Raw genomic sequence first — 72,089 nt, 5'->3', positions numbered from 1 at the left:
GATAATTCCATCTAGTATCCCAAAGGCCCAGGAACTCCCAGAAATCTGGAGACAGACTCTGACTCATGAGGACAGGATAGTGAAGTGAGTGGCTGATTGCCACATAACAATCATAGGCCATGAGTCCCAGAAAAATTCCCTCAGATCCCACAAGAGAGACAAAAAAACCAATTTGTATGCCACAACCCACAAAGGAGATGGACTTCCTGCCAGAGAGAAAAGTTGACCGCCATCTTTGGCATGATATTACAGATCAAAATAAGATCCATAAGGGAGAGCTGACTGAGGAAGAAGTACCTGGGTGTGTGAAGCCGAGGATCTATGTAGATGAGGAAGATGAGGAGGACATTCCCACAGAGGGCCACAGTGAAGACTACCATAACCACAGAGAAGAGGACAACACCAGTCTGGTTATGGGAAAAGATGCCCAAGAGGATGAAGCCTTCTATAGATGATCGATTCAACCATATCCCCATGGCTCAGTTGTTCACAATCACCTGAGAACATGAACAGAGAAATTCTGGGTTTGAGTGACATGTCTTTATGTATCTCTGATTTCTTCTTCAGTCAGTTGTATCTTTTTGAATTTATCAAAGCTCAAAAACATGTCCTTTGAGACATAAAAGAGGGTGCTCTTTCATATTCCCATAACACAGATTATATGACCTTTGCCAGCTCATAGAATTGGATCACATATCTACATTTGTATGTATCCATACCAAAAATAATAGGAAAGTTAAATTACTTTATGTGTCATAAGACAATTGGACAATCCTTCTCTTTCAGGAAAAGATTGGTTTCCTCCATAAGACAGGGTTCTTTTTAGCTGGGATTACACAGCCTCAGTAAACTCTCTGTAACAGGACTTGGGCCATTTCATGTCCAAGAGATAATTTATATGTGTTAACAATAAGAGCAGTTAATGGAGACTTGAGATGTTCTTTGTTTTGCTCAGGAGTAATATCTTGGAATCATTTTTCATTTAGTTGGAAATCCATTTCTTTAGTTCCTAGATCTAAATCATCACAAAAGCCTCTTGGCTCTACATTCAGAATACTCAGATCCAGTTATTTCCTATCACCTCAATTGCAAGTGCCCTGGTCCAAGCCACTATCCTCTCTCAGATGGATAATTATAGGCTCCTCCCCAGTTTCCTGGCTTCTGCCCTTGAATCCTTTGAGTCTATTCTCTTAACACTTTACAAGAGTTTGTTAAAATATATCACACAAGAGGCTTCTGGGTGGCTCAGTTGATTAAGCGACCGACTTTGGCTCAGATCATAATCTCACAGTTCATGCGTTCAAGTCCCACATTGGGATCTGTGCTGACAGGTCAAGCCTGGAACCTGATTCAGACTGTGTCTCCCTGTCCCTGTGCCCCTTCCTTGCTCATACTCTGTCTCTCTCCATCTCTCAAAAATAAATAAATGCTGAAAAAATTAAAAAATAAATGAAAATTTTCACACATTGTAAATCTCTTGCTGATAGTATGTCATGACTACCCAAATTACTCCAAATAAAATCAAAATCCTTGTAGTAGTAAGGCCCTATGTATATCTCTCTCTCACACACACACACACACACACACACACACACACACACACCACTACTTCGGACCTTATCTCCTACCACGACCCCTTTGCTCACTGTTTTCCTTGAATTTCCTCAAACTGGACACACTCCCAACTTTGGGATTTTGCATTTTCTTCTCTTTGTAATGTTTTTCCCCAAATTTCTATCTCTCACCTACTGCAGATCTTTTTTTAAATTTTTTTTTCAACGTTTATTTTTGGGACAGAGAGAGACAGAGCATGAACGGGGGAGGGGCAGAGAGAGAGGGAGACACAGAATCGGAAACAGGCTCCAGGCTCTGAGCCATCAGCCCAGAGCCTGATGCGGGGCTCGAACTCCCGGACCGCGAGATCGTGACCTGGCTGAAGTCTGACGCTTAACTGACTGCGCCACCCAGGCGCCCCGCACCTACTGCAGATCTTTACTCAAATGCTTACCTCTACAGAGATGTCTTCTGTGAAAGTCATAGTAAGACTAAAAACATCTTGGGGCCCCTGGGTGGCTCAGTCGGTGAGTGCCTGATTTTGGATCATATCATGATCTCATGGTTTGTACATTTGAACCCTGCATTGGGCTTGCAGCTGTCAGCGCAGATCCTCTATTTCCCTCTTTCTCTCTGCCCCTCCCTTGCTCTCTCATTCTCTAAAAAGTAAACATGAAAAAAAAAGACCAAAAACGCCTTGCATTCTCAAGACCTTCCCACTCTTGTTCTTTTCCCACAGCACTTACACCATTTAACACACATTGCCTACATTTGTTTACTTTTATGGTCTTTCTCATCCTGCTGGAAGATAAGCACCACTTATTATTCAGCATGACATTGGTAGATCCCATATTGGCTTCCCAGGTCATAGTATAACATCAATATATATGTGTTGACTGAATAAATTAATATACGATGAAGCGATATATGACTGCAACCTTCATTTTATGAAAGCAGAAAGACTCCTCCTTTAATTGCAGGAGTCCTTGTTCTTGACCTGAATGTGCTACCTCACTGCCAGATTCCTTCCTCTGAGGAACAGTGAGTGACTTAGTAAGAAATATCCCGGGCATTTTTAAAAGATAAGAATTTTATAAAATGATAGCATCATCTATCAGATGTTTGTGTGGGGTGTATTCATGTCTACCTAAACTCCCTACAAAGAGGAAATGAGGCAACCCCACAGAATGCTCTGTGTGTAAAGACTCAGGGTATTTTTCTAAACTAGAATGTGCCTGCATAGAATCACCATTAGGGAGATAGGCTGCGTGAGCTGTGTACCTACAGAAGGGATTATGCCCTGACTCATACCCACGAAGATGCACTCAGGAATCCTTACCTCCACCAACACCCAGGTGTGATGTTTGGGGAGGGGTGTTCTACAGGGGCAAATCACTGTTCTTCTAGCCTTCAAATACCATCTAAGACAATCACCCCCTGACTGAACCTCCCAACTGAACAAACCAGGTTCCCCGGGCCACATCAGTAGTTCTTTCTGTGCTGAGGACAACCAGCCTTACCAACTGTGTGCAGAGGCACTCAGCCACACACATTTTAAAAAAGACGGATTTCACACCTTTCCTTCCAACTCTTATAATACAATACTACATAGCTGATTAATGACATTTCTCTCCTTTTCTGGACAGCTCCCATGAACTCTGATTCTTACATTTACTTACACTCAACACCTCCACTACGATGTCCAATGGGCTGTTCCTACCTAAACTGACCAGACAGAACCCATGATCTGCATGGCAGAAATATCTGTTTTCCTCCCTTCCCAGCTTAATGAATTGCATGTCTGCCAATTGTCCATGATATAATATGCTGTGTTCTTAATTCCTCTTTTTGTATATGCATCCCAACACAGGAAACTCTGCTGGCTTATCCTGAAAAATGTATTCACTCCTGGCCACATCTCATTCCTGCAGGCCCCAGCTGGCTACACTGTGAATTGCCCTTAACTGGATTTGCCTCCCCCTTCTATCCTTGTTCCCAACTTTAGTCTACTTGTCCATGGCATTAGAGTGAAGCCATCTCCATAAAATAAGACCAAATGCTTCAAGATTAAAGGAAGACTCATCTGGCTAGCTCTCCATCACCACCCAGACCTCCTTTTTCTTTTGCTTTCCCTGAAATTCCCTCCATTCTGGTGTCACTGGTCTCCCTGCATTTTCTCTCATCTAGCAGGCAGAGCAGACACCAGTCTTAGGAGGAATTTGTACTTGCTCTAACTTCCTCACAGACGACTCTTCCCAGATATGCTCAACATTGTTCCCTCACCTTCTCCTCACCTACCCAACTAGGACTTACTCAACACTTATTTGGAGTTGAAATCCTTCTTCCCTCCCCATTTCTTCCCTGCCCTTGTGTTTCTCAGAGTACTCAATACCATCAAGCATGCTACATTTAATTCAATGGATTTGTTTTCTGCTTTCCCAATGAGAACCTGTATCCTGATGCCATTTTTGCTCATGGGGGCATCTCCAGCTCCTAGAACAGTGATGCCATATATTATTTTCTCAGTAAATGTTGTTGAATGATTAACGGTAATATGCAAACAACTCAAGAAACTGTTCTAGCATCTCACATGTTCATTTTCCGCTCTCTAACTTCATATAGTTCATGGATGTTTACTTAATGGCTCCATTTCCTCTCTCAGAATTACACCATAAAAGGAGCCACTTTGTGTCTACAGTATAATTTTGGAGACAAGTTAACTCTCTGTCTTATATAAGTCCTTCTTCCTCCCCTTTACCTGCACCTCTTTCCACTCATCCTTTGCCTTTCTGCTTTAGATCACTCTTTAACCCAGAAACCCATCACTGAGCACCCTAATCCAAACAGAAGGATAGAGAAACAGATCAAAGGAAAAGGACTAGAGGAAATATCAGAGAGATACATAACACTAGAAAGAATATTCTCAAGCCCCCCCCAAAAAAAAACTGAAGGAGGCAGACAATAGGAAGAAGAGGAAATGCTGATAAACAAATCGAAATGGATAAATGACATAATCAGTAACAGAAACTGCAAGTAAGAGATAATGGGGTGATAGGGAAAAGACGCTCACTCACCTTTGAGTGGGATGCCGAGAAGAAAAAAAAAATTCAGATGTCCTGTAGAGGAGTTTCTAACAACAAAATAATTTCATTCGTCCTTCCTTGAGTTTGTACTTACTAGGTCAGAGGGGAGAAGGAGGAGCCTTACTGTTCTGTCCTTCTTCCTCAGCACCTCACCTACCTCTCAATCAGGCTACCAATGCTCTTGTCACCCTCAGCCTTCCTTTGGCTCTCTAGCTCAGACAGTAAGGCTCTTCTCAGCAAAAGGGGAAAGAAAGAAAGGAGACTTGGTCAAGGAGATGGTAGTGGGCAGGTGGAAACAGGATCAGCACCTGTGCATCCCAGCCCACCCACAGATGCTCATCCACCTTCCACAAACTCTCTCTAGACCGGGTTGCAGCTGTTACCAACTGCCCATGCAAGAACTTAACACTGAACCTGAGCAAGGAGGGTGAAGCTGATGAATCCCAGGGTAGCCCAGAACTAGAGCTCTGGAACAGTAGTTCCCAAGCCTACAATTAAAGAAACCCAAACAGGAAGCTTGAGGACAGGACCTGAGGAGGGCCAGTGTGAGGAAACCTGGTCAGGGGAGGGAAGCTGGCTCTTGGTGCTCTATCTTCAACCAAAGACATATCCCATACTTCCCCAGTGACTCTGAGAGACCTCAAAAGGTTTCCATCTGTGTCTGTCCCAGGAGTCTATCCCTGTATGATGGAAGTCACACCTGTTCTTTACAGACCCCATGAAGTCAGCCTTTCTCTATCGAAGGTCCATGATACACAGAACACTAGGTGAGATATTGTACTTGAATCAAAGGTGGGGACTAAACACAATCTGGCCTTATGGATATTATAACCAAGTGGGAGGGAAAGAAGAGTACCCACATTCAGGAGAGTCAGATGGTGGCAGGGAGCTAGTTGTCATCCCAAAACTGTCTGATGTTTCCCTAAACTCAGTGCCTTTCACAGTTTGCTGTGGATAGCCCTGTGGTCTACAGATATTATGCCTGTCTTCCCAGTGTAATCATGGATAGCACTCTCTTGAACTCTGAAGAGTCTTCCAGTTTGGATGATAATTTTATAGCTCCTCTGTTTTTGGCCTTATTACCATGGAAGCAGGTCAATTTTCAAAATGGCCAATTCATTGTAAACCAATTGGCCACATGACCGATTTATCTTTTATGTTTTAGCTCTTTTTGAAATTTATTTATTTATTTATTTATTTATTGAGAGAGAAAGCTGGGGACAGGCAGAGAGAGGGAGAGAGAAATCCCAAGCAGGCTCCACACTGTCAGTGCAGAGACTGATGCGGGGTGCAAACCCATAAACCATGAGATCATGACCTGGGCCAACACCAAGAGTCAGACGCTCAACCATCTAAGCCACCCAGGCACCCTGAGCCTTTTTTTTTTTTAACTAAAGTAGGCTCTATGCCCAGTATGGAGCCCAATGTGGAGCTTGAGTTCAAGACCGAGAGATCAAGATCTGAGATCAAGAGTCAGATACTCAACCAACTGAGTCAGGCAGGAGTCCTCAGTTTTATTTGACTGTTTTTTTTTTTTTAATTTTCACAATAACAACAAAAAAAAATGTTTTACCTGCCATACAAAACTCTTAGGGACTTCAGTTGAAGACTGATGTACAGATAGGAGACATTGGGTCAGAGGGCTAGGAGAAAGGGGATTGATGGGAGATGTTGTAAAATATAACGAGGTGGAGTTAGAGGCAACTAGAAAAAATAGGCCTTCCGCCAAACGTTCCAGGAACACCAACCTGGCTTTGAAAGAAACTCCCTACAGCCATATCACACTCTTCTGTTTCAGCTTCCTTTTCTACTTATTGTCTACTACCCACTGATCTCTCTGGTTCCCATAGATAACTGAAGAATTCCCATCTCCACATTCTCATTCAAGTTATTGTCCTATTGGAACTTACTTTGCCAGCTTTCTATTTCTTATTGAAACTTTATTCTATGAGGACTCATATAATGTTCATCGTTACTTTTCTCACCTTCCAAAATTTGATCCACATTCACTTCAGCCTCTGTCCCCTTTGGACTATTGCCTGTACAATTTGCAATTATGTCTGTTATGTCATGTGAAATATTTTATATTACCATGTATCTAACCTACATAGTGATTATGTGAAATGTGATGGCATACAAACAAAACAGCTTTATTTTAAACTAGGACCACTTCACATCTGGAATCTTCTTGCCCATTTCTTAGTGGATATCAGAACGATTGCAGAGCTTCAGGTATAAGATCAGCTTCAGGTGTAAGTCTCATCTCACTTAGCTAATCAAGACTGGCTTTCAGTAGGCTATGATCCAGTCTTATCCAAGTCACAACTTAAATATCCCATCTAATTCAAAACCTACCTGATCAACTATGCCTTGCTCAGTTCTGACAAGGCTTGAGACCCACCAGGGGGAAGAGGGCAAGAGTCATCCTTTTCACTATTTCTCCTGATTCTCTCATTTTGATAATTAGTTTTCCCTCTTCTTTCCATTGTTTTCTGGGGTTGAAAAAAAGGGTCATTAATGTGGGTCAATGTGGGCAATCTGTTGAGTATTATAAGTATTTTCTGTATTGAGATGTCCAAAGTCCAATGTGTGAAATATTTATCTATATATCTATATCTATATATCTATATCTATATCTATCTATGTCTATGTCTATGTCTATATCATCTATATCTTCTATTAATCTATATATTATCATCTATTAACTATGTACCTATAAATCATCTATCGTCCCTGCATGTTGATAAATGTTGAATGACATACCCACTCTATAAGAACTCTGCGGTAATAGTTCCTGGACATTGATGGACACTGTCCAATTGACCTCTGTGACCCCCTCATTTCCTACCCTGGAATTTTACTTTCATCCTTTCACACCAACCACTCTCAAGAGAGTTTTCAAGAAGGCTTAAGATACTGATTTGACAAAGCATCTACTTCAAAAATATACAATCTAGTCATCTTGACCCTGCACTTTTGCTGCATTTTGTTCTTCCTTGCCAACATGAGCAGCTCCAGATTATCTCACAGCTTCAGAATTCTCCAAACGCCAGTTTTACATTCACTTACGTCCACAGTTATTCCTGGTTCTCCCTGGAGATCTCTGGCTTGACTCCATGGAATTAGTGACATGAGTGCCTATAGTTAGGGAACCTCCAACCAGGACTTTAAGTACCAATTGCAATTCCTCAAGGAGGGAAACTTTTAAATACCCTCTCATTTAGGAAACTGGGAGTTGGTTCTTTGAAAGAATTAATAAAATTGATGAAATCATAATCAGACTTATCAAAAAAACAGAGTGGCCCAAATAAATAAAATCCTCATGAATGAAAAAGAAGAGATCACCACCAACACCACAGAAATACAATCTTAAGACTCTTTTATGAAAAACTATATACCAACAAACTGGGCAATCTGGAGGAAATTGACAAATTAGAACCATACAAACATACAAAACTGAAACAGGAAACAATATAAAATTTGAATACACACATAAACAGCAAAGAAATTGAATCAGCTATTAAAAATCTCCCAAAAACAAAAGTCCAGGAACAGATGGCTTCCCAGGGGAATTCTACTAGACAGTTAAAGAAGAGTCAATACCCATTCTTCTCAAACTCTTCCCAAAAATAGAAAAGGGAATAAAACTTCCAAACTCATTCTATGAGAGCAGCATTACTTTGATTCCAAAACTAGACAAAGACCCCACTAAAAAAGAGAACCACAGGCTAATATCTATGATGAACATGGATGCAAAAATTCTCAACAAGATACTATCAAATCAAATCATTAAAAGAATTATTCACCACAATCAAATTTGACTTATTCCTAGGCTACAGGGTGGGTTCAATATTCACAAACCAATCAACATGATACAACACATTAATAAAAGAAAGAACCATATGATCCTCTCAACATGCAGGAAAAGCATTTGACAAAATACAGCATCCTTTCTTGATAAAAACCCTTAACAAAATAGGTATGGATGGAGCACACCTCAATATCATAAAGGCCATATACAAGAGATGCATGGCTAATACCATCTTCAATGGGGAAAAACTGAGAGTTTTTCCTCTATGGCCAGGAAAATACAGAGATGTCCACTCTCCCTATTTCTATTTAACATAGTACTGGAAGTCTTAGCCTCAGCAATCAGACCAGAAAAAGAAATAAAAGACATACAAATTGGCAAGGAGAAAGTAAAACTTTCACTTTGCACATGACATGATACTCTATATAGAAAACCCAAGAGACTCACCAAAAAAAGTTGCTAAAACTAATACATGAATTCAGCAGTTGCAGTATATAAAATCAACATAGAGAAATCTGTTGCATTTTTAGACGCCAATGATGAAGCAGCAGAAAAAGAAATAAAGGAATCAATCCCATCGACAATAAGGTACCTAAGAATAAACCTAACCAAAGAGATAACATGTCTGTACTCTGAAAACTATAGAACACTTATGAAAGAAATTAAAGAGGACAAAAATGGAAAAATATTCCATGCTCATGGATTGGAAGAACAAACATTGTTAAAATCTGTATTCTGAGAAAACGACTTAAGATGGCAGCGTAGGAGGATGCTGGGCTCACCGCACGTCCTGCTGATCACTTAGATTCCACCTACACCTGCCTAAATAACCCAGAAAACCACCAGAGGATTAGCAGAACGGAGTCGCCGGAGCCAAGCACAGACGAGAGGCCCACGGAAGAGGGTAGGAAGGGCGGCGAGGCGGTGCGCGCTCCACGGACTGGCGGGAGGGAGCCGGGTGGAAGGGCGGCTCGCCGGCCAAGCAGAGCCCCCGAGTCTGGCTTGCAAAAAGCGGAGGGGCCTGACGGACTGTGTTCCGACAGCAAGCGCGACTTAGCGTCTGGGAGGTCATAAGTTAACAGCTCTGCTCAGAAAGCGGGAAGGCTGGAGGACAAAGGGAAGGAGAGCTGCTGAGCCCCCGGACGACAGAGCTCAGTTTGGTGGGGAACAAAGGCGCTCGCCAGCGCCATCTCCCCCGCCCATCCCCCAGCCAAAATCCCAAAGAGAACCAGTTCCTGCCAGGGAACTTGCTCGCTCCGTGCGCAAACACCCAACTCTGCGCTTCTGCGGAGCCAAACCTCCGGCAGCGGATCTGACTCCCTCCTGCTGCCACAGGGCCCCTCCTGAAGTGGATCACCTAAGGAGAAGCAAGCTAAGCCTGCCCCTCCTGCCCCTGTGCACCTTGCCTACCCACCCCAGCTAAGACGCCAGATCCCCAGCATCACAAGCCTGGCAGTGTGCAAGTAGCCCAGACAGGCCACCCCACCCCACAGTGAATCCCGCCCATAGGAGAGGGGAAGAGAAGGCACGCACCAGTCTGACTGAGGACACAGCTGTGGGCTGGGGGCAGACATCAGGTCCGACTGCGGCTCTGCCCACCAACTCCAGTTATACACCACAGCACAGGGGAAGTGCCCTGCAGGTCCATCACCACGCCAGGGACTATCCAAAATGACCAAGCGGAAGAATTCCCCTCAGAAGAATCTGCAGGAAATAACAACAGCTAATGAGCTGATCAAAAAGGATTTAAATAATATAACAGAAAGTGAATTTAGAATAATAGTCATAAAATTAATCGCTGGGCTTGAAAACAGTATAGCGGACAGCAGAGAATCTCTTGCTACAGAGATCAAGGGACTAAGGAACAGTCACGAGGAGCTGAAAAACGCTTTAAATGAAATGCATAACAAAATGGAAACCACCACGGCTCGGACTGAAGAGGCAGAGGAGAGAATAGGTGAACTAGAAGATAAAGTTATGGAAAAAGAGGAAGCTGAGAAAAAGAGAGATAAAAAAATCCAGGAGTATGAGGGGAAAATTAGAGAACTAAGTGATACACTAAAAAGAAATAATATACGCATAATTGGTATCCCAGAGGAGGAAGAGAGAGGGAAAGGTGCTGAAGGGGTACTTGAAGAAATAATAGCTGAGAACTTCCCTGAACTGGGGAAGGAAAAAGGCATTGAAATCCAAGAGGCACAGAGAACTCCCTTCAGACGTAACTTGAATCGATCTTCTGCACGACATATCATAGTGAAACTGGCAAAATACAAGGATAAAGAGAAAATTCTGAAAGCAGCAAGGGGTAAACGTGCCCTCACATATAAAGGGAGACCTATAAGACTCGTGACTGATCTCTCTTTTGAAACTTGGCAGGCCAGAAAGAATTGGCACGAGATTTTCAGTGTGCTAGACAGAAAAAATATGCAGCCGAGAATCCTTTATCCAGCAAGTCTGTCATTTAGAATAGAAGGAGAGATAAAGGTCTTCCCAAACAAACAAAAACTGAAGGAATTTGTCACCACTAAACCAGCCCTACAAGAGATCCTAAGGGGGACCCTGTGAGACAAAGTACCAGAGACATCACTACAAGCATAAAACATACAGACATCACAATGACTCTAAACCCATACCTTTCTATAATAACACTGAATGTAAATGGATTAAATGCGCCAACCAAAAGACATAGGGTATCAGAATGGATAAAAAAACAAGACCCATCTATTTGCTGTCTACAAGAGACTCATTTTAGACCTGAGGACACCTTTAGATTGAGACTGAGGGGATGGAGATCTATTTATCATGCTACTGGAAGCCAAAAGAAAGCTGGAGTAGCCATCCTTATATCAGACAAACTAGACTTTAAATTAAAGGCTGTAACAAGAGATGAAGAAGGACATTACATAATAGTGACAGGGTCTATCCATCAGGAAGAGCTAACAATTATAAATGTCTATGCGCCGAATACCGGAGCGCCCAAATATATAAAACAATTACTCATAAATACAAGCAACCTTATTGATAAGAATGTGGTCATTGCAGGGGACTTTAACACTCCACTTACAGAAATGGATAGATCATCTAGACACACGGTCAATAAAGAAACAAGGGCCCTGAATGAGACATTGGATCAGATGGACTTGACAGATATATTTAGAACTCTGCATCCCAAAGCAACAGAATATACTTTCTTCTCAAGTGCACATGGAACATTCTCCAAGATAGATCATATACTGGGTCACAAAACAGCCCTTCATAAGTTTACAAGAATTGAAATCATACCATGCATACTTTCAGACCACAATGCTAGGAAGCTTGAAATCAACCACAGAAAAAAGTCTGGAAAACCTCCAAAAGCATGGAGGTTAAAGAACACCCTACTAACGAATGAGTGGGTCAACCAGGCAATTAGAGAAGAAATTAAAAAATATATGGAAACAAACGAAAATGAAAATACAACAATCCAAACGCTTTGGGACGCAGCGAAGGCAGTCCTGAGAGCAAAATACATTGCAATCCAGGCCTATCTCAAGAAACAAGAAAAATCCCAAATACAAAATCTAACAGCACACCTAAAGGAAATAGAAGCAGAACAGCAAAGGCAGCCTAAACCCAGCAGAAGAAGAGAAATAATAAAGATCAGAGCAGAAATAAACAATATAGAATCTAAAAAAACTGTAGAGCAGATCAATGAAACCAAGAGTTGGTTTTTTGAAAAAATAAACAAAATTGACAAACCTCTAGCCAGGCTTCTCAAAAAGAAAAGGGAGATGACCCAAATAGATAAAATCATGAATGAAAATGGAATGATTACAACCAATCCCTCAGAGATACAAACAATTATCAGGGAATACTATGAAAAATTATATGCCAACAAATTGGACAACCTGGAAGAAATGGACAAATTCCTGAACACCCACACACTTCCAAAACTCAATCAGGAGGAAATAGAAAGCTTGAACAGACCCATCACCAGCGAAGAAATTGAATCGGTTATCAAAAATCTCCCAACAAATAAGAGTCCAGGACCAGATGGCTTCCCAGGGGAGTTCTACCAGACGTTTAAAGCAGAGATAATACCTATCCTTCTCAAGCTATTCCAAGAAATAGAAAGGGAAGGAAAACTTCCAGACTCATTCTATGAAGCCAGTATTACTTTGATTCCTAAACCAGACAGAGACCCAGTAAAAAAAGAGAACTACAGGCCAATATCCCTAATGAATATGGATGCAAAAATTCTCAATAAGATACTAGCAAATCGAATTCAACGGCATATAAAAAGAATTATTCACCATGATCAAGTGGGATTCATTCCTGGGATGCAGGGCTGGTTCAACATTCGCAAATCAATCAACGTGATACATCACATTAACAATAAAAAAGAGAAGAACCATATGATCCTGTCAATCGATGCAGAAAAGGCCTTTGACAAAATCCAGCACCCTTTCTTAAAATAAAAACTCTTGAGAAAGTCGGGATAGAAGGAACATACTTAAAGATCATAAAAGCCATTTATGAAAAGCCCACAGCTAACATCATCCTCAACGGGGAAAAACTGAGAGCTTTTTCCCTGAGATCAGGAACACGACAGGGATGCCCACTCTCACCGCTGTTGTTTAACATAGTGCTGGAAGTTCTAGCAACAGCAATCAGACAACAAAAGGAAATCAAAGGTGTCAAAATTGGCAAAGATGAAGTCAAGCTTTCGCTCTTTGCAGATGACATGATATTATACATGGAAAATCCGATAGACTCCACCAAAAGTCTGCTAGAACTGATACATGAATTCAGCAAAGTTGCAGGATACAAAATCAATGTACAGAAATCAGTTGCATTCTTATACACTAACAATGAAGCAACAGAAAGACAAGTAAAGAAACTGATCCCATTCACAATTGCACCAAGAAGCATAAAATACCTAGGAATAAATCTAACCAAAGATGTAAAGGATCTGTATGCTGAAAACTATAGAAAGCTTATGAAGGTAATTGAAGAAGATTTAAAGAAATGGAAAGACATTCCCTGCTCATGGATTGGAAGAATAAATATTGTCAAAATGTCAATACTACCCAAAGCTATCTACACATTCAATGCAATCCCAATCAAAATTGCACCAGCATTCTTCTCGAAACTAGAACAAGCAATCCTAAAATTCATATGGAACCACAAAAGGCCCCGAATAGCCAAAGTAATTTTGAAGAAGAAGACCAAAGCAGGAGGCATCACAATCCCAGACTTTAGCCTCTACTACAAAGCTGTCATCATCAAGACAGCATGGTATTGCAACAGAAACAGACACATAGACCAATGGAATAGAATAGAAACCCCAGAACTAGACCCACAAACGTATGGCCAACTCATCTTTGACAAAGCAGGAAAGAACATCCAATGGAAAAAAGACAGTCTCTTTAACAAATGGTGCTGGGAGAACTGGACAGCAACATGCAGAAGGTTGAAACTAGACCACTTTCTCACACCATTCACAAAAATAAACTCAAAATGGATAAAGGACCTGAATGTGAGACAGGAAACCATCAAAACCTTAGAGGAGAAAACAGGAAAAGACCTCTCTGACCTCAGCCGTAGCAATCTCTTACTCGACACATCCCCAAAGGCAAGGAAAGTAAAAGCAAAAGTGAATTACTGGGACCTTATGAAGATAAAAAGCTTCTGCACAGCAAAGGAAACAACCAACAAAACTAAAAGGCAACCAACGGAATGGGAAAAGATATTTGCAAATGACATATCGGACAAAGGGCTAGTATCCAAAATCTATAAAGAGCTCACCAAACTCCACACCCGAAAAGCAAATAACCCAGTGAAGAAATGGGCAGAAAACATGAATAGACACTTCTCTAAAGAAGACATCCAGATGGCCAACAGGCACATGAAAAGATGTTCAGCGTCGCTCCTCATCAGGGAAATACAAATCAAAACCACACTCAGATATCACCTCACGCCAGTCAGAGTGGCCAAAATGAACAAATCAGGAGACTATAGATGCTGGAGAGGATGTGGAGAAACGGGAACCCTCTTGCACTGTTGGTGGGAATGCAAATTGGTGCAGCCGCTCTGGAAAGCAGTGTGGAGGTTCCTCAGAAAATTAAAAATAGACCTACCCTATGACCCAGCAATAGCACTGCTAGGAATTTATCCAAGGGACACAGGAGTACTGATGCATAGGGGCACTTGTACCCCAATGTTCATAGCAGCACTCTCAACAATAGCCAAATTATGGAAAGAGCCTAAATGTCCATCAACTGATGAATGGATAAAGAAATTGTGGTTTATATACACAATGGAGTACTACGTGGCAATGAGAAAAAATGAAATATGGCCTTTTGTAGCAACGTGGATGGAACTGGAGAGTGGGATGCTAAGTGAAATAAGCCATACAGAGAAAGACAGATACCATATGGTTTCACTCTTATGTGGATCCTGAGAAACTTAAGAGAAGCCCATGGGGGAGGGGAACAAAAAAAAAAAAAAGAGGTTAGAGTGGGAGAGAGCCAAAACATAAGAGACTGTTGAGAACTGAGAACAAACTAAGGGTTGATGGGGGGTGGGAGGGAGGAGAGGGTGGGTTATGGGTACTGAGGAGGGCACCTTTTGGGATGAGCACTGGGTGTTGTATGGAAACCAATTTGACAATAAATTTCATATATATATAAAAAAAAAAAATCTGTATTCTTCCCAAAGCAACCTACCCATTTAATGTAATCCCTATCAAAATACCACTAGCATTTTTCACCAAGCCAAAAGAAACAATCCTAAAATTTGTATGGAACCAGAAAAGACCCTGAATAGCCAAAGAAATCCTAAAAAAGAAAAAGCTGGAGTCATCATGATTCTGGACTTCAAGCTATATCACAAAGCAGTAGTCATCAAGACAGTGTGGTACTGGCATAAAACAGACACATAGGTCAATGGAACAGAATAGAAAACACAAAAATGGACCCATAACTATACAGACAACTAATCTTCAACAAAGCAAGAAAGAATATCCAATGGAAACAGTCTCTTCAACAAATGGTGTTGTGAAAACTGGATGGCAACATGCACAAGAATGAAACTAGACTACTTTCTTACACCATACACACAACTAAATTAAAAATGGGTGAAAGAGACAGGACGGCCAACATGGCAGAGAAGGAGGGGGATCAGTAATTCCTGAGTCTCCCAAACAAAGAAGGGCTGGAACCAAAGGACTTTTACCCCAAGAATCTTGGAGGAAAAGAGACTGAGTCTACCAGGGAGAAACTGGGACAACTTGAGAGACCATAGGCGGGTGATTGTGAACTAGGGGAGATAAAACAGGTCGTGTAGGCATGGAGGGGAGGGACCCCCTTCTGCTGAGAGACCAAGAGAAGACAAAGAGCGGCTGGGGAAGTCTAGGACTGTATCTGAAGAAGAGAAAAAACCTCAGGCCAGTATCAGAGGGGGATACCATCTCTAACTGCAAGTTAGAGGATCTCTAACTGCAGATCCCATCTTCTGACTGGGGCCAGCTTTCCTGTTCACACACCTGGGGAGGAAGGGAGCCACCCCTGGGCTCAGTGGTAGATCAGGAGCACAGACTTCAGCAGAAGAAACCAGTCTCTCCCCTGAAGGGCTGTGGCACAGGACAATACCAGCTGGGACCTCATATTAGGAAGTGATTCCCCAGTACTGGGACCCACAGAGTGGGAGTTTAAATCCCAGCCAAGCCCCGGGGGCAAAGGAGTCGACAGAGTGAGACAGCCTCGTCTGCACCAGCAGCACAGTGAGGACAGCTCAAAAGAAGTGATTTGGGAGGCTCCTGGGTGGCTCAGTCGGTTGGGCATCCGACTTCGGCTCAGGTCATGATCTCACGGTCTGTGGGTTTGAGCCCCACATCGGGCTCCGTGCTGACAGCTCAGAGCCTGGAGCCTGCTTCCGATTCTGTGTCTCCCTCTCTCTCTCTGCCCCTCCCCTGCTCATGCTCTGTCTTTCTCTGTCGCAAAAATAAATAAAAACATTTTAAAATTTTTTTAAAAAAAGAAGTGATTTGGGACACAGGGTCACTGTTTTCTCCCCACCACAACCAAGGCGGGGCCTCAGGAATCAGTCTGCGGGGCCCACAGTGGAGATGGGACCAGCCTAAACCAAACCACGCCCATTCCCACTGGGTAACTGTATCTACTGGAGCAGGATAGACACTGGAACCATTCAGACCCCTCCTCCAAACCAATGCTACTGCATTGCCTGGATTAATTCTAGGATAATTCTTTACATATACATATATTCTCCCCCCCCCCATTTCTCCCTCTTATCTCTTCTCTCCTCTAGGCTGGTTACTCTGGTTATTGGTTTGTTTAAACACACATATTTAATCCATTCTCTTGATACATGTTCTACACCTCCTTCTTTACATTCCTTTCTGTCTTTCAGAAATAATCAAGCTGTATAGTTTCTCTGTCTGGGCAACTTTATCTTCTTTTCCCCCCTGTTTTATTCCTTATTTTCCTTTCTCTCTCTCTGGATTAAACCATTTAATCTTTCTGCCTAGTCAATGTTTATTTCTTCTTTGTCCCCACCCCTGTCATTTCTCTCTTTGTATGTACTCTTCCATCAGCACCACCTCCACCCTGTTCTTTACTTGTAGCTGGTGTTTCTGTTTTTTGCTCTTGGATTGTTTTTGCTATTTTGTTGTTTGTTTTTGTTTGTTTGCTATATTTGTTTTTGTGTTTGTGGGTTTTTCTTTCCTATTTGTCTGTTTGTCTTGCTTTCCAAGGCTACCTCCAGGAGCAAATGAAAGCACACCTGGTGGAGGGTCAAAAACATCAATACAAGTAGGGAAATAAAATAATCAAAATCACGAAAACAGAGAGCAAGTACCTCTATCCAAAAAACACCTCCTGAAGGGCCAGGCCTTGGACAGTGTATGATCCCACTTTAATACAGCAGTGCTCACAGGTGCAGAGCACATAACAAGCCTTTAAAACACATAAGAGATAGAAAACTAGCCAAAATGATGAAACAGAAGAATGCTCCTCAGAAGAAATTCCAGGAAGCACTGACCATTGAAGAATTGATAAAGACAGATTTAAGCAACATAACTGAACAAGAATTTAGAATAATAGTCATAAAATTAATTGGTGGACTTGAAAAAAAGGCATAGAAGACAGCAGAGAATCTATTGCTACAGAGATTGAGACACTAAAAAATAGTCATGATGAATTTAAAAATGCTATAAAGGAGGTGCAAAATAGAATGGATGTGGGCACAGCACAGAATGAAGAAGCAGAGGGGAGAATAGGAGAATTAGAAGATAAAATTATGGAAAAAGAGGAAGCTGAGAAAAATAGGATAAAAAAATCCAGGATCACAGGGGAGACATAGAGAACTAAGTGATTCAGTCATATAGGACAATATCCATATCACAGAAATTCCACAAAAAGAAGAGAGAAAAGGGCTGAAGGTGTACTTGAACAAATCATAGCTGAGAACTTCCCCAATCTGGGGAAGGAAATAGGCACTGAAATCCAACAGGCACAGAGAACTCCCCTCAGACATAACTTGAATCAATCTTCTGCACAACATATCATAGTGAAACTGGCAAAATACAAAAATAAAGAGGGAATTCTGAAAGTGGCTAGGGATAAATGGACCTTCACATACAAAGATAGACACATAAAGGTAGTAGCAGACCTATCTACTGAAACTTGGCAGGCCAGAAAGGAATGGCAGGAAATCTTCAATGTGATGAACAGGAAAAATATGCAGCCAAGAATCCTTTATCCAGCTAGACTATTATTCAGGAAAGGAGAGAAAAATGTGTTCCCAAACAAAAACTGAAGGAATTCTTCACCACTAAACCAGCCCCACAAGAGATCCTCAAGGGGACTCTGTGAGTGACATGTTGCAAGGACCACCAAGTACCAGAGACATCACTACAAGCATGAAACCTACAGATAACACAATGACTCTAATCCCCTATCTTTCAACAATAACACTGAATAAAATGACTAAATGCTCCAATAAAAAGACAAAGGGTATCAGAATGGATAAAAAAAACAAGACTCATCTATTTGCTGTCTACAAGAGACTCATTTTAGACCTGAGGACACTTTCAGCTTGGAAGTGAGGGGATGGAGAACTATCTATCATGCTACTGGAAGTCAAAAGAAAGCCGGAGTAGCCATACTTATATCAGACAAACTAGACTTTAAATTAAAGGTTGTAACAAGAGATGAAGAAGGGCATTATACAATAATTACAGGGTCTATCCATCAGGAAGAGCTAACAATTATAAATGTCTATGCATCAAATTTGGGAGCACCCAAATATATATAACAATTAATCACAAACATAAAAAAGCTTATTGATGCAATGGAAAGATCATCTAGACAGAAATTCAATAAGGAAACAATGGCCTGAATGATACATTGGACCAGATGGACTTGTAAGATATATTTGGAACTCTGCATCCCAAAGAAGTAGAATATACTTTCTTCTTGAGTGCACATGGAACATTCTCCAAGATAGATCACATACTGGGCTAGAAAACATCCCTCAATAAATATAAAAGAATTAAGATCATACCATGCACACTTTCAGATCATGATGCTATGAAACTTGAAATCAACCACAGGAAAAAGTCTGGAAAACCTTGAAAAGCATGAAGATTAGAAAACATCCTGCTAAAGAATGAATGGGTCAACCAGGCAATTAGAGAAGAAATTTAAAATATGTGGAAACAGGGAGGAGCCAAGATGGCAGAACAGTGTGGAAGCTTTTGGTGTGTCTCGTGTCCATGAAATACAGCCAGACCAACACTAAACCATCCTACACACCTAGAAAACTGATTGGAGGATTAACACAACACTCTGCACAACCAGAACCACAGAATTCAGCAGGTACGCAGCACAGAGAGGTGAATTTGGGGAGCAAGAAGCCATGAAAGGTAGGGAACCACTTTTGTGGGTGGAGAGAGGACAGAGACTGGGGGTGCAGGGAGAATATGGGAATAGCACTCCTCCCCAAAAGCAGCTGGGGAGAAAGTGGAAAATTGGAAACAGCTGCAGGGACTAAACTACAAAGGGAGAAAGGAGAAAGGAGAGGGTTTAAATTCCATTAAGACTGTAAACAAGGGGAGCACAAAGGCTGCAACTCCGCAGCTCAATACCTGGCAGTGCTCTGGTGGGAAGGGCAAATCCCCAGGAACAGAGTGGGGTCCGGGAGGTTCTCGGGCCACATGGGGAAGAGTGGTTCCACTTCTGGAAGGACATTTGGTAGAAACTGTTGAAGCCACCTGGTCCCAGCAGACCCCAGAAGGCGGCTACATTCGCTTGTGCTGGGGCAAGGTCATTAAGGGAGAAGCCTGGTGCCAGATGTGTGTCACTATTTTCCATAATCCCTGAAACGCTGCTGCTACACTGTCTTGTGAACTTTTTCTGGGGCAGGCTGGCACCTGGCTGCAGTCTCAGGGCACCGGCAACAAGGTTCAGCAGGCATTCCTGGGTGCAGCTGATGTATGGCCATTGCTCATTCAGCCATTGCTCGGTGAGACCCTCCTGCAGAAGGGTGGAACAGGTCAAAGCCACAGTCCTTCAGAAGTAAGGGGCCGAGGAAAACAGCCGCATCTGAGACAAAACCTGGGAGAGAGGTACTGCCTGAGGCCTGGCCGTGGCGAGTGAAAAAGCGGAGGGTGGACAAGAGCTGAAGACAGAGGATGAGTGTGCGATTGCTGATCCGGGAGAACAGACTGGGTAGCTGTTTGGCGCCATTTTCACCGCTTCCTCGCATGCGCATATGCACCTACAAGCGCCACAACAATCCACCCCAGTAGGCTAGCAGCGCCATCTAGTGGAGAGCAGAGCTGTTACACTGAGTCCCACTGAACTGAGACAACTTCGCTCTTCAAGAACAGAAGTCTCACTGCCGGCTTAATTTATGGACTATAAAGAGCTATATAGACTGACTTCTAGGGGAAAACAAAGCAATTTCAGTCCTTCTTCAATCTGTTAGGTTCATCTATTCAATTTTCTTTCTTTTTTTCTTTTCCTCTTTTCGTTTCTTTTCTTTTTTCTTGAATTCAGAAAGAGAAAAACTTCATTTTTACTTTCAATTTCTATTAAAATGTTTATTTAATTTTTATTACTATAATTTTTGCTTTTATGTAATTTTTTTCAAATTCTATTATACTTCCATAATTTTATTTTAGTCTCCTACACTGTATTCACTTTTCCAAATTTTCAAATGATTTTTTCTTCTTTTTTTCTTTTTTTATCTTTTCTCTTTTTCATTTTTCTTTTTTCTTAAATACAGAAAATGAAAAAATTCATATTTATTTTTAATTTTTATTAAAGATATTTTTCTTTAATTTTTTTTCTTTCTACTATATTCTTTACTTTGGTGTGTATTTTTTCAAATTCTATTTTACCCCCATCATCTCATTTTAGTCTACTTCAGTGTATTCATTTTTTCAAATTCTCAAATGATTTCCTTTTTTTTCTTCTTCCCCCCTTTTTTAATCTAATCTGTCAAACCACTTTCAACACCCAGACCAACAAACACCTAGGATCTAGCATCATCTATTCGATTTGTGTGTGTGTGTGTGTTTAACTTTTAATTTTAATATTTTTTTAATTTGATTTTTTTAATTTCAATTTTTCTACCTCATTAATTCATTTTCTCCCTTCAAAATAAAAAAAGAAGGAATTCACCCCAAAAGAAAGAACACGAAGAAATGACAGCCAAGGATTTAACCAACACAGATACAAGCAAGATGTCTGAACCAGAATTTAGAATCACGATAATAAGAATACTAGGTGGAGTGGGAAATAGATTAGAATCCCTTTCTGCAAGGATAAAAGAAGTAAAAAATAGCCAGAATGAAATTAAAAATACTATGAGCTGCAATCACGGATGGATGCAGCAGTAGCAAGGATGGACAAGGCAGAACAGAGAATCAGTGATATAGAAGACAAACTTATAGAGAATAATGAAGCAGAAAAAAGAGGGAGATTAAGACAAAAGAGCACGATTTAAGAATTAGAGAAATCAGTGATTCATTAAAAAGTAACAACATCAGAATCATAGGGGTCCCAGAAGAGGAAGAGAGAAAAATAGGGGTAGAAGTGTTATGTGAGCAAATCATAGCAGAAAACTTTCCTAGCCTGGGGAAAGACACAGACATCAAAATCCAGGAAACACAGAGGACTCCCGTAAGATTCAACAAAAACCTGCCATCAACAAGGCATATCATAGTCAAATTCACAAAGTACTCAGGGAAGGAGAGAATCATGAAAGCAGCAAAGAAAAAAAAGTCCCTAACATTCAAGAGAAGACAGATCGGATTTGCAGCAGATCTATCTACAGAAACTTGGCAGGCCAGAAAGGAGAGGTGGGATATATTCAATGTGCTGAATTGAAAAAATATGCAGCCAAGAATTCTTCATCCAGAAAGACTCTCATTCAAAATAGAAGGAGAGATAAAAAGTTTCCCAGACAAACAAAAATTAAAGGAGTTTGTGACCACTTAACCAGCTCTGCAAGAAGTTTTAAGGGGGACTCTCTGAGGGGATAAAAGATGAAAATATAAATAAATAAATAAATAAATAAATAAATAAATAAATACCAAAAGCAACAAAGATTAGAAAGGACCAGAGAACACCACCAGAAACTCCAACTCTACAAGCATCATAATGACAATAAATTCATATCTTTCAGTACTCACTCTAAACGTCAATGGACTGAATGCTCCAATCAAAAGACATAGGGTAACAGAATGGATAAGAAAACAAGATCCATCTATATGCTGTTTACAAGAGACCCACTTTAGACCTAAAGACACCTTCATATTGAAAATGAGGGGATGGAAAACCATCTATCATGCTAATGGTCAACAAAAGAAAGCTGGAGTAGCCATACTTATATCAGACAATCTAGACTTTATTTTTTTGGGGGGGGTTGTCTCATATTTTCATTATTTATTTGTTTATTTATTTATTTTTAAATATGAAATTTATTGTCAAATTGGTTTCCATACAACATCCAGTGCTCATCCCAAAAGGTGCCCTCCTCAACACCCATCACACACCCTCCCCTCCCTCCCACCCCCATCAACCCTCAGTTTGTTCTCAGCAGAAAATCTAGACTTCAAAATAAAGACTGTATCAAGAGATGCAGAAAGGCATTATATCATAATCAAGGGGTCTAGCCACCAAGAAGACCTAACAATTGGAAACATTTATGCACTAAATGTGGAGCACCCAAATATATAGATCAATTAATCACAAACATAAAGAAACTCATCAATAGTAATACCATAATAGTGGGAGACTTCAACACCCCACTCACAGCAATGGACAGATCATCTAATCAAAAAAATCAACAAGGAAACAATGCTTTGAAGGACACACTGGACCAGATGGACTTAACAGATATATTCAGAACATTTCATCCTAAAGGAGCAAGGTATACATTCTTCTCCAGTGCACATGGAACGTTCTCCGGGATAGACTAATACTGGGACAAAAATCAGCCCTAAGTAAGTACAAAAAGATCGAGATCATACCGTGCATATTTTCAGACCACAACGCTATGAAACTCGAAATCGACCACACACACACACACACACAAATTTGGAAAGGTAACAAATACTTGGAGACTGAAGAACATCCTACTAAATAATGAATGGGCTAACCACCAGTTAAAGAGGAAATTAAAAAGTATATGGAAGTCAATGAAAATGATAACACCACAACCCAAAACCTCTGGGACGCAGCAAAGGCGGTCATAAGAGGAAAGTATATAGCAATCCAGGCCTTCCTAAAGAAGGAAGAAAGATCTCAGATGCACAACCTAACCTTATGCCTTAAGGAGCTGGAAAAAACAGCAATAAAACCCAAAACCAGCAGAAGACAGGAAATAATAAATATTAGAGCAGAAACTAATGCTATTGAAACCAAAAACAAACAAACAAACAGTAGAACAGATGAATGAAACCAGAAGCTGGTTCTTTGAAAGAATTAACAAAATTGATAATTTTGTTATCAAAATTGATAATTTAAACTAGCCAGTTTGATCAAAAAGAGAAAAAAAGACCCAAATAAATAAAATCAAGAATGAAAGAGGAGAGATCACAACCAACACAACAAAAATAAAAACAATAATAAGAGAATATTATGAGCAATTATATGGCAATAAAATGGGTAATCTGGAAGAAATAGACAAATTCCTAGAAACATATACACTACCAAAACTGAAACAGGAAGAAATAGAAAATTTGAACAGACCCATAACCAGTAAGAAAATCGAATTAGTAATCAAAAATCTGCCAAAAAAAACAAGAGTCCAGGGCCAGATAGCTTTCCAGGGGAATTCTACCAAACATTTAAGGAAGAGTTAACACCTATTCTCTTGAAACTCTTCCAAAAAAATAGAAATGGAAGGAAAACTTCCAAACTCTTTCTATGAAGCCAGCATTACCTTTATTCCAAAACCAAACAGAGACCACACAAAAAAGGAGAACTATAGATCTATTTCCCTGATGAACATGGATGCAAAAATCCTCAACAACATATTAGCCAACCAGATCCAACAATACATTAAAAAAATTATTCACCACAACCAAGTGGGATTTATAACTGGAATGCAGGACTGGTTATATATCAGCAAAACAATTAATGTGATTCATCACATCAATAAAAGAAAGGACAAGAACCATATGATCCTCTCAATAGATGCAGAGAAAGCATTTGACAAAATATAGCATCCTTTCTTGATAAAAACCCTCAAGAAAGTAGGAATCGAAGGAGCATACCTCGAGATCATAAAAGCCATATATGAACTAGCCAATGATAATATCATCCTCAATGGGGAAAAAACTGAGAGCTTTCCCCCTAAGGTCAGAAACAAGACAGGGATGTCCACTCTCGCCACTGTTATTCAAGATAGTATTGGAAGTCTTAGCCTCTGCAATCAGACAACACAAAGAAATAAAAAGCATTCCAAATCGGCCAGGAGGAGGTCAAACTTTTACTCTTTGCAGACGACATGATACTCTGTATGGAAAACCCAAAAGATCCCACCAAAAAACTGCTAGGATTGATTCATGAACTCAGCAAAGTTGCAGGATATAAAATCAATGCACAGAAATCAGTTGCATTCCTATACACCAACAATGAAGTGACATAAAGAGAAATCAAGGAATTGATCCTATTTACAGTTGCACAAAAAAACCATAAAATACCTAGGAGTAAATCTAACCAAAGAGGTGAAAAATCTATACGCTGAAAACTATAGAAATCTTATGAAAGAAATTGAAGAAGACACAAAAAAAAATGGAAAAAGATTCATTGTTGTGGATAGGAAGAACAAATATTGTTAAAATGTCGATACTACCCAAAGCAATCTACATATTCAATGCAATTCCTATCAAAGTAACACCAGCATTCATCACAGAGCTAGAACAAATAATCCTAAATTTTGTATGGAACCAGAAAAGACCCGAATAGCCAGTGTAACATTGAATAAGACCTAAGCAGGAAGCATCACAATCCCAGACTTCAAGCTATACAACAGAGCTGTAATCATCAAGACCGTATGGTACTGGCACAAGAGCAGACACTCAGATCAATGAAACAGAATAGAGAGTCCAGAAATGGACCTACAAACGTATGGCCACAATCTTTGACAAAGCAGGAAAGAATATCTAGCGGAATAAAGACAGTCTCTTCAGCAACTGGTGCTGGGAAAACTGGACAGTGACATGCAGAAAAATGAACCTGAACCACTTTCTTACACCATACACAAAAATAAATTCAAAATGGATGAAACACCTCAATGTAAGACAGAAGCCATCAAAATCCTTGAGGAGAAAGCAGGCAAAAACTGCTTTGATTTTGGCCGCAGCAACTTCTTACTCAACATGTCTCCAGAGGCAAGGGAAACAAAAGCAAAAATAAACTACTGGGACCTCATCAAAATAAAAATCTTCTGCACAGCGAAGGAAACAATCAGCAAAACTAAAAGACAACCGACAGAATGGGAGAAGATATTCGCAAATGACATATCAGATAAAGGGTTAGTATCCAATCTATAAAGAACTTATCAAACTCAACACCCAAAAACCAAATAACCCAGTGAAGAAATGGGCAAAAACATGAATAGACACTTCTCCAAAGAAGACATCCAGATGGTCAACCGACACATGAAAAAATGCTCAACATCACTCATTATCAGGGAAATACAAATCAAAACCACAATGAGATACCACCTTACTCCTATCAGAATGGCTAACATGAACAACTCAGGCAACAACAGATGTTGGTGAGGATGCGGAGAAAAAGGATCTCTTTTGTACTGCTGGTGGAAATGCAAGCTGGTACAGCCACTCTGGAAAACAGTATGGAGGTTCCTCAAAAAGCTAAAAATAGAAATACCCTATGACCCAGCAATTGCACTACTAGGCATTTACCCATGGGATACAAGTATGCAGTTTTGAAGGGACACATGCATCCCCATGTTGTAGCAGCACTATCAACAATAGCCAAAGTATGGAAAGAGCCTAAATGTCCACCAATGGATGAATGGATAAAGAAGACGTGGTATATATATACACAATGGAGTACTACTCGGCAATCAAAAAGAATGAAATCTTGCCATTTGCAACTACGTGGATGGAACTAGAGGGTATTATGCTAAGTGAAATTAGTCAGAGAAAGACAAAAATCATATGACTTCATTCATATGAGGACTTTAAGAGACAAAACAGATGAACATAAGGGAAGGGAAACAAAAATAATATAAAAACAAGGAGGGGGACAAAACAGAAGAGACTCATAAATATAGAGCACAAACTGAGGGTTACTAAGGGGTTGTGGGAGGGGGAGGGGCTAAATGGGTAAGGGGTATTAAGGAATCTACTCCTGAAATCATTGTTTCACTATATGCTAACTAATTTGGATGTAATTTTTAAAAATAAAAAAATTAAATTAAAAAAATGTGGAAACAAATGAAAACGAAAATACAACACCCAAACCCTTTGGGATGTGGCAAAGGCAGTCCTAAAAGGAAAATACATTACAATCCTGGCCTATCTCAAGAAACAAGAAAATTCCCAAACACAAAATCTAACAGCACACCTAAAGGAAATAGAAGCACAACAGCAAAGACACCCAAAACCCAGCAGAAGAAGAAAAATAATAAAGATCAGAGCAGAAATAAACAATATAGAATCCAAAAAACAGTAGAACAGATCAAACAAACCAAGAGTTGGTTTTTTGAAAAAATAAACAAAATTAATAGACCTCTAGCGAGGCTTCTCCAAAAGAAAAGAGAGAAGACCCAAATACGTAAAATCACGAACGAAAATGGATTTATTACAACCAATCCTTAGAAATACGAGCAATATCAGGGAATACTATGAAAAATTATATGCCAACAAAATGGAAAACCTGGAAGAAATGGACAAATTCCTAAACACCCACACACTACCAAAACTCAAATGGGAAGAAATAGGAAATTTGAACAGACCCATAACTAGTGAAGACATTGAATCAGTCATCAAAAATCTACCAAAAAATAAAAGTCCTGGATCAGATGGCTTCCCTGGGGAATTCTACCAAACATTTAAAGCAGAGATACTACCTATCCTTCTCAAGCTGTTCCAAAAAAATAGAAATGGAAGGAAAACTTCTGGGCTCATTTATGAAGTCAGCATTACTTTGATTCCCAAACCAGACAGAGACCCAGCCAAAAAAGAGAACTACAGGCCAATATCCCCGATGAATATGGATGCAAAAATTCTCAATAAGATACTAACAAATCAAATTCAACAGCATTTACAAAGAATTATTCACCATGATCAAGTGGGATCTACTCCTTGGCTGCAGGGCTAGTTCAATATTTGCAAATCAGTCAATGTGATACATCACATTAGTAAAAGATAGGATAAGAACCATATAATACTGTCACTAGATGCAGAAAAAGCATTTGACAAAATACAGCATCCTTTCTTAATAAAATCCCTTGAGAAAGTTGGGATAGAAGGAACATACATAAACCTCATAGAAGCCATTTATGAAAATCCCACAGCTACTATCATCCTCAATAGGGAAAAACTGAGAGCTTTCCCCCTGAGATCAGGAACACAGCAGGGATGTCCACCCTCACCACTGTTGTTTAACATAGGGTTGGAAGTTCTAGCATCAGCAATCAGATAACAAAAGGAAATCAAAAGCATAAAAATTGGAAAGATGAAGTCAAGCATTCACTTTTTGCAGATGACATATTATACATGGAAATTCCAATACACTCCACCAAAAGTCTGCTAGAACTGATATGTGAATTCAGCAAAGTCGCAGGATACAAAATCAATGTACAGATATCAGTTGCATTCTTATACACTAATAAAGAAGCAACTGAAAGACAAATAAAGAAACTGATCCCATTCATAATTGCACCAAGAATCATAAAATACCTGGGAATAAACCTAACCAAAGACGTAAAAGATCTGTATGCTGAAAATTATAGAAAGCTTATGAAGGAAATTGAAGAAGATATTAAAAAATGGAAAAACATTCCGTGCTCGTGGATTGGAAGAATAGATACTATTAAAATGTCAATACTACCCAAAGCTATCTACACATTCAATGCAATCCCAATCAAAATTGCACCAGCATTCTTCTTGAAGCTAGAACAAGCAATCCGAAAATTGGTTGGAACCACAAAAGACCCTGAATAGTCAAAGTAATTTTGAAGAAGAAGACCAAAGCGGGAGGCATCACAATCCCAGACTTTAGCCTCCACTACAAAGCTGTCATCATCAAGACAGCATGGTATTGGCACAAAAATAGACACGTAGACCAATGGAATAGAATAGAAACCCCAGAACTAGACCCACACAAGTATGGCCAACCAATCTTTGACAAAGCAGGAAAGAATATCCGATGGAAAAAAGTCTCTTTAACAAATGGTGCTGGGAGAACTGGACAGCAACATGCAGAAGGATGAAACTAGACCACTTTCTCACACCATACACAAAAATAAACTCAAAATGGATAAAGAACTGGAATATGAGTCAGGAAACCATCAAACCCTAGAGGAGAAAGCAGGAAAAAACCTCTCTGACCTCACTGCAGCAATTTCTTACTTGAGACATCCCCAAAGGCAAGGGAATTAAAAGCAAAAATGAACTATTGGGACCTCACGAAGATAAAAGTTTCTGCACTGCAAAGGAAACAATCAACAAAACTAAAAGGCAACCGACAGAATGGGAAAAGATATTTGCAAATGACGTACGAGACAAATGGCTAGTATCCAAAATCTATACAGAACTCACCAAACTCCACACTTGAAAAACAAATAATCCAGTGAAGAAATGGGCAAAAGACATGAATAGACACTCCTCTAAAGAAGACATCCGGATGGCCAACAGGCACATGAAAAGATGCTCAATGTCGCTCCTCATCAGGGAAATACAAATCAAAACCACACTGAGATACCACCTCACGCCAGTCAGAGTGGCCAAAATGAACAAATCAGGAGACTATAGATGCTGGTGAGGATGTGGAGAAACGGGAACCCTCTTGCACTGTTGGTGGGAATGCAAACTGGTGCAGTCACTCTGGCAAACAGTGTGGAGGTTCCTCAAAAAATTAAAAATAAAACTACTCTATGACCCAGCAATAGCACTGCTAGGAATTTACCCAAGGGATACAGGAGTGCTGATGCATAGGGGCACTTGTACCCCAATGTTTATAGCAGCACTTTCAACAATAGACAAATTATGGAAAGAGCCTAATGAAGGATAGAGAAGATGTGGTTTATATATACAATGGAATACTACTTGGCAATGAGAAAGAATGAAATCTTGCCATTTGCAGCAACGTGGATGGAACTGGAGGGTATTATGCCAAGTGAAATAAGTCAGTCAGACAAAGACAGATACCATATGGTTTCATTCATACGTGGATCTTGTAAAACTTAACAGAAGTCCATGGGGGAGGGGGAGGGGAAACAAATTTACAAACAGAGAGGGAGGGAGGCAAACCACAAGAACCTCTTAAATACAGAGAACAAACTAAGAGTTGACGGGGGATGGGGGAGAGGGGAAAGTGGGTGATGGTCAGTGAGGAGGGCGCTTGTTGGGATGAGCACTGTGTGTTGTATCGAAGCCAATTTGACAATAAATTATATTTAAAAAATAAAAATTAAAACTTGGATGAAAGACCTAAATATGAGACAGGAAACCATCAAAATCCTAGAGGAGAACACAGGCAACAACCACTTTGTCCTCAGCCAGAGAAACTTCTTACTAAACATGTCACCAGAGGCAAGGGAAACAAAAGCAAAAAGGAAATATTGGAACTTCATCAAGATAAAAAGGTTCTGCACAGTGAAGAAAACAATAAACAAAACTAAAAAGAAACCTATGGAATGGGAGAAGATATTTGCAAATGACATATCTGATAAACCATTAGTATCCAAAATCTATAAGGAACTTATAAAACTCAACACCCGAAAAACAAATAATCCAGTTAAAAAATGGGCAGAAGACACACAGCAACATTTTCCCAAAGGCATCCAGATGTCTAGTAGATGCATGAAAAGATGCTCAATGTCACTTATCATCAGGGAAATACAAATCAAAACCACAATGAGATACGATGTCACACTTGTCAGAATGGCTAAAATTAACAACACAGGAAAAAAGATATTGGCGAGGATGTAGAGAAAGAAGAACCCTTACACTGTTGATGGGAATGCAAACTGGTGCAGCTACTCTGAAAAATAGCATAGAAGCTCCTCAAAATTTTAAAAATAGTACTACCCTATAATCCAGAAATTCCACTACTAGGTGTTTACTTAAAGGATACAAAAATACAGATTTGAAGGGTTTCATGCACTCCAATGTTTATGCCAGCATTATTAACAATAGCCAAAGTATGGAAAGAGCACAAATGTCCATTATCTGATGAATGGATAAAGAAGATGGTGTGTGTGTGTGTGTGTGTGTGTGTGTGTGTGTGTGTACACATACATACACATAGCTACAGTGGAATATTACTCAGCCATCAAAAAGAATGAAATTTTGCCATTTACAATGACCTGGGTGGAGCTAGAGTGTATTATGCTATGTAAAATAAGTCAGTCAGAGAAAGACAATTACCATATGATTTCAATCATATGTGGAATGTAAGAAACAAAACAGTTGAACATATGGGAAGTGGAAAAATGGAGACAGAGAAATAAACTATAAAAACTCTTAACAATAGAGAACAAACTGAGGGTCTATGGAGGGAGGTGGGCAGGAGATGGGCTAAATGGGTGATGGGTATTAAGGAAGGCACTTGTCATGATGAATGTTGCGTGCTATATGTAAGTGATGAATCACTAAGTTGTACTCCTGAAACTAATATACATTATAATTAACTAGAATTTAAATAAAAAATTGAAAAATAAATACATAAATAAAAAGGCACGATTAATACAGTAAATACAAATCTAAACAGTATTAAGGAGGAAAATATGACCATCTCAAGACATACAGCAATGTCATTTAATGAAATTCAACACCTATTTGTGATCACTGATGCCAAGCTAGGAATAGTAGGAATTTTCTATTTACTTTTGGGTACATTTGAAATTAATGTACATTGAAATTAATGAATGTTTAAAATTCATAATATATAAGTAATAAGCATAATATAAGATGTGTGAATAGTTTGTGCTACAAAACATGCTAAGAAAAATTAAAGAATCTGAATGGAGAGATTTACCATATTTATGGATTTGAATCCTCCATGTTGTAAGGATGTAAGTACACAAATAAGTTTGTGATTTAATTGTTTGGTAAGTAAATTGCAAACATACTGGACAATGAAAAAATTGAATAGTTCTATAACACATAAAGGCAAAGCTAGAATGACTATAAAATTGATTGTTCAACCTGGGACACTGGAGAGGGAAAGGGGGTTCTACAGATTACACAACGAAGACAGGCATAATAACTAGATCATAAGACTGTCCATAGCAAACTGAGAGAGCACTGAGCTTACAGAAATGTCTGAGAGTGTTTGGATGACACCTGGCTCCCATGACACTCCTGACTCATAAAGAAGAGTATTCTTCTTTCCTTCCCACTGGGTTATAAAATCCTTGGGGCCAAGGTAGTGTTCATCCCCTACTTTTGATTCAAGCATATTACCCAGTGCTCTGCATATCATGGGTTTTCTGTAGATATAGGCTGACTTCATGGGGCAACTAAAGAACACATGTGGATTGTGTGGTGCTGGGAGAGCCTACAAGGACAGTCACTAGATGTAGACCCCCATGAGTGACTGGGGGGGGGGGTCCACTGGGGAAGTGTGGAATGTGTCCGTGGTGGGAGATAGAAAACCAAGAAACTTGTTCCCCATTCCTGTGCCCTTGCTGCCCCATGGCCCTCCCCTGACCAGGTTTCCTTTCCTCACAGTGTACCCACTGGCCCTCTTCCCAGTTCTGTCCCCAAGGTCCCTGTTTGAGTTTCCTTAATTGTCAGCTGGGGAGCTCTTGTTCCAGGGCTGGAGTTTGTGGTCTCCCCCAGGACTCCACAACTTCACCCTCCTCAATCAGGGTTGGTATTAAGTATTGCATGGGCAGTGGGAATAGCCTGCAATCCAGGTTGAGAGCAGCCCATGTAAGGTGAATGGACATCACTAGGTAGGCATGAACATATAGTCCTGGCATAGACCCCATCTGCCTACTGCCATCTGCTGAATCCCCTTTCTTCTTCTACCCTTGGCTAAGAAGAAGCTGTTGTCTGTCTAAGATCCACCATTAGAGTTAAGGAGTTCATAGTTTGGCTGAGAGGTTGGGGGTGGGGGTGGAACTTAAGAAGAAGATCAGAGCTCCAGTGAGAGGTTCCTTCCTCTCCACTCTAACACAGTAAATGCAAATTCAGGGGAAGGGTGATATTCCTCCACAGGATAGCTGTTGAATGTGTTTTCCTCCAGGAAACCCACTCGACTGTGAGTGAGGGTCTTTTTCCTATCACCTGCTTCTTTCTTCCTTGTAGTTCTTATTACTGTTTGCAGGTCATTTCTTCATTTCTATTTGTATATCAGCATTTCTTCTTCCTCTTATTGTCTCCCTCCTTCAGGATCTTGTTTCCCTCCTTTTGCAGCAGAGGGGCAGGGGTTGAGCATATTCTTTGTAGTGTTATGTTTCTTCTCACTCTTTCTTCTAGTCCTCTTCCTTTTATATATTTCTCTCCTTTTTTTTTTCTAAATGTCTCATTATTTTTTTTCCCTTTCCTCTTTTCTTCTCTGTAGATTCAAGGCTCAGTGATGGGTTCCTGGGTTGAATAATGGTCTAAAGCTGAAAGACAAAGCATGAGTGGGGAGAGGTGCACGTGAAGGGGAGGAAGGAAAGGGCTGAAAGGAGACATGGAATCACCTTGTCCCCAAAAGAATATTATAGAGACAAGGTGACTTCTTTCTAGAGAGACAATGAAGCCACTAATTAAACAGAGAGAAATAAATTTAGAAAGCAGGAAATGAGCATGTGAGATGCTAGGATAGTTTCTTGAGTTATTTGCACGTTACAATTATTAATTCAACAATATTTACTGAGGACATAATATATGCCAGGCACCTTTTTTGGAGCCAGTTATCCTGCCATGAGCAAAAGTGGCATCAGGAATATAAGTTCTTAAAAAAAAGGGAAATATAGGTTCTCACTGGTAAAGCAGAGAACAAATCCAAGTGAATTAAATGTGGCATGCCTGGTGGTGTTAAGTACTCTGAGAAATATAAGGCAAAGAAGGAACAGGGAAGAAAGGATTTGAACTCCAAATGGGTTTTAAGGAAGTCCTGGTTGAGAATGTGAGGAGGATGTGAGGGAACAATGTGGACCATATCTGGAAAGAGCCTTCCATGAAGAAGGAGGAGAAAGTGCCAGGGGTCCTGAGGCTGGTGTCTGCCTGCTGTGTGAGAGGAACCCAAGCAGGGGCTGGTGGGCCATGAACCGGAGGAGTCAAGGGAATTTCAGGGATAGCCAAAAAAAAAAGGAAGTATTGGTGGTGACGGAAGGCTGGCCAAAAATGTCTAGCTTTAGTCTGAGATGGGTTCATTCCAGTGCTAAGTGACAAATAGACTAGCGTGGGAGCAAGGGTGAAATGGGAGGCAAGTTCACTTAGGGGTCATTGTTATGATCTAGAAAAGCAGTAACAGTGATGTGGTCAGTTGGAAGCTGGCAGGAGTAAAAAGTGGTCAGGAGTGAAAAGCCAGCAGCAGTTTCTGGTGGTTGGGATGTGAGAGGGAAGGAAAGGATTCAAGATGACCCGTGTATTATCTCCTGAGAAACTAGAGAGATCTGATATTAATTAAGTTGAGAAGTTTAAAGCAGACGTTTTTCCACTGGAGACCAAGAGCTCAGTTTGGTCACTTCAGGTGGGATAAGACCATTGGGCATTCAAGTGGAAAAGCTAAGTGTGCAGTGGGTACAAGAATCAGAATTCATTTGAGCCATTCAGGATAGGGAGAGAAACATCATTTGTGGCCAACATAGTATCTTAGTACTAGTTACATTTGCAGAAACCTTTCCTGGTAAGCTCCATATAAACTCTCATTGAGGCTCATAGAAAAGCAGTGGTGGACTGCTAGGAATTTACCCAAGGGATACAGGAGCGCTGATGCATAGGGGCACTTGTACCCCAATGTTTATAGCAGCACTCTCAACAATAGCCAAATTATGGAAAGAGCCTAAATGTCCATCAACTGATGAATGGATAAAAAAAAATTGTGGTTTATATACACAATGGAGTACTACGTGGCAATGAGAAAGAATGAAATATGGCCCTTTGTAGCAACATGGATGGAACTGGAGAGTGTGATGCTAAGTGAAATAAGCCATACAGAGAAATACAGATACCATATGGTTTCACTCTTATGTGGATTCTGAGAAACTTAACAGAAACCCATGGGGGAGGGGAAGGAAAAAAAAAGAGGTTAGAGTGGAAGAGAGCCAAAGCATAAGAGACTGTTAAAAACTGAGAACAAACTGAGGGTTGATGGGGGGTGGGAGGGAGGGGAGGGTGGGTGATGGGTATTGAGGAGGGCAATTTTGGGATGAGCACTGGGTGTTGTATGGAAACCAATTTGACAATAAACTTCATATATTGAAAAAAAAAGAAAATTGCCTTCCATTTCTGGAAAAAAAGAAAAAGAAAAGCAGTGGTGGAGGATGTGTGATTATCCTTCTGCAATAAAGGGCCTAAATGCTGGAAAAGGTCCACAGTTAGTGGTGACACAACTGTGTCTTGGACCCAGGACTCCAGATGTCCTTTATGGTTTTCCGTTTTAATTTCTGTTCATGCAAAAAAAAAAATTTTTTTTCTAGGAAAAGACACTGTGACATAAGTGTGCTATAAGCATTTCTGATGACACATAGAAGTGTGGAAATTGTCAGAGGTGACAGGGAGAGAGAGAGAGAGAGAGAGAGAGAGAGAGAGAGAGAGAGAGAAAATAATGCATGCAGCTGGGGCACTGGGTGGCTCAGTTGGTTAAGTGTCTGGATCTCGATTTTAGTTCAGGTATGACCTCACAGTTTGTGAGCTCAACCCCCACATGGAGCTTTGCATGCTTGGGATTCTCTCTCCCTCTCTCTGTCTTCCCCTCCCCTGCTTGTGTGCACGCTCTCTCTCTCTCAAAATAAATAAACTTTAAAAAAAAGAAAAGAAAATGCATGCAGCTGAATGCCTCTACACACAGAGGGTAGGGTTGGACATCCTCAGAACAGGAGGAACTTCAGCTGTAAAGTCTGAGGGACCTTATTTGTTCTGCTGGTTGGGTGATCCTACATCTAATATGACCAAGATAGTATTTACAAGCTGTAGAAACAGCAATTTACTCCTATAGAACCACCATGGACACACATACACTACAACAGGGAATTTTTGGTGTTAAGGACACAAATCCTTAGGCATGAGTCAGGGTGTGCTCCCCTATGTAGGGACAAGCTCACACAGTCAATATCCCTGGCTATAGATCTGGGCAAGCCTATCATAGCGTAGGAAATCACCCTACCTTCACATAGAGAGACTGTCTTGTGAGGTCTCTGCATTTTCTCTTTGCAGGCAGATAAAGTAGAAATGAATACACCCTTCACAAATGTATCCTAGATACTACTATCATGCATTTGTGAGGAACACCTTTGTAATTTGTAAATACCTGAAAATATTTCTTTCTTTCTTTTTTCCTGACAGTATTTATTAGGTTATCACTCACTGTTCCTTACAAGAAAGAATTCAGCCATGAATTCTGTTCTGTTGTCAAGAACAACAGCTTCTTCAATGAGAGGCCCAGGATTTCTGTTCTCAGAACTTGGAGGTTGCAGCAGCATGTCACTTAATTGGGTTATTTTATTAAGTCAGCACACATGTTTCTATATATAGAAACATGGGAGGCTTTGCAGAGAAGTTCTCAGTGACACTTGGTGAAGATCTGAAGTGAGGGTGAGCCATGAAGATAGCTGGAGGAAGAACACTCCATGAAGAGGGAAGGATAAAGGTCCTAAGGTAGAAGTGTGTCTAGCTTGATCCAGGAAAGCATAAAGAGTTTCTTATAGCAGAAACATTTAGAGTAAGAGTAGAGGGTTGGGACCCAGCTTGAAGCATTGGGTGTGAGAAGGGTATCCATGAGGGTGGGTCATATAGGGCTTGGGGGCCTTGCAAGGGTTTGGCCTAGTTCTGGGTGTGTTGGGAGCCAATGGCATATCTTGAGCCCAAGAGTGACATCATATGACTTGAGATTCCAGATGCTGGGACCAGATGCTTAACTCTCCAGATGCTGAGTAGAGAAGCAGAAGTAGGTTTGAGCTGAGTCCTGAAAGACAACATTTGATGACAAGAGGAGTATGAAGAAAGGTAAGCCAGGTCAATGCAACAGTGTGAGCAAAACCAAAAGGGCAAACAGAAGTCGTAGTTGGCAATCTGTAGTTGTCTGTTGAGGTGGAATGTAGGAATTATTTAGAAGGGGTTGGGGATGAAAAGCTGGAAACAGAGAGCAGGATCATGCCTGGACTTCAATAGGTTAGAGGGGGAGCTCTGCTCACAGTCTTGAGCAGTGGCTTGGTCCACAGAGAGGTACTCTGGAAGGTGCCTACACTTGTGAGGCACCAGAAGGTGCTTAGATCAGGGTCATTGCATGAATGCTGGCAAAATGAAGATGCTTTGAATACAGTGGTGACACAAGGGAAGAAAATAGAGTCAGTTGTAAAAAGCAAGACTCTCCATTAAGGACAAATCAACAGGACCAGGAGAAAGTTGGATTTGAGGCACATGTATTCAGCATGGATTGTTTTGAGCTTGAATGATTGGGACAGTAAAATATCATATTAAAGAAATATAATGAAAATAATAGATATTAATTTTCTAACACATGAAAGTGAAAATTAATGTTTAGTTTTTTTTATTTGAAGTATGAGAAAGAAATGTGATGGTATAAGTTCTACAGAGAATTGGAAGTTTGAGGCAGTAGTTGGGGCTTGGGAGGGGTGTCTGCAATCTAATGATTTTGGTGTCATTTGGAGAGACAGCTAAGTCAATGGATTTTCATTCTCCTCTCCTTAAGCCTTATGGTAATCACTCCCAAGTCTTTCCTTGAGTTTCACAAGGTCAGAAATATAATTATAATTTTCATCTGGCTTCAGGAATTTCATTTAAATTAATCAATTCATAAGGCAAGCACTTAACATGATCAGGTATTCATCATGATAAGTGTTATATCTTATAAGAAACCACAACAGCCATTTAGCAAAAGGATTTCCAAGTTTTAAGAGTCTAGATTATGGATCAGAAGGCTGTGCAGTGATCCAAGAATTACATAAAGGAAACTGGAAGTTCTTAACTGAGAATTTCTCTAAGATAAGGTAGCTTGCCCTCTAAAAGTAGTTTTTGCCCAGAAACAACCTGATGTGGTAAGTATCAGAACTTTGGTTCCAAAAGCCTCTTCTCAAGTCTTGGTCATTTATTTACCAACCATGTAACCTTGGGCACTCCAGCCAACTCTAGAGAGCCTCATTTTCCTCATCTGTAGAAAAGGGTCTATTTAATAATCAATCTCACTGTAACTTTGCTGCAGGATCTTACCATGAGGCCAAATAAAAAAATGGTTGGGAGTACTGTGGTATGAGTTGAATTTATATTTATATTTATATTGTGGTATGAGTTGAATTTATATTTACTGACTGTGGATTTCCTGTCACTAGAACCAGAAAGGGAGCCCTGTCACTTCTCAGCAGATGAGAGATGGACTGACAAACTGAACATGTTTGATTCATTGTTTCTAAGCAACTTGCAAATCACCACCTTTCCTTTTTTTCACCATCTTTCTGATATGACAAGATCACTTTATAAAATAGTGAAAGTCCAGTTTATTTATATCAATAATCAGGATTTGAGATGAAATATGAAAGGATGTGGTAGACAGCCTCTAAGATGGTCCCATTGGTCCTCTTTCCTGGTTTTTGTGCCCTTGTGCTCTCCTCCCAGTGAGTGTGGGCTGGATTCAGTGATTCACTTCTAAATAATAGAATTCAGTTGAATTTATGGAATGTCACTTCCAGTATTAGGTTGTAAGACTGGCTTCTATCTAGGGTGGTTTTTGCTCTCACTCTCTCCAGGATCACTTGCCTTGGGAGAAGTAAGCTGCCATGATGTGAGGCAGTCTCATGAAGAGGGAGCAAGGCCTGCAAACAGCCACATGAATGATCTTGAAAGTGGAACCTCATCAGTCCAGCCCTGAGAGGACTGCAGCTTGTTTGACAGCTTCACAGTAACCCTCTGAGAGACCTTATGCCAGAGACACTCAGTTAAGCTTCATCCACATTCCTGACCCATAGAAACTGTAAGATGATAAATGATTGTCATTTTATTTCAAATGCTAAATTTTGGAGCTATTTGTTGCATAGCTAATGGCTAATTGCATTAGCTAACATATAGTTAATGCAAATTTAAGGAAAAAGACTGCACTGCTGTGTCACTTGCAGAACCATGAACATTCCAGATAGGGCAACACTGAATGGATAGGGGACAGGTGAAATTAGAAAGAGGCTGATGACACTCTAGAAAACAGTGTGGAGGTTCCTCAAAAAATTAACAATAGATCTACCCTATGACCCAGCAATAGCACTGCTAGGAATTTATCCAAGGGATAGAGGAGTACTGATGCATAGGGGCAGTTTTATCACAATGTTTATAGCAGCACTTTCAACAATAGACAAATTATGGAAACAGCCTAAATATCCACCAACTGATGAATGGATAAAGAAATTGTGGTTTATATACACAATGCAATACTACATGGCAATGAGAAAGAATGAAATATGGCCTTTTGTAGCAACGTGGATGGAACTGTTATGCTAAGTGAAATAAGCCATACAGAGAAAGACAGATACCAAATGTTTTCACTCTTATGTGGATCCTGAGAAACTTAACAGAAGACCATGGGGGAGGGGGAGGGAAAAAAGTTAGAGAGGGAGAGAGCCAAACCATGAGAGACTCCTAAAAACTGAGAATAAACTGAGGGTTGATGGGGTGGGAGGGAGGGAGGGTGGGTGATGGGCATTGAGGAGGGCACCTGTTGGGATGAGCACTGGGTGTTGTATGGAAACAAATGTGACAATAAATTTTATATTAAAAAACAAAGAAAAGAAAGAGGCTGATGAGAGAGAGAACAAGGAGAAGCCTAAAAACTGGAAGTGTTTTTGAGGGAAAAGACAAGGTTCAACTGGGTGAGAGAGTGAGGACAACAATAAAAGAAGGAGTTGTGTCAGAATAGTATGATGTTTTCCATTTAATTACTTATAATCATTTATTATTTTATTTTCCTTGGATTGTGACTATACTCAAGGGAGTTTTAAATTTTTTTTTTCAACGTTTATTTATTTTTTTGGGACAGAGAGAGATAGAGCATGAATGGGGGAGGGGCAGAGAGAGAGGGAGACACAGAATCGGAAACAGGCTCCAGGCTCTGAGCCATCAGCCCAGAGCCTGACGCGGGGCTCGAACTCACGGACCGTGAGATCGTGACCTGGCTGAAGTCGGACGCTTAACCGACTGCGCCACCCAGGCGCCCCTCAAGGGAGTTTTAATATGCATAGCTTTTATTTCTTAACTTGGCTTTTGTTCATGTAAAATTGGGTCATGTTTCCTTATTATGCTCCTTAGTAAGATATTTAGGGGAAAATATATTGACCAAAGATCAAGAGAAATCCATTTTAATTGACATTCTCCAATAACTTAATTGGAATTTTGATAAGGCCATGAGTAAAAGCCGTGTCCAAGGTATTAGTTAGAAATATCTTGTAAAGAAGGCTCTTTGATGTCTACTAAAGATAACTTAGGTAAGTAGATATTACCTGTTTATCAGTCAACTTTTACTGAAACCAAATCCTGGGATTATTTTAAAAATCTCAGCATAACTGAATACCTCACTGTTCTTAATAGATTTGGGCACCAAACTGTTGCTTTTCCACATTAGCCTCATGACTTTCCTGTCACCCCCAAAATAATTGGCAATAATGGCATCTAATTATAACTCTTCCTTCTCATGTGAGGCATGAAAGATACTTCCTTTATCAATATTATAAATATACCAGATTGGCTAGACTGATAACACTCTCAGAACATAAAAAAAAAGATATACAGGTTAAAGAGCAGCTCAAGCTTCATACAATTCCTTTTCCATTGTGCATATAAATGGTCTTTTGGATGTACAGTCCTGCTTGAGATAGTTTACCAAGTCTGTGTGATATCATAAAAGATTCAGTATCATATGATAAAGCCAAGATTTTGCTTGCAGAAATGATAAATTCTTCCTAGTAAAGATATACACAAATACAGATACTTGGTCCATGCTATAAACTAGGATGACTTTTATTGCTGTTAGATGGAAATATGAAGGAGTGTCCTTCCTATGTCTCAAAGCTTATGTTGTTAAAGTTTCATGAGTTACAAACAAAACAGGTGGTTGAAGGTGTAGAATGCAGAGGTAATATAGAAATATCAGTCAATCCAATATTTTTTGTCCACACTGTTAGGTGACCAGAAACATCAACTAAACCATGGAGATATGGTTGAATCAATCATCCACAGATGACTTCATCCTCTTGGGCATTTTTTCTCACAGTCCAACTGACCTTGTCCTCTTCTCTGTTGTTATGGTGGTCTTCACAGTGGCCCTCTGTGGTAATGTCCTCCTCCTCTTCCTCATCTATGGAGATCCTCAACTTCACACACCCATGTACTTCTTCCTCAGTCAGCTCTCCCTCATGGACCTCATATTGGTCTGTACCAATGTGCCGAAGATGGTGGTCAATTTCCTGACTGGCAGGAAGTCCATCTCCTTTGTGGGTTGTGGCATACAAATTGGCCTCTTTGTGTGTCTTGTGGGATCTGAAGGGTTCTTGCTGGGATTCATGGCTTATGACCGCTATGTAGCCATTAGCCACCCACTTCACTATCCTGTCCTCATGAGTCAGAGGGTCTGTCTTCAAATTGTTGGGAGCTCCTGGGCCCTTGGGATAATAGATGGTGTGATACAGATGGTGGTAGTAATGACTTTCCCATACTGTGGCTTGAGAGAAGTGAACCACTTCTTTTGTGAGATGCTTTCCTTGTTGAAACTAGCCTGTATAGACACATCCATTTTTGAGAACGTGATATATGCTTGCTGTGTCTTCATGCTGTTTCTTCCCTTCTCAATCACCGTGGCCTCCTATGCTTTCATCCTGAGGGCTGTGCTCCTCATGCGCTCTGCTCAGGCAGGCAAGAAGGCTCTGGCCACCTGTTCCTCTCACCTAACAGCTGTCTCCCTCTTCTACGGGGCAGCCATGTTCATCTACCTGAGGCCTCGGCGCTACCGGGTGCCTAGTCATGACAAGGTGGTCTCTATTTTCTACACAGTCCTTACTCCTATGCTCAACCCCCTCATTTATAGCTTGAGAAACCGCGATGTGATGAGGGCCCTAAGGAAGGGGCTGGACCATTGCAGGATTAGCAGCCAGCACTGAACACAACACAGGGCATCCTGTGTCTGGCAGTGTCACCTCCTTGTTCTGTAAATTCGGGTAAATAATCTTTGTGTGAGGCTCTGTTTCCTCATTAATAGTGATGATCAGGGTCACCTAGATGGCTCAGTTGGTTAAGTGTCCAACTGTTGATTATCAGCTCAGGTTATGATCTCACTAGTTCATGAGATCAAGCCCCACCTCCAGCTCTGTGCTTGAGATTCTCTTTCTGCCCTCCCCAACTGTGCGCTCTCTCTCTCTCTCTCTCTCTCTCTCTCTCTTTGTATCTCAAAATAAATAAATGAACATTAAAAATGTTTAATAAAATGAAATAAAAATGGTGATGATCATAACACCTGAAGGCTTGGGGATGTCTTTTTAAACCCTAAACCCTCTCTATGTCAGTGAAAAACCAGCTTTTTTTTTAACCCAATATTTTGTGAGTTATTTCACTTTTAAAATACATTACACTGGAATATAGGACTTTGTAAATTCAAGCACTGTGCAGAAGTAAGTCATTGGAATCATTAGCACTTATTATTTAAAACTGGAATTATTCTCTATCAGAGGCTGCCCTGAGCTTAATTTCTTAACTCTTATTGCTAATCTCTACCATTGAATTCAGAACCTACTATATGCCAGGCAACATACTATGTTCCATATGTGTATATATAGATACCATTTGTCTCTGATTTATATAAGGTCTCACACTAGTGTCTTAGATGAAAAACAAGCTTATAAAATTCTCTTTAGAGAGTGCTCCCCCTTGACGTCTGGAACTGGGAAACTTTTTTTAACATATAAGTGGGGTTTTTTGGCTTTTTAAGTTTTTAATTCCAGTTAGTTCATGTGCAGTGTTACATTAGTTTCAGGTGTACAATATAGTAATTCAACACTTCCATAGATTACCCTGTGCTCATCACAAGTGCACTCCTTAATCCCCATCATCTATTTCATCCACCACCACCACCACCCCCGTAACTATCAGCTTGTTCCCTATAGTTAAGAGTGTTTCTTGATTTCTCTAAGAGTCTGTTTCTTGATTTGTTTTTTCTTTTGCTTGTTTGTTTAATTTCCTAAATTCCACATATGAGTGAAATCATATATTTGTCTTTCTCTGACTGACTTATTTCACTTAGCTTTATATTCTCTAGCTCCATTAATGTCATTGCAAATGGCAAGATGTCTTTCTTTTTTATGGCTGAATAGAATTTCATTTATATATACCACATCTTTATCCATTCCTCTATCGATGGACATTTGGGCTGCTTCTATATCTTGGCTATTGTAGATATGCTAATATAAACATTGGGGGGCATGTATCCCTTTGAATTAGTATTTTTGTATTTTTTGGGCAGGTACCTAGTGCTGCAGTTGCTCAATCATAAGGTAATTCTACTTTTAACTTATTTTTCAATGAATTTATTGTCAAATTAGCTAATATACAGAGTATACAGTGTGCTCTTGGCCTCAGGAGTAGATGCCCATGATTCATCACTTACGTACAACACCCAGTGCTCATGCCAACAAGTGCTCTCCTCAACTTTTTGAGGAACCTCCTTACTGTTTTCCAGAATGATTGCACCAATTTGTATTCCCACCAATGGTGCAAGAGTGTTCCTTTATCTCCACATCCTCGCCAACACCTGTTGTTTCTTGTATTGGTGATTTTAGCCATTCTGATAGATGTGAGATGATATCACATTATAATTTTGATTTGCATTTCCCATTGGTAAGTAATGATGAACATAATTTCATGTGTCTGTTTGCCATCTGCATGTCTTCTTTGGAGAAATGTCCGTTCGTGTCTTCTGCTCATTTTTTAATAGATTATTTTTGTGACCAGGAACTCTACACAGATTTATTGAAGTCTTTATATTCTTTAAAGAATAAAGTGCAAAGTCTTTGGGATTCTTGGGGAAAGGGGTGAAGACTCACTTATTGTCTGGCACATAAGAAATATACAGGAAAGTGCTCTCTACATAATCCTCCAGCAAAATTAGCCACTTTTTATCACTTCAGTTTCTGTAACTGGAAAACTCAGTACACTGTTTTCCCATGGGAAGTTATGTTTGGAATATAAATGCCAGAATTTTATTTTTATTTGAAAATATATTTTCAAATATCTATATTTAAGTTATAGGTGTTATTTTTATCCATCAATTTAAACTCTGTACAGCTTATGTACACATTTGTAATAAAACTATCTTTTTCTGGGAAAAAATATTCTTTGTTGCATGCAGGGAAAAAAAAAGAGGACTGTTTGGGTTCTGGAAGTTGGATTAAACCACAGGAAGTCATTTGCTCAGTTTTCAGGCTTGAAGAGAATGGAGGGCAGCAACTCTAATAGTAACTACAATTCTTAGGACCTACCATGGGGAGGCAACTTTAGATTGTCTATTCACTTTAATTTCACTACAAACATTTTGTGAACACTATTATATGCCTCTTACAGGCAAGGACACTTGGGCTCAGACAATTTAAGTCTCTTACCTTACCCTCATTCCTCAGTTCTCTCCACCTCTCCCTGAGACAGAGTCTGTTTGTTGGAGCACCTGAGATCAGCAGAGTACTTTGCAGGAGGTTCCCTTCCCTTGGAATTTAATTGCCAGACATTGGCGACAGAGATGTGACAGAGGAGAGGTCTCCAAGGATTTGTGAAAATACGAGCAACTTTCCTTAATCTCAGCAGAGTGAAGAACAGTGGGTGCAAATAGGCGTGTCAGGGAATAAAACCTCTCAGCTGGGCGCTGGACCTGGCTCAGTGTTTCTTCCACCAGTGAGGCTCTGTTTCCTCATTGCTCATTCCTCAAACAATCTTAGCATTTCTTCAAAACCTTTACACAGCCTTTGTGAGAGGCATTATTTCCTGCTTGTGGAAATATTTGCAGTGCCCAAAATACCTCAGTTAACACCCTTTTTCATGGGATATGAGGAGATTCTGGAGTATTCACCACACAAGACTTTTCTCTTGGAAATTTCTCTTCTCTCCCTTTCTTAGGTCCCTCCTTCTGTTTCAGTCCCATTTCCTTCAAGAATATGGAGGTGCACTGGCTTTCCTTCACTGACACCCTGTTGCAGACCTACCTGACTAATCAGAGCAGCCCTCGCTTGGTGAATTCTGCTCTCCAAGGGCATATGGCTCTAGATGGGACCTGCCCTCCTGACTCCCCAGCTCTTCCTGGTGCCATTGATTAGGATGTTTTCATTAAGGGCCTTCCTTTCTATTTTTTTGTATGAACATTTTATTTTATTTTATTTTTTATTATGAAATTTATTGTCAAACTGGTTTCCATACAACACCCATCGATCATCCCAACAGGTGCCCTCCTCAATACCCATCACCCACCCTCCCCTCCCTCCCACCCCACATCAACCCTCAGTTTGTTCTCAGTTTTTATTTTTTAATATGAATTTATTGTCAAATTGGTTTCCATACAACACCCAGTGCAGATCCCAAAAGGTACCCTCCTCAATACCCATCACCCACCCTACCCTTCCTCCCACCCCCCATCAACCCTCAGTTTATTCTCAGTTTTTAGGAGTCTCTCATGGTTTGGCTCTCTCCCTCTCTAACCGTTTTTTTTTCCTTCCTCTCCCCCATGGTCTTCTGTTAAGTTTCTCAGAATCCACATAAGAGTGAAAAGATTTGGTATCTGTCTTTCTCTGTATGGCTTATTTCACTTAGCATAACACTCTCCAGTTCCATCCATGTTTCTACAAAAGACCATATTTCATTCTTTCTCATTGCCGTGTAGTATTCCATTGTGTATATAAACCACAATTTCTTTATCCATTTATCAGTTGATGGACATTTAGGCTCTTTCCATAATTTGGCTATTGTTGAAAGTGCTGCTATAAACATTGGGGTACAAGCGCCCCTATGCATCAGCACTCCTGTATCCCTTGGGTAAATTCCTAGCAGTGCTATTGCTGGGTCATAGAGTAGTTTTATTTTTAATTTTTTGAGGAACCTCCACACTGTTTGCCAGAGTGACTGCACCAGTTTGCATTCCCACCAACAGTGCAAGAGGGTTCCCGTTTCTCCACATCCTCACCAGCATCTCCTGATTTGTTCATTTTGGCCACTCTGACTGGCGTGAGGTGGTATCTCAGTGTGGTTTTGATTTGTATTTCCCTGATGAGGAGCGACATTGAGCATCTTTTCATGTGCCTGTTGGCCATCCGGATGTCTTCTTTAGAGGAGTGTCTATTCATGTCTTCTGCCCATTTCTTCACTGGATTATTTGTTTTTCAAGTGTGGAGTTTGGTGAGTTCTGTATAGATTTTGGATACTAGCCATTTGTCTCGTACGTCATTTGCAAATATCTTTTCCCATTCTGTCGGTTGCCTTTTAGTTTTGTTGATTGTTTCCTTTGCAGTGCAGAAACTTTTATCTTCGTGAGGTCCCAATAGTTCATTTTTGCTTTTAATTCCCTTGCCTTTGGGGATGTGTCAAGTAAGAAATTGCTGCGGCTGAAGTCAGAGAGGTTTTTTCCTGCTTTCCCCTCTAGGGTTTTGATGGTTTCCTGTCTCACATTCAGGTCCTTTATCCATTTTGAGTTTATTTTTGTGTATGGTGTAAGAAAGTGGTCTAGTTTCATTCTTTTGCGTGTTGCTGTCCAGTTCTCCCAGCACCATTTGTTAAAGAGACTGTCTTTTTTCTATTGGATATTCTTTCCTGCTTTGTCAAAGATGAGTTGGCCATACGTTTGTGGGTCTAGTTCTGGGGTTTCTATTCTATTCCATTGGTCTCTGTGTCTGTTTTTGTGCCAATACCATGCTGTCTTGATGATGACAGCTTTGTAGTAGAGGCTAAAGTCTGGGATTGTGATGCCTCCCGCTTTGGTCTTCTTCTTCAAAATTACTTTGGCTATTCAGGGTCTTCTGTGGTTCCATACAAATTTTCGGATTGCTTGTTCTAGCTTCAAGAAGAATGCTGGTGCAAGTTTGATTGGGATTGCATTGAATGTGTAGATAGCTTTGGGTAGTATTGACATTTTAACAATTTCTATTCTTCCAATCCATGAGCACGGAATGTTTTTCCATGTTTTTTTATATCATCTTCAACTTTCTTCATAAGCTTCCTATAGTTTTCAACATACAGATCTTTTACATCTTTGGTTAGGTTTATTCCTAGGTATTTTATGCTTCTTGGTGCAATTGTGAATGGGATCAGTTTCTTTATTTGTCTTTCTGTTGTTTCATTATTATTGTATAAGAATGCAACTGATTTCTGTACATTAATTTTGTATCCTGAAACTTTGCTGAATTCACGTATCATTTCTAGCAGACTTTTGGTGGAGTGTATTGGCATTTCCATGTATAATATCATGTCATCTGCAAAAAGTGAATGCTTGACTTCATCTTTGCCAATTTTGATGTCTTTGATTTCCTTTTGTTGTCTGATTGCTGATGCTAGAACTTCCAACACTATATTAAACAACATTGGTGAGAGTGTACATCCCTGTCATGTTCCTGATCTCAGGGGGAAGGCTCTCAGTTTCTCCCCATTGAGGATGATATTAGCTGTGGGCTTTTCATAAGTGGCTTTTATGATGTTTAAGTATGTTCCTTATATCCTGACTTTCTTGAGGGTTTTTATTGAGAAAGGATGTTGAATTTTGTCAAATTCTTTTTCTGCATCGAATGACAGGATCATATGGTTCTTGTCTTTTCTTTTATTAATGTGATGTATCACATACATTGATTTGCGAATGTTGAACAAGCCCTGCAGCCCAGGAATGAATGCCACTTGATCATGGTGAATAATTCTTTTTATATGCTGTTGAATTCGATTTGCTAGTATCTTGCTGAGAATTGTTGCATCTATATTCGTCAGGGATATTGGCCTGTAGTTCTCTTTTTTTTGCTGGGTCTCTCTATGGTTTGGGAATCAAAGTAATGCTGGCTTCATAGGATGAGACTGGAAGTTTTCCTTCCCTTTCTATGTTTTGGAACAGCTTGAGAAGGTTAGGTATTATCTCTGCTTTAAATGTCTGGTAGAATTCCCCAGGGAAGCCATCTGGTCCTGGACTCTTATTTTGGGGGAGATTTTTGATGACTGATTCAATTTCTTCCCTGGTTATGGGTCTGTTCAAGCTTTCTATTTCCTCCTGATTGAGTTTTGGTAGTGTGTGGGTGCTTAGGAATTTGTCCATTTCTTCCAGGTTGTCCAGTTTGTTGGCACATAATTTTTTATAGTATTCCCTGATACTTGCTTGTATTTCTGAGGGATTGCTTGTAATAATTCCATTTTCAATCATGATTTTATCTATTTGGGTCATCTCCCTTTTCTTTTTGAGAAGTAAGGGCCTTCCTTTCTGAATAATTTCATTTACCATTTCTGTCATCAGATGTTTAAAAATGTTTGCTCTTAATTCATGATTAAAAACTTTTAAATAAAGGGAAGATTAAATCATATATTTCTTTTCTGTATGGGGTTGTAAAAGTTTTGTTTTTTCATCATTAAAAACAATATTCACAGGGTGTCTGGGTGGCTCAGTCGGTTAAGCGGCTGACTTTGGCTCAGATCATGATTTCACAGTTTGTGGGTTCGAGCCCTGCGTCAGGCTCTGTGCTGACATCTCAGAGCCTGAAGCCTGCTTCAGATTCTGTGTCTCCTTCTTTCTATGCCTCTCCCCTGCTTGCATTCTGTCCCTCTCAGTATCTCTCAAAAGTAAATAAACATTAAAAAAATATTAGGGACACCTGGGTGGTTCAGTCAATTAAATGCCGGATTTCGACTCAGGTCATGATCTCATGGTTCATGGGTTCAAGCCCCGCTTCAGACTCTGTGTTGACAGCTAAGAGCCTGGAACCTGCTTGGAATTCTGTGTCTCCCTCTCTCTCTGCCCCTACTCCACTACACTCTGTCTCTCTGTCTCTCAAAAACAAACATTAAAAAGTGTTAAAAAACCCAATTCTCATTCAGTATCAAATGAACATGTGTCAGAGATTTTATGCAATTCATTAATTAATGGGAAACTCAAACAGTAAAGGTAGTTCCATGAGCAAAGGGGGTTTATACAGGCCATTAGAAAATTTATTTTGATAAATCAAAGAATGGATTGCTGGGAAGATGGTGGAGTAAGAGGGCCCTAAGTTCACCTCGTCCCACGTATACAACTAGATAACACTCACATCAATGTAAATAACCCAGAAAATGACCCAAAGACTGGCAGAACAAACTCCACAACTAAATGTAGAGAAGAGGCCACATTGAAGGGGGTAGAAAGGCAAAGACAGAGTGGGAAGTTTAAATGTACCTATAGGATTTCCTGCTGGTATAGAGAAGGGAGAGAAACAGACTATCACATCAAGGAACCTACACAGAGAAGATAATTGACATTGAAAAGGAGAGGGGCCAGATTTTGTAAGTTCTTACAAAGAGCGGGAATTAAAACCTGCAATTTTATTTATTTTTTTTAAATGAAATCTTTTTTTTTTTTAATTTTTTTTCAACGTTTTTTATTTATTTTTGGGACAGAGAGAGACAGAGCATGAACGGGGGAGGGGCAGAGAGAGAGGGAGACACAGAATCGGAAACAGGCTCCAGGCCCTGAGCCATCAGCCCAGAGCCTGATGCAGGGCTCGAACTCACAGACCGTGAGATCGTGACCTGGCTGAAGTCGGACGCTTAACCGACTGCGCCACCCAGGCGCCCCTATTTATTTTTTTAATATAACTAATTGTCAAATTGGCTTCCATACAACACTCAGTGCTCATCCCAACAGGTGGCCTCCTCAATGCCCATCACCCACTTTCCCCTCTCCCCCACCCCCCATCAACTCTTAGTTTGTTCTTTGTATTGTTCTCTTACAGTTTGCCTCCCTCCCTCTCTGTTTGTAACTTTTTCCCCTCCCCCTCCCCCATGGACTTCTGTTAAGTTTCTCAAGATCCACATATGAGTGAAAACATATGGTATCTTTCTCTGACTGACTTATTTCACTTAGCATAATACCCTCCAGTTCCATCCACGTTGCTGCAAATGGCCAGATTTCATTCTTTCTCATTGTCATGTAGTATTCCATTGCATATATGAACCACATCTTATTTATCCATTCATTAGGCTCTTTCCATATTTTGGCTATTGTTAAAAGTGCTGCTATAAACATTGGGGTACATGTGCTCCTATGCATCAGCACTCTTGTATCCCATGGGTAAATTCCTAGCAGTGCTATTGCTGAGTCATAGGGTAGTTCTATTTTTAATTTTTTGAGGAACCTCCACACTGTTTGCCAGAGTGACTACACCAGTTTGCATTCCCACCAGCAGGGCAAGAGGGTTCCCCTTTTTCCACATCCTCGCCAGCATCTATAGTCTCCTGATTTGTTCATTTTAGCCACTCTGACCAGCGTGAGGTGGTATCTCAGTGTGGCTTTGATTTGTATATTGGGACCTCATGAAAATAAAAAGTTTCTGTACTGCAAAGGAAACAACCAACAAAACTAAAAGGCAACTCATAGAATGGGAAAAGATATTTGCAAATGACATATTGGATAAAGGGCTAGTATCCAAAATCTATAAAGAACTCACCAAACTCAACACCCCCCCAAAAAAAATAATCCAGTGAAGAAATGGGCAGAAGACATGAATAGACACTTTTCCAAAGAAGACATCCAGATGGCCAACAGGCACATGAAATGCCGCTCATCATCAGGGAAAAACCTGCAATTTTAAAAATCAATGGGCTTGGCTCTGGAAGAAGCAAGAGGGTTAGAGAAAACAGTCTTGCCCCTAAAGAGACAGCACAAAAAACAGCCCATGGAGATGCAGCAAAGAAGTCACAGTTTGAAAAACACCTGGGGCATATGGAAGGACATAGTTTACACATCTCAGAGCATGTTCTGGAAGGACAGAAATGGTGGGGAGACTCTTGCTGTGATTTTTAAAGAATGTTTATTTATTTTGGGGGAGGGGAGAGAGAAAAGAGAGAGAGCACATATGTATGAGTGGGGGAGGGACAGAGAAAGAGAATCCCAAGCCGGCTTCACACTGTCAGTGCAGAGCCCTATGTAGGGCTCACCTTGAACTCATGAACTGTGAGATCATGACCTGAGCTGAAATCAAGAGTTGGGCACTTAACTGACTGAGCCACCCAGGCACCCCTCTTGCTTGATTTTGTCTTGTTATTTCATTTGGTACATGTTCTTCTATCTCTTCATTTTGCCTGAGTCTCTCTGTCTGTTTCTGTGGGTTAGGAAAGTCAGCTAAGTCTCCTGCTCTTTAAAGTAGTGGCTTTATGAGGATGAGATCTTGTAATGCCCTGAAGTGCAATGCTCCCTGTTAGCCTGAATCTGGCACTTCAGGGATGTGTCCTATGTGTTGCATGCAACCTGCTGTTGTGGCTGAGCCACTTTTTCCTTCAGTCCAGTCATCTGCAATGGCTCTTTACCTCTTGTGGGCTGTGTGATCCCTGTGGTGTTAGTGGGCCAGTCTAGAACTGCCTTAGGGTTGGGGCGCCTGGGTGGCTCAGTCGGTTAAGCGGCCGACTTCGGCTCAGGTCATGATCTCGTGGTCCGTGAGTTCGAGCCCCGCGTCGGGCTCTGTGCTGACAGCTCGGAGCCTGGAGCCTGTTTCAGATTCTGTGTCTCCCTCTCTCTCTCTGACCCTCCCCCATTCATGCTCTGTCTCTCTCTGTCTCAAAAATAAATAAACGTTAAAAAAAAATTTAAAAAAAGAACTGCCTTAGGCTTGAGTTGAGGCAGACCAGGTGTTTGCGAGGTATAGTAACACCAAATTGCAGGGGGCTTTCTGTGTATTGTCCACTGAGAAGCTTTCATTGGTGTACAGGGCCCTTGCTGGGGCCTCCATCTGACTGGTGTGTGGAGATTTTCCCCTCTCCCTGGAGCAGGAGTCTTTTTGGAGTGGTGTTGGCACATGTCAGGCCTACTTGCACATTGCCAAGCTTGTGGTTCACTTTGGACGGTCTCTGGTAAAGAGAGTATTGGAGGGGTACCCACAGCACCAGGAGTAAAGCAGGTCTGCTGGAGGAGGTAGATCCACCAAAGCACAGGGAGGGTATGTGGCTGTGTTAGCAAGTTAATGGGTCAGTGAGTGTTGGCACCTAGCTGGTACCCACAGATGGCATGTGTTTATGCTGGGTGGTTGGCGAGAAAAATGGTGCCTGCCAGCTCCTTTGTTACTCAAAAAATACAAAAATACTAATTCAAAGGGATACATGCCCCCCAATGTTTATAGTAGCATTATCTATAATAGCCAAGATATGTAAATAGCCCAAGGTGTCTGTCAATTGATGAATGAATAAAGAAGACGTGGTTTATATATACAATGGAATACTACTTGGCAATGAGAAAGAATGAAATCTGGCCATTTGCAGCAGCATGCATGGAACTGGAAGGTAATATGCTGAGTGAAATAAGTATGTCAGAGAAGGACAGATACCATATGTTTTCACTCATATGTGGATCTTGAGAAACTTAATGGAAGACCATGGGGGAAGGGAAAGGGGGGAAAAAGTAGCTACAAACAGAGAGGGAGGGAGGCAAACCATAAGAGACTCTTAAGTACAGAGAACAAACTGAGGGTGGATGGGGAGTGGAGGAGAGGGGGAAACAGGTGATGGGCATTGAGGAGGGCACTTGTTGGGATAAGCACTGGGTGTTGTATGTAAGTGATGAACCATGGGAATCTACCCCAAAAACCAAGAGCACACTTTACACACTATATGTTAGCCTATTTGACAATAACACACACACACACACACACACACACACACACACACACACACAAATGGAATGCTCTGTGAGAGAGGCAAACCAAGAAACAGACTGTTAACTATAAAGAACAACTGATGGTTACCAGAGGGGAGGTGGGTGAAGGGGTTGGGTTAAGTAATGGGAATTAGGAGTGCACTTGTTGTTACCAGCACCAGGTGTTGTACAGAAGTGTTGAATCACTATATTGTATACCTGAAATAATATTACACTATATGTTAACTAACTGGGATTTATATAAAAACTTAAAAGAAAAAAGGGAGACTCTTTGAGTGGAAAGGAGAGACCAAAAGTGACAGTATACAGATAAGACACACAAAAACAGTAAAAATCAGTCAGGGAACTCACAGAAGAGGATGTAAAATATACTACATATACCTAAAACATGGGGAGAAGAGATAAGAATGGGTTCAAACTTAAATGACCATCAACTTAATATAGACTGCTAGTGCAAAAGAGGTTTTAGACAAACCTAATGGTAACCACATATCAAAAAACACTAATAAATATACAAAAAGTAAACAGAAAGGAATCCAAATATGTCACTAAAGAAAATCAGCAAGGGGGCACCTGGGTGACTCAGTTGGCTGAGCGTCCAATTCTTGATTTTTGGCTCAGCTCATGATCTCAGGGTTTGTGGGATCAAGTCCTGTGCTGGGCTCTGTGCTGACAGCATGCAGCTTGCTTGGGATTCTCTCTCTGCCCCTCCCCCACTCTCTCTGTCTATGTCTCTCAAAATGAATAAGCATTAAAAAAAAAAAAAAAGAAGATCAGCAAAATATGAAAGACAAGAAAGGGTCAGAGAAAATCTTCAGGAACAACCACAAAACAAGTAACAAAATGGCAATAAATACATATCTATAAATAATTAACTTGAATTTAAATGGGCTAAATGCTCCAATCAAAAGACATAGGGTGACAGAATGGATAAAAATACAAAACTCAGGGGGCACGTAGGTGGTTCAGTTGGTTAAGCATCTGAGTCTTGATTTCAGCTCAGGTCATGATCTCACAGTTCATGGGATCAAGCCCCACGTTGGGCTCTGCACTGACAGCATGGAACTTGCTTGGGATTCTCACTGTTCCTTTCTCTCTGTCCCTCCCCCATTCATGCTCTCTCTCACAATAAATACATAAATAATTTTTTAAAATACAAGACTTAGGGTGCCTGGGTGGCTCAGTCGGTTAAGCATCCAACTTCAGCTCAGATCATGATCTCACAGTATGTGAGTTCGAGCCCCACGTCAGGCTCTGTGCTGACTGCTCAGAGCCTGAAGCCTGCTTCAGATTCTGTGTTTCCCTCTCTCTCTGCCCCTCCCCTGCTCATGCTCTGTCTCTCTCTGTCTCAAAAATAAAATAAAAACATTTATAAATAAATAAATAAATAATTGAAATTTAAGAAAGAGAAAAAAGAAAGTGAGGGGATGAAGAAACATTTATCATGCAAATGGATGTCAAAGGAAAGCCAGGTTAAGAATCTTTATATCAGAAAAATAGACTTTAAAACAAACACTGTAATAAGAGACACTAAAGGACACTATATAATTATAAAGGGGACAATTCAACAGAAGATATAACAATTATAAATATTTATGAACCCAACATGGAAGCACCCAAATATATAAAACTGTTGATAACAAACATAAAGGAACTAATCAATAATAATACAGAAGTAGTAAGGGATGTTTATGCCCCACTTACATCAATGGACAGATCATCTAAATAGAAAATCAACAAGGAAGCAAAGGCTTTAAATGACACACTGGACCAGATGGACTTAACAGATATATTCAGAAGATTCCATCCTAAAACAGCAGAATATGCATTCTTTTCAATTGCACATGGAACAGTCCCCAGAATAGATCACATACTAGGTCACAAACCAGGCCTCAACAAATTCATGACAATTGAATCATACCTTACTTCTTTTCTGACCACAATGCTATGAAACGTGAAATCAACCACATGAAAAAATCTGGAAAGACACAAATACGTGGAGGTTAAATAACATTCAGGAAATCAAATAAAAAATTTAAAAAGTACATGGAAACAAATAAAAATGAAAACACAATGGTCAAAACCATTGGGATGCAGCAAAACCTGTTCTAAGGGGAAAGTTTATAGCAATACAGGCCTACCTCAAAAGCCACAAAAATTTCGAATAAACAATCTACCCTTACACCTGAAGAAGCTAGAAAAATAACAACAACAACAAACCCAAAACTGATAGAAGGAAGGATATAATAAAGATTAGGGAAAAATAAATGAAATAGAAACTAAAACAACTATAGAACAGATCAATGAAATCAGGAGTTGATTCTTTGAAAAGATTAACAAAATTAGCCAGACTCATTTAAAAAGAAAGAACAAAAGAAAGAAAGAAAAAAAAAGAAAAGAAAGAGAGAGAGAAAGGACGCAAATACAAAATTACAAATGAATGAGGAAAAATAACAACCAACACCACAGAAATACAAATAACTATAAGAAAATATTATGAAAAATGATATGCCAACAAACTGGATTACCTACAAGAAATGGCTAAATTCTTAGAGAAATATACAGAACTGAATCAGGAAGAAATAGAAAATTTGAACAGACCAACTACCAGCAATGAAATTGAATCAGTAATAAAGAAACTCCCAAAAGACAAAAGTCCAGGGCCAGACACCTTAACAGGCAATTTCTACCAAGCATTTAAAGAATTAATACCTATTCTTCTCCTCAAACTATTTCAAAAATAGAAGAGGAAGTAAAGCTTCCAAAAATCATTCTATGAGGCAAGCATTACTCTGATACCAAAACCAGACAAAGACTCAAAAAAAAAAAACCAAAAAAACAAAAAAACTACAGGCCAGTATCTCTGATAAGCATAGGTGCAAAAATCCTCAAGAAAATATTAGCAAACCAAATCCAGCAATATTTAAAAAATCATTCACTGGGTGTTGTATGGAATTGTTGAATCACTGTGTTGTACACCTGAAACTAATATAACATTGTATGTTAACTATACTGGAATTTTAAAATATAATAAAATAAATAAAAATAAAATCATGTTCAAATAAGATTCCATAATATAAAAGTGTTTAATGTCCTATCAGGCAATAAATCAGGCCTTTGCAATCATGTTTTTCACTGGACATAAACCCATAAATTAACATGGCCCTCCCCAGTGTTTGGGCTCAAACTAGGTAGTAAATTGCAAACTCAACAATAAATGCAGATGTCTGCATCTGACAGACATCATCACCACTCAAACCATGAATCCAGACTCAATACCTGCTGCCACCAAAGGGGAATAATTATCTACTATGTCTGCACAGAGCCTGAACCAAACTTGACCAGTAACCAGAAATGAAAACAGGACACAAACACACAACACCAGAAAAGAAAAAGAGACACAGTAAAATAAATTTCTTATGCTTCAGGAAGCATTCTGGGTGCCCACATGACACATACTTGACATACTTGGGTTTAGACAGTCCATGAGGTGCACTTCTTCAGCAAAGTGTATCTGTTCTCTCAAGTGAGTTCACACAAGCAACAAAAATTTTTTAAAGGTAAAAACCTGAACCTTGTACAAATATAAAATAAATATGTGTCAAAGATTTTATTCAACTTATACTGATTAATGAAGCAAACAATAATATGGTAAAGATTCAAAAGCACTCGAGAAGTTGGGATTTATAAGCAATCTAATAAAGGAATGATCAAATAAAACTGCAAGGTTAGGTACAAAACTGGTTAATGTCCTCAGGGTAATTAATTAAATCTTTTCCATCAGACAGAAATTTACAAGTTAATGATGTAAACTCACAGTGCTTGGGCTCTAATCAAATAGTAAATAGCAATGACAAACATGGGAATACTCCCCTACGGTATTTATAACTTGGGTGTGAGCCTGTGAAACAATAACATTAAAAGAATATGTATTTATCCTCCAGATTATTTCCAAATTTGTGGTAATTTTAACTCAGAATATAGATGATATTTAAAGCCATGAGACTGAGTGAGATAGTTAATGAGCCTTGTGTTGCCTAAAAACAAGACAGTAGGGGCTCCTGGGTGGCTCAGTTGGTTAGACTCTTAATCAGACTCTTAATCTCAGATAAGATCTTGATCTCAGGATTGTGAGTTCAAGCCCTGTGGTGGAATACAAAGATAGGTAAAAACAGGAATGGTTAAGAAATCCCACCACCCTGGGGCGCCTGGGTGGCGCAGTCGGTTAAGCGTCAGGCGTCAGCTCAGGTCACGATCTCGCGGTCCGTGAGTTCGAGCCCGCGGTCCGTGAGTTCGAGCCCCGCGTCTGGCTCTGGGCTGATGGCTCAGAGCCTGGAGCCTGCTTCTGATTCTGTGTCTCCCTCTCTCTCTGCCCCTCCCCCATTCATGCTGTGTCTCTCTCTGTCTCAAAAATAAACGTGAAAAAAAAAATTAAAAAAAAAAAAAAAAAAAAAAAAAAGAAATCCCACCACCCTTTGGGTTTCCAGAAATGGTTAAGGAGCTAACCACAAAAGACCAATCCTGCTCTGGCACAGTCTAAGATAAAACCTGCCCCTACCCTTCCTTGGTGAACTCCCTAGTTTTATAAACCTTAAGTTTCCCTCCTCTTCTTTGAGACTTCCCTCATCACCAAATGTTTTCCCTATTACAATAGCTTGAACAAAACCAACTCTTTAACTATTGAGTGCATTTTGTCTTTGATAATCATTTATGGATTAATTATAGTAAAAGAAGAGTCTTTGCTTTGTCTATGAAACACTCCATTCTTTGCCTATATTTCTCCAAATTAATTATTAAAGTAAATTACCATGTGCATTTTTAAAAGGTATCAAATCCAAAACATAGGAAAGTATACATAGTGAAAAGTGTGTCTCCTTTTTACTTCTTCCTCCTGCTGCCTGGTTGACCTCCAAAATCAACCACTATTACAAGTTCCCTTCATACTTTTCAAGAGGTGCAATGTTTTTCACTGTGTGGATGGGCCATAATATATTTTACTGATCATCTACTGATAGCCACTTATATAGGGCCCAGGTACCAAATTAGTTTTAAGTTATATAATATTAAGTGTCTTTCTAGTTATACTCTTCATTTTTAGCCCTCTTTTTGCTTTGTCCAAATTTCAATTTGATCCAAAGTCTCCTCTTCCAGGAAGCATTCCCTGCTTAAACCCATGTCAACTCATATCTCTCCAGGATTTTACACCCCTCAATCATAAGTATCTTGGATGTGTCAACCAGACTATCTATAATCATAGGACCTCTAGACTGGAAGAAAATTCAGATAACAATTTAGCCAAATCCATTAAGGCAGGAATTTGCACTATAATCACCCAAATACATGTTTTACAGTCTTTGCCTCTGCTGGTGATAAGAGATTTCTATTTCATTTTACTTGCATTTCTTGGCATAGATTTTGTGTCTTTAATTCATTTCCTTGGACAAGGACCAGGTTTTCAATTGAAAAATACCTACTAAATACTTAGGACCCAGAAATGTGGTGAGTTCTAGGTTACAAAATGTTCCCATAGGATTGCCCTCATGTTCAGACACATGATTCAATTAACTAACTGAAATTAGTTGTAATAATCTCATAACTAGTCTCACTGTGCACAACTCCAAACTTAGAAGTTTGTTAAAATAAGGAAATGAGGGAGAGGGAGAGAGAAAGAAAATATGCATGAAAATAGGAGAACAAAGGAAATAAGAATCTGGCTTAGGAGGACAAACATCAGAGTTTGAGATAATTTTTGTGTATGCTTGAAATTTTCTTAATAAACAGTTAAAAAGACTCATAGGCCACTGGGTTTTGCCTTTATCAATTCCTTTCCCACCAAGTTTCCAGTTCAGCTCACTGGGGGACTTTGGGGCACATGCATAGCAAATCTTCATCATAACCAGATCAATTTTTTTAATGAATATAAAAATTATTTTACACGTGAAGTTGCAGACTGTTTGTGTTTTAGTTTATTAAAGTGGTTCATTAAAAATTAAAAACCAGGATCGTATCTGTCATATTCACACTTTACCCCATAATCTGACCCTTGGAAAACAAACATCTGCCCTTGTGCACTAGTTGGGATCAGAGATTTCCCTTCCCTGCTCAGGAAAACAAGCAGCCAACAGAGGGCAGCAGAGAGCCAAGAATCCAAACAGGCCAGACAATAAATCGTGGGTACCGGTTTGGGGCGGGGGGAGTTGTTTTTGTTTTTGTTTTCGTGAATAAATGCAAATCATGGGTCATTTCATCAAAAAAGTAAAGGTGAGATTAGACACAAGAAATAGGATTGTTGGGTTTTTTGTAAAGCGTTATTATTCACATTAGCCTGCTAGCTAGAGAGGCTTTCGTAGCCATTGGAACTAGGCCTAGAAAAATAAATCTAGTCTTTGGTGAAAGAAAGAGGAAAAGGGAGTCCAGACTATACCATCTTTCCTGTCTTCTTCCCTGGACAAGCTTCCTAGCCTCTCTGTAAATCAGTGTTCTCCTCTGTAAAATGGGGATAGTAGTACCTACTTCAGAAGGTTGCTCTAGCAGTAATATGAGTGAAGTCTGTGAAGCACGGGCCCAGTACATAGCAAGACTAGGTGTTAGTTCTTGCCTATTGTTATTAATCTTAGCAAAGGCATGCTGGTAAAGATGGGTGTGGTGGGACTTGGTGGAATGGGCACTTTGAAGGGTAGTAGGAAACATGCAGGCAGAGAGGATGAGTCACAATTGTTGGAATCTCAAAAGCCAAACCAAGGATCCTGGCCAGGGTAAGCTGGTGAGCAAGGGGCTGGAATGGAGAAACTTCCAAATGCTGCTGAGAGTTCCTAATGGGATGACCTCTCCTCTCCCCACCCAACAGCCACCATTATTCCTGAGTTTCTTGGGACTACAGTATGTCCACGTACCTCCTGAAGACCTACTGTGGTAGCTATCAGAAGTCCACAGGGCTGAAGACCTACTATACCTAGGACAACCTGGCAGGACAATTCTGGGCCTTTCTATGGAGCAGGTATATTTACTCCCAGCACCCCCCTTCCAGGGCCATTCAGAAAAGTCTAGTCTATTTGGTTCTTTCTATGTGTGGTCCTGAGCTAGTACCTAAGAGTTACATACAACCCTTCACATACTATAAAACAAAGTAAAATAAATATCATCCTGCCATTAGCAGCTCAAATTCACCATCCCACAAAGACAACTGCAGGAAGGAAATGGTGTGAGTCACCCACAAATACTTTAGCCTGTCAGAGTCCCCAAGCTCAGAAGGTTGTAGAGGCTTTGGATAACCCCACATAAGGCGCACAGAATGGAGAGGCCATTCTAGAAGGAAGGGAAAGTGCTCAGGGGAATAGTGAAGCAAATGGCCAGTCAGCTGAGGTTCCAAATGTGTGAGAAAAGTAGCCAGCTGGGACTGTGGTGTCAACCTTAAAAGTAAGCAGCCAGTCATTTTTCCAGGAAAAAAAAAGGATTTATTCAGGAATAGCAGAAGGATTGTGATTTAGGGCAAGCAAGCTATAGAAAAAGCCATAGTTAAGTCCCAAGATCAAAGGAGAGAAATCTTACTGTAGAGAGTAATGAGAAGTTGGGAGGGACTGCTTTGAATGAAAATCCATTGGAAGAAAACAAGAGTTCAGGGTGGTAATGGTTTCTCATTGGCTGAGTTGTGGTATTTTCCTATTGTCTGAGCTTGTTGCTGGACAAGGAGAAATTTTTCCTTCCCCCTACGGGAGTGGTAAAATAGGCTTCTTGCTGGGAATGCAAGGTACTTATCTTCCTGTTGGAGTCTATGGACCAGGACTGGTGGCACGTGAGAGCGCCCCCTTCTGGCCTCCCCACTCCATTTTATTTATTTGGGTTTTTTTTCTTTTGATGTTATAATTTTAGTTTTAATTTTTTAAAATTTTTAACTATTTTTTAAATTTATATTTGAGTTAGTTAGCCTATAGTGCAGCAATGATTTCAGGAGTAGATTCCTTAATGCCCCTTACCCATTTAGCCCATCCTCCCTCCCACAACCCCTCCAGTAACCCTCTGTTTGTTCTCCATATTTAAGAGTCTCTCATGTTTTTCCCCCTCCCTGTTTTTTATATTTGTGCTTCCCTTGCCTTATGTTCATCTGTTTTGTATCTAAAAGTCCTCATATATGTGAAGTCATATGATATTTGTCTTTCTGACTAATTATTGTTTGTTTTTTGTTTATTACTTTTAATGTTTATTTTTTTTGAGAGAGAGAGTGTGAGCAGGGGAGGGGCAGTGAGGTGGGGGGGGGCGGGGACAGAGGATCCAAAGCGGACTCTGTGTTGAACACAGTTAGAGCGATGCAGGGCTTGAACTCGTGAACTGTGAGATCATAACCTGAGACAAATTTAGACACTCAACCCACTGAGCCACCTAGGCGCCTCTCCCCACTCCATTTTAAATTAAGTTTCTTTTATTCAGTTTCACAATGGCTGGAACAAGACTGGCAAGTCAGGTCTGAAAAAATGAGCACGAGCTGGGGCTTCATGGTAGACAGTGACTGCTCAAACTCTCTCCTTGGCACATGCCACCAAGAAATCCTCCAGGGTGGGGTGGGAACCAGGATCTTCAGCATCACTGGGGGTGGGCAGCCATGTGGAAAAGCTGAAAGACACACACAGGAAAGGGGAGAAATGGGAAAAGATTGAAGGCACATGCCATTTGCACATGTTACAAATCCAGGCACCCCAGATTAACCTACAAACATGCTAACATGTCAGAAATGTCAGAAATGTCAGGGGAGGGAAGTGGGTGGGCCATGAGCATAACAGAGAATAAATAACTGAATTTGAAGAAGTGAATAAATTTAAAAACTAGAGAAAGGGCTTGCACAGATGAAGCTGGAACAGAAATGAACTGAGGAGTCTAATCAGCTTTGGGCATGAAGTCCCAAACAGGTGTTTTTAAATCAGGTCCTAGAGGCAGGTGATCAGGAAGGAAAGAGGTCAGTTATGACCCAGATAAGAAACATTCCCACGACCTCATCCTTGTAGAGGCTGGAGGATAGAGGTGGCCCATGATTAGCCTAGTATTTTCCTGGTCTCCTCACTTGTGAAAATTGGAAGCAGGGTACGCTGTAAGCATTTGACAAAATAACCTCTACATGTTATTCTCTCCTGTTCACCAGGGCACTTTACACCATTCATTTTCTTTCCTTGAATTCTTGCCTTTGAGGACTGGCTGATGAGAAGGACTTTTCTGGCAAACTCACCCTGACTCTCTCATAATGGGAATGAGTGGGAGCCCAGTCTCCTCATGTTCTCCCTGTCTTCAAGGATACCCCTATGGGTCCTCCTGAGACAATTACCAGCTTTGTCCCAACCCAGGGCAGGGAAGCCAGTGGTTGGAAGAGCTCTGAGGACAAACAGCTCTTTCTCTGAACTCCTACTATGTCCCAGGTCCAGGCCAAGAGCTCCAGGGATCAATTAGATAGGAAGAACAATCCCAGGAAGGGGTACTTGGGAAACATTTGGGGATGGGTGCCCTATCATATGTCACATGGGTCACCTTATCTAACTGTAATAAAAGCAGTCCAGAAAATATACTCTTTATCTTGGCCTTAACCCACCCTGATAATGGGCAGGATATTCAGCAAAGATGTTGGAAACAGGACAAATCGAAATTCCATGAAAGTGAGGTATTTCGGAGTCAGAAGAGACCTTTTGAGATCACCCCATTCTACCTTCTTATTTTACAGATGTGAAAACAGACTCAGATAGGTGTGACAGGCTCATGTCTCAGAGCAGGTCCTCCCTCCATGCTCAAGGCTCTGCCTATGGTCTCTCAGAACCATGCATTCCTGGAACTGAATCCTCATGGATTTCCGTATGGTCAGTGACCAAGCCAATCTGGTTTCACCCTGGATGCTGGACTTATGATGGGTCCCTCCAAGTCTGGACTCTGCCTCTGTGCTGAGCTAGAGTACTGGTGAACAAAAGTCACTTTCACAAGAGACCTCAGTACTTTCAGGTACAGTCCTAGAGTATGGCAAGGCCCAAGGGAAACTTTGAGGAACCCTGAGCCCAGCACCCACCTTCAGGTCAGATGAAGTGAGTACATAGGGAGTTGGTCTGAAACCTTCTCCAGAAAGCTGCCTGGAGTCCCCAGGTGGAAGATGTCACTCCCCCCACTCCTTCAGTATCTTCTTTGTCCCTCTTTTGGCATCTGCTTCATTCTATCCTGTACTTACACAGTAAGTAAGACACAGTACTTACATTCAGTTAAGTTTTGGAAACCAATGAACACACCAAACTCCCTCTCATCCCTAGAACAACACCAAGAGTGGATGACCAAGGTTATGCCCCCATTAAAGAGCCCATCCAGGAGAGAAGTAAGGGCTGTGGGGTCTGGGCCAAGTAAGGAATGCTGAGGGATCATTCTGGCCAGCAAAGGAAGGATCTAGCAGAAAAGGGCAGTTCCTGTTCCTGCAGTGGGCACAGTAATGCTTCACTTCGCCTTTGGAGCCCTGGCAGGTCTCCCTGGAGCTGTTGCCAAAGACATCTGGCTTCACGCCAGCTAGAGGCTCTGGGTCCTCTCCCACCGGAGACACAGCTGACACACTTGCTTACATCTACTCCCTCTAGCAGACTTGCAGGCCCAGTAAGTTTCTTGGCATAACCAAGGGCCTTGTTATGGTTCCTGGGAGATGCTTGCCTCCCTGGCAGCACACCTGTTAGAAACTTTAGCATTAATGAGCCCTGGAGGGAGGCAGGATGCAGAAGGAACTGGGGGGGAGAGGGTGGTGGGTAGGGATTTGAGGCCTGAGGAACAGGTGACCTCAACCCTCTTGGGCGTCATATGCCACTTCGGAAGCTCCTAAAACAGCTTCAAGAATGCCAGGCTCTGAGCCACCTGCTTTACATATGCTCTCTCAGTTAAGAGAAAAACAGTTTAGGCTGCAAGAAATGGGCCAACTCCCAACACTTTTATTTTTTTCTTACTATCATTATTGTTGTTGATAATCACACTAGCCTCAGCCCAGCACCCCCAGCCTCTCTACCTTTTGTCTTACCCTACCCTTCTGATCTGGTCAGACCTTAGATGTCCCCCTCCTACCCGCCCCGCCATCACTGAGCACTCTTCATTCTTTTTGGTCTGTATATTGTATCTTCCATTGTTCCTCCTCCCAGCCTATAAATGCTGGTCAGCAGGTTCCTTCTGCCTCCTTTCCTCCCTGCTGTATCCCGTGGGCCTAAACAGTGTCTTCCTTGACACACCTGATGATTCAGTAAGCATTTCTCAGTCCTGACTTGTGCTTTGCACACACTAACTCCTTTAACCCTCCTCACCACCCTATAAGAAAGGTGCTACTATCATCCTTTCTCTAGATGAGGAACCCAGGACCTCCAAATGAAGCCTTACTTGCCCTGGACCACCCTGACACTGAGAGATCTCACATACTCAACACCACAACTGCTCCACACCCCTGAGTGCTCATAAACAAATCTTTTTTATTATTTACTTTCAAAAATTTTTTAACGTTTATTTATTATTGAGAGACAGAGACAGAGCATGAGCATGGGAGGGGCAGAGGAGGCACAGAATCAGAAGCAGGCTCCAGGCTCTGAACTGTTAGCACAGAGCCTGACATGGGGCTCGAACTCACAAACCACGAGATCATGACCTGAGCCGAAGTCGGGCACTTAACCAACTGAGGCACCCCAACCTTTTTTTTTTTTATTTAAAAAGACAGATACAGGAAATAAAGGTGAAAGCCCCCCCTCCACCCTCACCCTCATTCTGTCACACCACGGGGTGGACTTATTGTCACCATAAATTCATTCATTTTAGGGGCAGCTGGGTGGCTCAGTCAGTTGACCATTGGACTCTTGATTTCAGCTCAGGTTACAATCCCAGGTTCATGGGATCCAGCCCTGCATTGGGCTCTGTGCCAAGTGTGGAGCCCGCTTAAGATTCTCTCTCTCTCTCTCTCTCTCTCTCTCTCTCTCTCTCTCCCCTTCTGCCTTGCTCTCACACACTCTCATAAATAAATAAATAAATAAATAAATAAATAAATAAATAAATAAATTTGATCACTTTATGCATCCACACTTCATTTCTATGACATGCATTTTCCTTTCGTAAATTTATCCCATGGCAAATTTTCCATTTTGGCAATTTTGGATTGGGTGATTTCTATCACCCCCATTCAACTTCTCTGGTCTTGCAATGGCCACTCACCTCCTTCATTTAATTGGGATTTCTTTAAATTTACTTATATCTTTATCACTTCCATAACTACTTTAGCTTCAGCACAAGCAGTATTATCAATAAGTTCAATTTTCAAGACATAAGCTACATGTCTTCTAAACTACATTAAAGCATTACATAAACAGTAAGGATGTCTCTGCATCACTGAAATCATTTTGAACACTACAATTGTCACCTGTGCCATTCCCTGGGAAACAACTGCTTCCTTGTAGTTTAGTTTTTCTGTTTTGTTTTAGCATTTCATAACAGTTTTATTGAGGTATAATTTTCATGCAATAAAATTTACTCATTGTTGGGGTACCTGGCTGGCTCAGTTGGTGGAGCATGTTGACTCTTGATCTCAGGGTTGTAAGTCTGAGCTCCACATTGGGTGTAGAGATTACTTTATAACTAAAAAAAAAAAAACACTCATTGTTAAGTGTACAGTTTAATGATTTTTTAGTCAATGTTCAGAGTTCCACGACCATTATTTGAATCCATTTTTACAACAGTTCTATTACCATAAACATTTCCTGCATGTCCATTTTCAGTCAATCCTGGCTTGCACCCTCAGGCCCAGACCCTACTTATCTGCTATCTGTCTCTATGAATGTGCCTTTTCTGGAAATCTCACATAAATAAATGGTAGGAGTGGAATTGCTAGATTGTAAGCTTAACTTTGCTATACCAAAATGTCAAACATAGAGTTTATACTATGCTAAACTATACTATAGCCAGCAATTCCACATCTAGGTATATACCCCCCAAAATGGAAAACATACGTTCACTTAAAAACTTATACACAAATTTTCATAGTAGTATTATTCATAATAGTCAAAAAGTGAAAGGATAAACAAAATGTGGTATATCCATACAGTGAAATATTATGCAGCCATGAAAAGAACTAACTGATACATAATACAATATGAATAATCCTCAAAATCATTATGCCAAGTGAAACAAGCCAGACATAAAGGCTGCATATTTTATGACTCTACTTATATGACATATCTAGAAGAGGCAAATCCATAGAAACAGAAAGTAGATTAGTGGTTGCCAGGGACTTGGGGAGGGGGGGATTGAGAATGGGGAGTGTCTGCTAATGGGAAGGATGACAGATAGTATCTTTTTGGAGTGATGAAAATATTCTGGAATTTAATGGTGATGGTTGTGCAATGTTATGAATATACTAAAACAAACTATATATGAAATATACTAAAAACTGAATTGTACCCTTTTAAAAGGTGAATTTTATGATCCATGAAATTTTCTCTCAATAAAAAAGATGCAGCAAAGAAAACAGACTATTGCATGTAAAAACATGAATAAAGCCCAAAAAATATATAAAATTAAGAGAAGTAATTCTAACACCAAGGGATACATACTAGATCATTCTATTTATGTAAAGCTCAAAAACTATTCAAGGTGTTAGAAATCAGGATTGTGATCACATTTGAGGATAGCAGGGTATTGACTGAGAAGGAACACAAGGGGAACCTCTGGGCTGCTGGTAATGATCTATTTGTTAATATTGATTTGTCACATAAACTTAAAAATTTTATTAAAATATCAAGAGAAAAAAAATCAATTGACCATAAATGTAAGGTCTGCTTCTGGACTTTCTATTATACGTCTTTTTTTATGCCAGTACTGCCTATCTTGATTACTAAGCTTCATGAAAAATGTTGAAATTGTCATACTCTTTGTTCTTTCTCAAAGTTGTTTTGGCTAATCTCAGTCTATTGCATTTATATATCATTTTTCAAATGAGCTGTTCAATTTCTATGGTAAAGTCTTCTGGGATTTTGATAGCAGTTTTGATGAATCTCTGGAACAATTTGGGCAGAATTGCCTTCATAAAAATAGACTCTTCCACTCCATGAACATGGACTGTCTCTCCATTTTATAGACCTTTATCTCAATAATGTTTTATAGTTCTAGGAGCACAAGGATTGCAATCCTTTGTTTATATTTTATATTTCTCCTTTTTTTACTGTTTTATTTATTTTTGAGAGAGAGACAGAGACAGAGCATGAGCAGGGGAGGTGCAGAAAGAGAGGGAGACATAGAATCTGAAGCAGGCTCCAGGTTATGAGCTGTCAGCACAGAGCCCAATGCAGGGCTTGAATTCATGGACTGCAAGATCATGACCTGAGCCAAAATTGGACTCTTAACCAACTGAGCCACCCAGGCACCCCTGTTTATATTTATTCTTAAGTACTTTTTTTTTCTTTTTGATGTTATTGTGAATTGGATTGATTCTCCAATTTCATTCTTGAATTATTTATTGCTAGTATAAAGAAATCCAATTGATTTTGTATATTGATCTTATATTCTGAAATCTTGCCAAAATCATTTATTATTTCTAATACAGGTTTTTGTATGTGTGTTTTAAAAAAATATTCCTTAGGATTTCATACTTGCAAGAGCATACTGTCTGCTAATAAAGACTGTTTTATAAATGCCAGGGTGCATGTATCCCTTTGAATTAGTATTTGGGTAAATATCGACAGTGCAATTGCTGGATCATAGGGTAGTTTATAGCAGCGTTATCAACAATAACCAAGTTATGGAAATAGCTCATTTCCATTGACCCATTGACTGATGAATGGATAAAGAAGTGAGATAGATGATAGGTAGATAGATAGATAGATAGATAGACAGATATAATGGAATATTACTCAGCCACTAAGAAGAATGAAAGCTTATGGAACAGAATAGAGAACCCAGAAATGGACCCACAAATGTATGGCCAACTTACCTTTGACAAAGCTGGAAAGAATATCCAATGGAATAAACACAGTCTCTTCAGCAACTGGTGCTGGGAAAACTGGACAGAGACATGCTGAAAAATGAACCTGGACCACTTTCTTATATCATAGACAAAAATAAACTCAAACTGGATGAAAGACCTAAAGGTAAGACAGGAAGGCATCAAAATCCTCGAGGAGAAAATAGGCAAAAACCTCTTTGATCTTGGCCGCAGCAACTTCTTACTCAACACGTCTCCGGAGGCAAAGGAAACAAAAGCAAAAATGAACTACTGGGACCTCATCAAAATAAAAACCTCCTGCACAGCAAAGGAAACAATCAGCAAAACTAAAAGGCAACCGACAGAATAGGAGAAGATATTTGCAAATGACATATCAGATAAAGGGTTAGTATCCAAAATCTATAAAGAACTTATCAGACTCAACACCCAAAAAACAAGTAATCCAGTGAAGAAATGGGCAAAAGACATGGCTGGACACTTCTCCAAAGAAGACATCCAGATGGCCAACTGACACATGAAAAAATGCTCATCATCAGGGAAATACAAATCAAAACCACCATGAGATACCACCTTACTCCTGTCAGAATGGTTAACATGAACAACTCAGGCAACAAGAGATGTTGGTGAGGATGCGGGGAAAGAGGATCTCTTTTGCATTGTTGGTGGCAATGCAAGCTGGTGCAGCCACTCTGGAAAACAATATGGAGGTTCCTCAAAAAACTAAAAATAGAACTACCCTACAACCCAGAAATTGCACTACTAGGTATTTATCCAAGGGATACAGGTGTGCTGTTTTGAAGGGACACATGCACTCCCATATTTATAGCAGCACTATCAACAATAGCCAAAGTATGGAAAGAGCCCAAATGTCCATCGATGGATGAATGGATAAAGAAAATGTGGTATATATATACAATGGAGTACTACTCAGCAATCAAAAAGAATGAAATCTTGCCATTTGCAACTACGTGGATGGAACTGGAGGGTGTTATGCTAATTGAAATTAGAGAAAGACAAAAATCATATGACTTCACTCATATGAGGACTTTAAGAGACAAAACAGATGAACATAAGGGAAGGGAAACAAAAATAATGTAAAAACAGGGAGGGGGACAAAACAGAAGAGACTCATAAATATGGAGAACAAACAGGGGGTTACTGGAGGGGGTGTAGGAGGGAGGATGAGCTAAGTGGGTAAGGGGCATTAAGGAATCTACTCCTGAAATCATTGTTGCACTATATGCTAACTAATTTGAATGTAAATTTAAAATAAAAATTGAAAAAAAGAAGAATGAAATCTTGACATTTGCAATGACATAGAAGGAGCTAGAGAGTATAATGCCTAATGACAAGCAAAATAAGTCAGAGAAAGACAAATGCCATATCACTTCACTCATATGTGGAATTTAAGAAACAAAATAAATGAGCAAAGGGGAAAAAAAACCAGAGAGAGAGAGGCAAACCAAGAAACAGACTCTTAACCATGGAGAATAAACTAACAGTTACCAGAGGTGAGGTGGGTGGGGGGATGGGTGAAATAGGTGATGGGGATTAAGGAGTGCACTTGTCCTAATGAGCACTGGGTGATGTATGGAAATGTTGAATAACTACATCGTACACCTGAAACTAATGTAACACTGTATGTTAACTAACAAATTTAAATAAAAACTTTTTTTAAAAGATTTTTATTTCTTCATTTCCAGTCTGTGTTGCGACCGGCGCAACAAACACCGAGGTCAGGGTCCTGAGGGTAGGGGAATGCAAGAAAAAAGAGAGAAGAGAAAGTTTGGGAACAGGAGGGTCCCCTGGGCTGATGGCCCAAGTGACGGCTTTATTGTTGCTGTACACAATCTTTTATAATATAAGACTCTATGGATCAGGTCATTCTAAGAATAAACAGGTTTCACATGATCACTGCCAGCCAAAACATTTAGTTCTGTATATCTTGTGAACCTTGTGAACGGGTCACAAGACCTTGTTGATAGATTGCTAGCAAAACACAGTTCCCATGTTTGTGTCTATCTGACTAGGGGTAGAAAAAGGGAGGTAGCATTACTGCCAACACCTGCAGACCACAGGCTTCAGGAATTAACTCTCTCAGCCTTGACAAGGCTTTCGTATGCCCTTGAAAGTGGGGGAATGGGAGGGGGAACCACCGGGTTGGCTTGAGTCAACAGGGAACGTTGCTCGACCCGGTCTCAGCCTGGCACCGGGGCCGGCCCCCCACAAGTCTGATACCTTCAAACTTCTTCTTTTTCTTACCTCCAGTACTATGTTGAAAAAAAATGTTGAAGATATCCTTGTCTTATTCCAAAATTTAGAGGGAAACATTTGGTCTTTCACCATAAGCATGAAGTTTGCTGTAGATCTTTTGTAGCTGCACTTCATCAGACTGAGGAATTGTCCTTCACCTCCTACTTTGTTGAGGGCTCTTCTTTCGTAGGCAGGAGTAGATAAGACTAGATAGAACTGGGGATGAGGTGGGAGCTGGAGGATGAGCACTGAGGAGGTGCTGGGTATGGGGGTGGGATGAGTTGACACAATAAGACAGTTCATAAGGGGATGTTGGTTCTGGGGAAGGGCCATTTCAATGTTTGCCCAAGGGTGGTCAAGGTCTGGGGGCCTTTGGGGAGGGGGAAACCTGACTAAAGTTTACTCAACTCAATTTAACAGGCATTTTGTACAGATTGGTCAGTTCAGCTAGTCGTTTCTGAATCTGGGTCAGCCTTGTTCACAGATACATAAGATCATCTCAAGTGACATGGGGAAGGCTGGTTTTTGGAGAGGATTTCCTAACTGTTGTTGTTTTCCAGGAACACTGCATCAGGTAAAATTCAGTGTCAGAGACACTGGAGACCTTCCTTTTTTGCACCCCCCCCCACCCTGCCGCCAGCCAGGCCTGCAGCACTGAGGAGGTCTCTCCCCAACCCCAAACATATTTGAGGATGGTTTTTATGTCTCCCTGGGCCACCTGTCCTGCTTTCCCCTACTCTGTCTCTCTCAAATGAAATGTTCTTCCCCTAGTTCTGGCCAAAGGCCATGCCCTCCTCAAATGGAATAAGAGTTGCTCATGCCTGCTCCCAGGTGACAGTTACACAAAACAGTTCTCTCTCCCCTAGCAGTTCTGAGACACAAGGTCAAGGTTAACTACCTGTGTGCCCAGCACACAGTGGATTAAATGGTCATTTGTCTTTTGTTCATTGTTTATAAACTTTTATTGAAGCCTAAACGTATTCAGAAAAGTACACAAATCCTAACTGTACAGCTCAGTGAATTTTCACAAAGAGAATGCATGATGTAACCAAAACCTATATGAATAAATAACATTACTAATATCACAGAAGACCCCTCATGCCTATTCTACCCTCAGTCTATACCTGAATGTAACCCCAGCTTGAATTCCTGTACCATAGATGAGTTTTTTCTGTCTAAGCTTTAGGTGTAGATTGTGGTATTTTCATGTGACTGACATCTCTGTCTCAACATTATGCTTGTGAGACCCATCCATGTTGTGGTGTGCAGTTTGTAGTAGTTTTTCACTGTTAATACTGTATCATACTACATTGTACAAATTTACTGTCAAATAAAACACATCTTGATTTAGGTAAGGAGAGGCTTTCTTCAAAAGAACCGTTGTAACAAAGGGAGGAACTATTGCAGGAGAGGGAAGGCTCAGACAGGTGAGATCTCAGAGTTCTCAAAGATTAGGCAGAAGGAAGTTACTCTGATAAAAAAAGCTCAAGAGAACTGCCTGTTAGTGGGTCACCTGGTTCTTGTCCCAGGTGCACCAAAGAATCGGAGGCCTGAGACCAGAATGGGGAGAGTTTATTGAGTAGATTAGTACACTTTCAAGAATGAAAGTGGGCCATTGCCAGAGCAAGAGTGGCAATGGCCCCAAGAAACTCTAGTTTCATTCTTTTAAGCCTGCTTTATGTGCATGGAAATGTGGCTTTGATTGACAGCTGGTGGTTATATAACATTTTGGCCTGCACATGCACCTACCCATGATGCATTCTGTTATAATTGTATTTATTTATATATTGCATATTTATAGACTTTTAATGAGTTTTGTGGCGACCTTAAAGGTATTTAAGGGCAAGTTGCAGTTGCACCCTTTGTGCACCTGCTCAGCTCTTAGAAGTCCCCTTGTGGCTTTTGAGCCAGCTCTGTGGCTAGGCCTTTCCTGTTATGTTAGCACTTAGAGGTGATTCTGAAGGTGTGGCTGTATCCCTCGGGGGTGGCTCAGAGGGTGTGGCCAGCACCTGTTTTATATTTCCTTGCTCAGATCTAACTATCACTGCCTGTGGGCTGGTGGGATGAGAGGGTGAGTGATCAAGTCACTGAACACATGTTTTTCTTTGTGGTCAGCCATTGTCTATAGCTGAGGCCCTCTGCAGGAGTTGCCGAGGGGGGAAGGGAGCTGCCTCACCCACGGTTACCCAGAATCCAAAGATGGATTGGGCCTGGCCCACTCACCTCAGCCTCACCTCAACTGGGACATTTCTGCAGGTTCCTCCCAGTTCCACAGCTCCTCATGAAACAGCTGAGACCTCAGTAGTAACTTCCTTGCAGTTCAGCTTCTCCCTCTGCACATTCCTGCCTGCCTGCCACCCTTACTGCTGTTGATCTTACAACTTACTGTTGATCTCGGGAGCACTCCCCAACAGACTTCCTGCGTGCAAATCTTTGCCTCATGACCTGTTTGCTTGGGGCACAAACTTTGAGTCAAGTGTGAGTTTCCATGGGGTACATTCCAGGTGTGGCACTGGGGCATCAGCCTGAGGTCTGGCTTGGGTCCAAAACACACCCTGAGGCTCAAGCAGAATTACATAACTGCTCTGAGCTTGGGTATCTTCACAGTAAAGCATAGTACAACCTCCTAGCTAATGACTGATGATTCCAATAATGATGCCTGATAATCA

General features: G+C 40.5%; 2 protein-coding genes and 1 long non-coding RNA gene across 3 annotated transcripts in view; 1 reads left to right on the top strand and 2 right to left on the bottom strand.

The window, feature by feature from the left end:
- LOC112861264 (olfactory receptor 2V1-like) overlaps positions 1 to 476 on the bottom strand; it is a 946-nt gene extending 470 nt beyond the window's left edge. Inside the window, 3 exon segments of the mRNA XM_025924586.2 lie at positions 1 to 58; positions 60 to 220; positions 222 to 476. The exon segment at positions 1 to 58 is cut by the window's left edge and continues 127 nt beyond it. Of these exon segments, the coding sequence (XP_025780371.2) occupies positions 1 to 58; positions 60 to 220; positions 222 to 476 (474 nt within the window).
- Positions 477 to 40,521: 40,045 nt separating this feature from the next.
- Positions 40,522 to 41,469, top strand: LOC112861263 (olfactory receptor 2V2). Its single transcript, XM_025924585.1, has one exon. The coding sequence runs from the start codon at positions 40,522 to 40,524 to the stop codon at positions 41,467 to 41,469; it is 948 nt and encodes a 315-aa protein (XP_025780370.1).
- Positions 41,470 to 60,600: 19,131 nt separating this feature from the next.
- On the bottom strand, positions 60,601 to 71,830 carry LOC147584560 (uncharacterized). Its single transcript, XR_015255576.1, has 4 exons — positions 71,644 to 71,830; positions 64,717 to 64,805; positions 62,239 to 62,384; positions 60,601 to 60,809 (listed from the first exon to the last, which is right to left on the bottom strand). It is a non-coding gene; the product is annotated as an uncharacterized LOC147584560 (long non-coding RNA).
- Positions 71,831 to 72,089: the final 259 nt, after the last annotated feature.

This window comes from Puma concolor, chromosome A1 (genome assembly GCF_028749965.1).
Source record: "Puma concolor isolate L17-30 chromosome A1, mPumCon1.1.hap2, whole genome shotgun sequence".
In the NCBI taxonomy this organism is placed as follows: Eukaryota; Metazoa; Chordata; class Mammalia; order Carnivora; family Felidae; genus Puma; species Puma concolor.
Note: the sequence above shows the minus strand (reverse complement) of the source record. Positions and strands in the feature narration are given on the sequence as shown.

Excerpts from the sequence above, each read along its gene's own strand:
- LOC112861263 (XM_025924585.1), top strand. The coding sequence starts at position 40,522 with ATGGAGATATGGTTGAATCAATCATCCACAGATGACTTCATCCTCTTG.